This window comes from Artibeus jamaicensis, unplaced genomic scaffold (genome assembly GCF_021234435.1).
Source record: "Artibeus jamaicensis isolate MK-2021 breed Jamaican fruit bat unplaced genomic scaffold, CSHL_Jam_final contig_464, whole genome shotgun sequence".
NCBI lineage: Eukaryota > Metazoa > Chordata > Mammalia > Chiroptera > Phyllostomidae > Artibeus > Artibeus jamaicensis.
This window is the reverse complement of record NW_026521842.1, coordinates 9,269,256-9,341,344: the sequence shown is the minus strand read 5'-3', so window position 1 is coordinate 9,341,344 and position 72,089 is coordinate 9,269,256. Positions and strand designations below refer to the sequence as shown.

At 41.2% G+C, this 72,089-nt stretch overlaps 1 long non-coding RNA gene across 1 annotated transcript; it reads left to right on the top strand.

Annotated features, from left to right (window-relative positions):
* Window positions 1-33,322: 33,322 nt before the first annotated feature.
* LOC128627628 (uncharacterized) lies at window positions 33,323-57,951 on the top strand. The gene is made up of 3 exons (XR_008391880.1): window positions 33,323-33,419; window positions 34,428-34,554; window positions 57,603-57,951. It is a non-coding gene; the product is annotated as an uncharacterized LOC128627628 (long non-coding RNA).
* Window positions 57,952-72,089: the final 14,138 nt, after the last annotated feature.

Genomic DNA, 72,089 nt, shown 5'->3' with positions numbered 1-72,089 from the left:
TTGTGCCTACTCTTCTCACGGGGCATTATTCCACATCCCCCCACCTCCCCTTCTCTTCGCTGGAGACTCCTACTCGGCTGTCAGATCTTTACGTAGAAGACACTTCCTCCTGGAAGCATAGTCTGGACTGCCCTGGCTGGTTTCAATGTCCCTGAGCTCTTTGTATTTCTCTTTGTCATATACCAAATTGTCTAAGGGTTTACATGACCTATTTCCTTAACCAAACTGTAAGGTTCATACAGTCAGGGCTCACATCAGTGTTGTCCCCAGTGAGGAGTAGATGGTTAATAAAGGGACAGTTTCTAACCCCACACCCCATGGGGCCATCCTTTCCCTTGCCATTCTCAAGCCCACCTCCTTCCCTGCCACCTCCCCAGCATCTCAGTACACACACTCTCGCTTTTCTCTAGGACTTGGGACCTGACTAAAGGAAGCTGTCTCCAGGTCAGACTGACAAACTGCCTCTACCTGGTCAGGGCAGCTTCTGTTATTCAAAGGCTGTGGTCCAGCCAAGTCATGAACATCAGCAGAGCTGGAACTGTTTTCGAAATGTGTTTTTCTGGCTTCCCCAGCATTTCTCTATTAGCGCAGAGTAGATGCTTGGTAAATAGATGCTGATCTGAGGAAAACCGTGGTGAGACAACATGGTGTCTAAAAGTCCAGCCACCCCAGGAATTTGTTAATCATTGACTTTCTCACATGGGAAAGGAAATCGCATTTTAAGGAAGCAGACACATTTTAAGATTATGCCCTTTTAAATTGGGGGAAGAATGGGAAAAATTCACCCACACCCCTTTATCATACAACCATAAAAGAGAGGGGAATCAAATAAAGGATAAAAATAATTTGATATTGGGGAAAGTCTTCAAATGAATGCAAAACATATTTACTGAATTCATATGAGGGGAATATTGTGAAAGACATACCATGTGCAAGCCATTAACATCTGGAGCCTGACCTGGAGGGTAGCATAATTTAGATAAACAGGCACATATAACAAATCATTTCAGTAAGAGCTCACAGGATATTCTGAACTGGTGGAACAGACAAAGAAGCCTGGGAAGGCTTCCTGGAAGAGGAAGGACATTCTGTGCAGCGTTAACACTGAGGGCAAAGGTGGGAAGACTTGAAACATGCAGGTGGGAAAGTTCTGCTCCACAGGAAGGTCGCTGACCATAAGCAGTTCTGTGACTTGGTGAGACTGATGGAGACCCCAGTAGGAGGCCTTCGCTCCCAATGGCAGAGGGAGGGCTCCCCTCACCCCTGCCTTGAGCTATGTAGAGAGGGCTCCTTCCTGGGCCTGAGCAGAGCTTCTCCGATGTTAACGCCTATCAGAATCCTCTGGAGGGCTTATTAAAGCCCATGTTTCTGGGCCCCACCCCTAAAATTTGATTCAGTGGGTCTAGGATTAGGGCTGAGATTTTGCATCAAGCCCCAGCTGAGAATGCTGGGATTATAAAATGGGCCTACTGGTCCCCAAATCCCTGGCACAGACCCCAGGATCACTCTGAAAGCCAAGTTGCTCCCTGATCTGACTCTCGCCTGTCAAGGTCAGGTATCGGATGGCGAGGCCAAGGGGGAACCCCCACACTGCACTTTGCAGAGTTTGCCAGCCCCAAGAATTCACACCTGGTGGGAGAAATTGCTGGGGCCTTTGCAAAGTATATCTAGATACCGGAGACTTGGAGCCCGTTGAAACAACAAACTGTGGTTGTGTTAATTATTCCAACCAGTGAGGGACTCGGAGGAATGGGGATGGCTAATTACAAGCCTCCTGGCCAGCAACCAGATTCCAGACTGGGCAGCTCTGGGTTCTAATTGTGCCATTCACTCCTATTAGGCATGTGCGGCCCTTTATTAGGGCTGCTGTTAACATCTTGATCTGAGTTTCTTCCTCTTTGAAGTGGGGGTGAGGTTGCTTTATTGTTTTAGGTATGGCTGCCCAGTCGCTGCTTATTCAATGCTAATTAGTACAGGATGAGTATAACTAGAGGGTCAGAGCTGACTGCGGAAAACCCTCCCAGCAGCTTAGCCTCTGTAGCAGAACCAGTTCTCCAGCTCAAGGGAGAATAATTGGGAAGCACAAGGAGTCTGGAAGAGCCTGTTAGTTACCAAGGCCAAGTTCCAGTTGTCATTTTATGCCTTTTTACATGTTACATTCATCTTATTTCTTCCCAAAGGTAATAACAACAGGGGCACCTCTCAGGTAGCTCCTGCACCTGCTGTAAGAAATGGGAGCCCTGACTAGTGAAGCGTAGGGCTGCTCATTCTGCCATTGTTGGTTTGGGATTGCTGACGAGAAGTCCTAGGGAGGCCAGCGGCAGGAGTGTGCCGAAGGCCAATCGGCGACTGGCGATCAATGACCCCAGTTCGGGGGCTCTGCGATGCTGTCTTTCCCTCACGAACACAGTAAGGCTTCTGCCTTTATTTTTTGGATTTCACATATGACTGAGGTCATACAGTGTTTGTTTTTCTGTGTCTGGCTTATTTCACTTAGCATAATGTCCTCCTGTTTCATTCATACTGTCAAAATCGCAGGAGTACCCCTTTTGGGGCTGAATAAAATTGCATTGTATGTGCATCTAATTTTTTTCTATCCATTCATCCATCGCACAAATTCTCAGTTACGAGACACCTAAGTTCTGAGGCTCAAATACAGCGTGGTGACTGTAGTTAAAAATACGCGATCAGATACTTGAAATTTGCTGAGGGTGGATTTTCAGTGTTCTCACCACACACACACAAAGGCAACTGTGTGAGGTGATAAGTGTGTTAATTAGCTTGATTGTGATCATTGTTTTACAATGTATATGTATATCAAATCCTCATGCTGTATACCTTAAATATAGGCAATTTTTATTTGTCTGTTATTTTTTAATAAAAGTAGGGGGGAAAGAAAGGTTTTTAAAAAAGGCTTCTGCCACTCAGGTTTAAGAAGTCATTCAAGGCAGAAGGAGAAGGGGTAGGTGAGCCTGTCCCCTTTCTCCCCCAGGAAAGTGAATGTGTGCCTAAAAGGGCACCCCCTCTCCCAGTGGGCTTTCCCTGACACCTGACGGGTCTGTCCTCTGGTTTACCACCCCCCACCCCCCGCTGCAAGGGCTTCTGGGAGAGCAAGCATTTCCGAGTGAAAACAAGCTCCTGAGCAAAGAAAAAGTGGAGAATGGGTTTGGAGTATGCAACTCCCCGATCTGTCGGTGGCTGAGTTTGGAGACATGGGAAATCCCTCCTCAGCTACTTACTGTATTGCTCAGTTTGAGCAATCTCTAATTTTCTGGCTTCCTTATTTGTATAATTGTGGTAATAATCCCCCAACCCTATCCTGGAGGCACTTGTGAGGGTTAAATGATGTCACATATGAAATGACCCAGTGCAGTCTCCGGTACCTAGTGTGTGTTTTATAAAGAGAAGCCATTAGAAATTGTAACAGGAATGACTGCATTCCTCCCTCTTGCCCCGACCCCAGCTGGGCTCCTAAACCTGGTGCTTTGCGATTTCCCAGAGCCCTTTGCAAAGCCAGGAGGATCACCTGAAGTCCCTGCTGTCCCTTGAGCACATAACCCCCCGTTCCTTCCCACAGCTGGACTTCGCTCATCCTCGTGGACAGCACATCCAGAAGGCGTCTGGACATTGTAACCACAACTCCGTTTGACCTTTAAGCTCTAGGAGCATAAAACCTCCTAGCGTCTTGTTTTTCACGGTTAGAGTCCACACTGCCAGCGCCCCCTCCCATGGGCTGGCTCGGGGCCAATCTGCTCTCCCAGAACTAGGAAGGGCAGAGACTAATGACCCCAAATTGATAAGTAACTTGCCCTAATATTGACCCTAGCTAGTCCTGTGGTTAGTGATTCCCATTCCAGGGTAAATGATTGGACTGTTTTGGCTTTTACCCCATTTGACTTTTCTACCATCCCTGCTGCTGTTTTGAAGAATGAAAAAAGGAATTGCAATGAAGTGTATGATACAATTAAAAGGACAGCAAACTTGGTGACTGTCCTTCATTAAACATGCTAAAGTTATATGCCCCCTGCTGGGAATACATCTATGTTAAACTATCCAAGTAAAAAACAATAATGTAAAAACATCAGTTAAATGCACAAGAAGTGCCTCGTGTGCCAAATGTGTTAGACTAGATGCAGCTATTCATTCCTCAGTCACTAAATTCCTGCCATCCGCCCTGTGCGGGGATTCAGGCCATGCTTGGGCCTAGTGCCATCAGGCCTGTGAGGGAGGCATGCTGGTTATTATTGGTAGGAATACCATTATAGTCGGCAGGTCTTACTGAACGCTCACTCCCTGGTTGGCATTTAGGGCACACTATATTTTAAGCTATCATGATCATTATTACTTCTTAAAGTAGGTTCTCTTTGTAATCCCAAGTTTTAGATGAGGCAACTGAACTTCAGGGAAGGTTAGGTAACCTGTCCAAGGTCACACAGTTGGTGAGAATGGGGGTGGGATTAGAATCCCATTCTAGCCGGTACAGAGACCTTGCTCTTAAAACCAGAGCTGGGCTGCGTATGGTCAAATCTCAGCTCTGCCTCTTGCCAACTTTGCAAACTCAGGCGCGTTACCTAAGATCTCTGGACTCAGTTTCCCCATCTGTAAAATGGGTCTATAGTATGATTACTTATTTCATGGGGTGGCGGTAAGGATAAATGAGTCGGTGTATGTAAAATGCTGGGGACAGTTAACATACAAACAGCCAGGACCTTCTGTGCCCTTCCTCTCAATCAGTGAGGACAGACCTCTAACGGAGCTGGAGAAGTTGCGGTTTGAAGGCTGATTAAGAATTACCCTGGTGGGGAAGGGAACACAGCCTCGCAAGCAGAGAGAATGTTTTTTGCAAAGACATCAAAGTCTGGAAGGCATGAAGTTTAGTGAGATTCAGTTAGAGTTTTGGATAACAAGGGCTATTATGGGTGAGGAGGTGGGTGGAACAGAGAAGCAGCAAGAAGCAGGATTCTGGAGGGCTCTGCAGAGGAGTCCAAGCTCTTTCTAAGGGCAGTGAGGAGACGTTAAAAAGGGTGAAGGAAGAAAATGACTTATTCTCCCCCAAAGAAGAAACGCTCCCAGAATCCAACTCCAGGACCCTAAGTTCTGCTATAGACGATGCTGGAGAGAAGGCTTCCTCTCACAGACCAAAGAAAGGTCATTTCCTCCCAGTCCTCCACCACCTCTGGCCTTAGCAAGCATGCCAGGTCCACAGCCATCACTTTCCAACCCTCTCCCAGCTTGTCTTCCAAATGGGTCGCCAGGCCTGTGCAGAGGCCAAGGTGGGGCTGCAGGGCAGGGAGTCGGGTTTCTCGTTACCTCGCAATCTATGGGTGAGGGCTGCCTCCTTCATGGGCATAGTTCACAGCAAGGGCACCCTGGCCACCAGATGATACCTGCTTTTTTTTTTTAAGATTTTATTTATTTATCTTTAGAGGGGAAAGGAAGGAGAGAGGGAGAGAAATATCAATGTATAGTTGCCTCTCATGTGTCCCCTGCTGGGAACTGGCCTGCAACCCAGGCATGTGGCCTGACCGGGAATCCAACCGCAATCCTTTGCTTCACAGGCCCTCACTCAATCCACTGAGCTACACCAGCCAGGGCTCAATACCCAGTTTTTAAATACCCAGGGCTCTGAGATCTGTCTGAGATGGGGAACCCCTACTTATAAAAAACATGGAGCCATGGGCTCACAAGTCTCCCCAGGTAACAGGGGGCATGCACCCCCCAGAACCCAGATTCTCAGAGGATGGATCTGCATTTAAAAAGGCCAGTCAGCTGCTTGGCCCAGGGGGGCCTCTCAGGAGAGTATCCCAGAGGTGGAGGATGGAAAATGGAGCCCCGGGTGGCGAAGAGGGCTGGCCTCCACATTTTCCCAGATCCAAGTGGGCAGCTACAAAGGAGCTTTTGAGGATAAACAAATACAGAATTGAGAAAATAAGGAAGGAGCTGGCATCTGAAGAATGTGAATATTTAGAAAATGCTGGGGAGTGAAGACAGAGCAGGCTGTTCTGTTGTAGGTTAGATGTCTAATGGCCTGGGACAGGGAAATTGCAGAAAGGAAAAAAAAAATAAAAAGAAGGGGAAAAAAATCTTGGTGGAGACAAGGTTCCTGAAATGTGGACAGTTTCCCACAGGCAAAAACGAAGGCTGTGAAAGTTAATGACTTTGAGGCCAGCTTCATTGTTTCAGTAAATATTATACCACCATCCACTGTTCTTGAAGGGTTATAGTTTATTATTATTATTATCATCATTATTATTATTTCTTGACATAGAGATTCAAGGGAAGGAGAGTTAATCCATCAGTTTTTGAAGCGAATCAGCATGGTAGCACGGAGAATGATGGTTAAACATGCCAAGAACTGATGTTTAGGGAAATTCAGGGGAGAAATCCAGGAAGAGCCTGGTTACCATATTCTTTCAGCTATTGCAGAGACTGGCAAACAGCAAGGAACTGATTGTTTACACACTCAGCCTTAGGTTTGCAAGCATTTTGATTCTTCATTAACCATATCCTAGATCTTTTTTCTTGCTTCTTGCCTCAAACACCTCTGTTCGTTCGTTCATCCATCCATCCATCCATTCATCCATTTGACTAACATTTTTGCACATTAAATAAGCACTAAAACTTTCCATGTTAACTAGGCTCTCTTCCATGGGCTATTTCACTGATTCTTTGCAGCAGTTCTGCAAGGTATGTGCTGCTATGGCCCCATTGTAAAGATGATGAAAACAAGGCTTAGACCGTGTATTAGTTTCCTAAGGCTGCTATAGTAAATTGCCATGGACTCAGTGGTTTAAAATAGCATGGATTTATTATCTTACAGTTCTGGAGGTTGGAAGTCCAACGTGAGTGTCACTGGGCTAAAATCAGGAGAAGACAGGGCCGTATTCCCTGTGTTGACCCAGGGAAAACCTGTTTCTTGATTGTTCCAGCCTCTGGAGGTTGCCTGCATTTTTCCCCTTGTGACTCCTCCAGCCTGCAGCAGTGAGTCAAGTCTTTTTCCTATAGCACCACCTTGACACTGCGTCATGTCTCTTGCCTCCAATTTTAAGGTCCCTTGTGATCACACTAGATCCACCTGGATGGTCCAAGATAAACACCCTACTTTAAGGTAAGCTGTTCAGTATCCTCAGTTCAATCTGCAACCCGAATCCCCTCTTGCTAATTAAGGTCACATAGTCATAGGCTCTGGGACTTAGGATGTGGCCATCTGTGGGGATCACTACTCTACCTGCCACAGAGAATGTAAGTGGCTCCTCCATGGCCACATGGTCAGTGGGTGGCAGGTCTTACATTCTGGTTTAGTAATTCGGCTCAGTCTGCTTTTTATCTCCTCTCACACACCATGTGCCAGGGACTCATCTGGGGGCTTAGGACACATGAGTTTAAAATACGCTGTTTCTGACCTCATGCTTTTATATTCCGTTGGTGCTCCTGGAGCAGGATCTCATGTACTCTGGACAGGAGGTGTTTGTGACACTGAACTATGGACATAAGATTTGAGCTGCAGACAGTGCAGATAAAAAGTCATACTTAGATGAGCAAATTGAGTGAACATTTCGGGATGCAGGAGAGGGGGAGAGGAGGTAGGCAGTACAGGTAGCTTGGGGCAGTACTTATGGACAAAATTAGACATAGTCAAGTTCTGAGGACTGTCTGGGGCCAGTCCCTTTGTTACCACTTTGATTATACATTGACCTGGGCAAAGTTTGAGAGCTGGCATTCCTGTTTTTATGTACTTTGTACATGCCAGCATACACACACTTGTGTTTGCATTGCCCTGGGCCATGTGGCATTGCAGATAGATATGTAAGTTCACACAGACCTGGAAATATCAGGCCTGAGTGACTGCCCAACCAACCACTTAACTGTTGCTAGCTGGGGGCATTTTCTCATGGGTCATCTGGAGGCCCAGCTATAATGCTGGTCACAGGCAAAAGGAGAAAGAAATAGAGCTGGCTTCCAAAGCCAGAGTCACACCTTTCCCAGTGCCCCTGACCAGGCTCTTATCACTTCTCCTTCCTTTTGGAGGGAGAGCGCCTGAATGGGAGGATGATCTCTGCCAGGCGTTAACCGATGGATGTCACCTCCCTGAGCCTCAGGTTCCAGTTATGTAAAAACAGGAACAATGACCATATATGTCTCCAAGGAGATGTTTCAAAGATTAAGATGAACATGGATGTACTTTCTGGCAATAAGGCACATTGTGAGCAAGTCATATTATTATAATAATGTATCCCGATGTAATAATGTCCTTCCCAGCTACCTGTGGTAGATCCAGCTAAACAAACTACAGAGAATGGACCCTAGGAACCAGAGGAACTGCTTCAGAACAGATCACTCAGGGATCGCTTATTTAAATGAAATCTGTCTCCTTGGGACACTGAACACGTATTTGAGCATAATCAAAATGCTCTCATTTAATCTGCCTTTTGAACCTGTGATATAAGCACTTGAATGTCTTCAGTGAAGGGAAATATCTGTCTTTGAAAGTAGACCTAATTTGTTTGTAAAGCCAAAAGACATGAACTGCCAAATCTCATTAATATGAGAAGGTAATGGTTTGGGGCCGCGTGTCGGATTTTTCCTGACTGTCATGACCTGGCCAAGGGAGACATTCCCAAGGAATAGTTTTCAGGTCATTTGTGCATAGGTGACATTGCTGAGACCACAGGAGAGCAACTCAAGGGAAAATGCTTCATGAAATACTTAATGAAGTCAGTGAACTTCATTACTTCATTTTATTTGTTTACTTACCCAGTGGTTCTCAGCTGGGGGTGATTTGGCCCCTCAGGGGATATCTGACAATGCCTGGGGACATTACTGGTTTTTATACTGGGGTGGGGGTGACATCCTGTGGGTGAAGGTGAGGGATATTACCAAACCTCCTACAGTGCACAGCTCCCCACAAGGAATTGCCTGGCCCTGATGCCCATAGTGTCGAAGCTGGAAGACCTTGAACTATATAAAAATAACAGTCATATCGATCTCCCAGGGCTGCTATGAAGACTGAATAAGGTAACCTATGAAAAGTGTTTACCATGGTATCTGCTGTGTGTTGGGATACAATCAATGTTAATTCTATTAAGAAATACCAGTGGCATATTGATGATCATATTCAACCTGTTGGTATACCAGCCACCCTCCTCCCTTCTTTGAACCCTCACCCCTATTCTGAAAATCATTACTTCCATAGCCACACCTGGGACGCAGTTTCACAGAGGCCTTTGGAGACAGAAAAGCAGTCACCCATGCAGGTTAGTGGACAAATGGATTCCCTATATCCACGGAAATTCTCAAGACTGGTCCTCACTCACACACTCTCCATCCTGGGATGAAGACTGAAGGCCCCATGAATATTACTACCTCAATGAAAACACCATGTATCTGGATCTTTATATACATTATTTTAATGTAATATATTTCCCATAACCCAGATATGGTGTTACTATTGCCCAGATGGCTGAGGCCCCAAAAATATTAAGTAGCTAGAAAGAGGCAGTAGTCAGATTTAATCCCACTTCCATTTCACCCATATCATACACTCTGCAATTCCCTGAAGTTGGGTAGAGACACAGGGAAGAATTTGTTGCAGTTTGACCACAGGGCCAGCCCATGAGCTGAATCCCTGTTCCTTTTGTGAAGAATTTCTGTGCTTCTCTCCAGCTCCCTAGCGTTAAGGAGAGCTGTTAACCATCTAATTAAATGTATTCGTTTCAAGCATGAAAATGGTCTTAAAGAGTTAAAACCTCTAAGTATTTGCAATGTCTTGCAATTGGTATTAAAATTTCATTTTCTAGAACACTGATAGATCTCCAACCCCCCTCCCCCCACCCAAGCCACAGAATCTATGTTTTCACAATCCATAATTCAAACCCAGTCCTGGAAGAAATGTTAAAATGATAAACATGTTACTTGTGATATGTGGCTGTTTAATGATGATGCTATTGAGCGAGGAAATTAGACACGTGTCAGATGTGGTTTTGAAGGAGGTACCTGCGGGAGGGAGAGACTTTCAAAGAGATTTTTCTTCCCGGGAAGAGCATGTGGCTTATTACCTCTGTTCCCGAAGTTTCTTAAAAACACATTGGCCTTTTTGCTTCCTCTTGGACTCATGTTTCAAGAGTGTGTTCACCTATTTGTTTTAAGATTTCTCTTGCCAAATCCAATCATAATTGATTATTTTTTAAATTTAAGCTTGTGTTATTGTTATTGTTAAGTTTTCATTGTGGTTATAATGAAAGTATCGGCAGGGCAGGGGAGGTAACATCTTATTTCTGAACATACTTTCTGATTTTCTCATCTTCTAAAAGGCAATGTAAATGGGATATCTTCGTGTCAAAAAAATAAATAAGTGGCTTAAATTTCTCCTTGTGTCAACAAAAATGAATTCATGGACCTATCTCTAAGAAAAATCTCTACACCAAAAACCAGGATAAAACTCCTGGGTTTATCCTTTAGTATTTTATTTTTTGCCTTTTCTCCTGATCATATAGCCTTGCTACTTTTTAGCATGGTTAATAGCCCAACATCATCATTATCTCCTGAGAGCTTATCAGAAATGCAGGATCTATGCTTCACCCCAGAACCTCTGAATCCAGATCTGCACCATTGCAGAGAGCGCCCGGTGGACCGTGTGCACATTGAAATTGGAGGAGCACTGATTAGAGAGTCCCTTGTTCAAGGATCTATTACCAGGCACAGTATCAGCCCTGGACTTCCTGCTGATGAAAGAGGGTATGAGATATTAGGCCCCTTTCAGTTAAGCTAGTGACTTGTGATATGTGGCTGTAGTTTGTGACTTACTAACTAACCACTGGGTACTTTCTCTGCACCAGGTTCTACACAAGGTATTGGGGGCATCCTTCAAGTACAGTCCCTGCGCCCATGTGCTTTTCTGTGCACAGGAAACAGATGATAGAGCAGTACTTTTGAGTAGAATATTCTGCAATATTCTCTTTCCATATATGGGAGCCAGTAGCCATATCTGGATATTGAGCTTTTGAAATGTGGCTGGTACAACAGAGATGCTGCACTTTAAATTTTATTTCATTTTCATTCATTTAAGTTTAAATAGCCACATGTGGCTAATGACCACCATACTGAGTGGGGCAGCTATAAAAGGTACCAGTGTGGTAATAACAGCACAAATAAAACCTGTGGGAGCTCTAAGAAGAAGAAGGTTTCCCAGCCTAGGACAGTGAAAGGCCACTTGGAGGCACTGGCCAATGCCAGGCATCCATATGTCCTGGATGATCCTAGGCAGGCACTCAACTTTGGGACAACATCCCTCTGGTAGGTTCTAAGTCCGTTACATTCCCCTTTCCTGCCTTATCTCTCACTTCCAGCCCTCTCTCCATTCAAAGCTGGAATCACCCTTGCTTTACCAGGTACGGGCTTCCTAACATATCTCTTTATCTTCTCTTACCCAACCAATCCCTTTTCATTCTTTAAGATCAAATTCAAAGCCTATCTTGCTATTCCTGGTCAATGTCACTATCGTTTGGCTCCCTTCTCTCATTGTGCCTTATTTGTCTCTACCAGGGTAGGAGGTAAGAGAGCCAGGAGGTGTGCGGTTGGTGAGTGGAAGAACAGCACCAGGAATCTGGAGGGCAAGGTTTGAATCTCATCCTAGGTTTGTAACCTTGAGCAAGTTTTCTAACCTCTCTATGCTTCAGCTTCCATGTCTGTTCAAGGGAGGCAAAAAAACGCAAATGCTCCCAAGGTGATTGTGATCCCAATGATTGTCTACAACTAACTCTCTTTGCTCAGTGCCTACTATGTTATGAGCACTCAAATGTCTGTTATTTGTACTATGTTTACTTCTATCAGTATATCCTTGATATTCCTGTATTATTGATCCCTAATGACAAAACCGCGATAGGACAGCCCCCCAAAATCTTTTCACAATTCCTCCCTCTGCAATAAAAAGCCTGGTACACAGTAGGCATTTAATGAATGTTTACTGAGTGCATGAATAAATTAATAAGTGAATGAATAGGTGGATGGGTGAATAGTTAGATGGATAAATGCTTGATGGGCCATGGAGGTGTACAATAAGAACAGCAATTTCTCTTAGGTCCAACAGCATTTGAAAGTGACCATCAAATGGACAGGTGGACCATGCCTAGTTCTAAAGCCCTACACTAAATGCTCCACTTCACCCATTGCCTCATGAAAAAGAAAAAAAATAGGAATCACAAGAATAAATGCTTTTTCTTATGGAAAATTTAAAAAGTGTCAGGGAGAAATGATAGGAAAATTTTAGGAACTTCTTTCCATCATCCACACAAAGCTGCTGACATTAAAACATGTTGAAGCATTTCCTTCCAGGCTTTTTTTGGAATGTGTACATATATATATTTTTTGACAAATATGTAATTATATTATACAATAATTCTGACACACTGCACTGACCTGGCTACTACTGGTGGCAATGAAAGCTCTCATATGCTGCTAGGAGAAATAAAATTAGTAAAAGCATGTGGAAAACTGGGGGTCTCTGCGAAAGCTGAATGCATGCCTGTGCAATGACCCAGCTATTTGACTTTAGGTACATGCCCCGCAGAAATGTGGTCACAGGATCACTGAAGTAATCTATTCAAGAACAATCACAAAAGCATTCTGCATAATGAATAGAACTGGGAACAACCCAAGTGTTCATCAACAGTAGAATGAATGATTTTAGTATATTCGTTAACACAGTGGGATGGGATGAGGAGACTATGCAACTCAACACACCACATGAATGACTCTTACAAGCAAAATATTCAGTTGAAAGAGGCCAGGGGAAAAAAGAATATACTAGGTATGACTCGATTTGTCATGTTCAAAAACAGGCAAAACTGATCATAGTGTTAGAAGTGGCTACCTTGGGGGGAAGTAATGACCGGAGGAAGCCCAAGGAGGGTTCCTGGGCGCTGGGAATTCATGCCATTGTCCCTCCAGAGTCCCATTGCATGGGTGCACTCATTTTGGGAAAATTCATTGAGCTGTATGCTTGTGATTTACACGTTTCTGTTTGTTATACTTCAATAAAACCTACTTTAAAAAATCTGCCATAATATGTTTGTAAACTCATGTACAATATTTCATCTGGTTGATATACTACTATTGACCTAACTTCTTTCCTATTGTTCAACAGACACCTTGTTCTTTCAGTTTCTTTCACCTTTTCAGTAACCCTTGGATGGCTATCCTTTTATGTGTTTGGAGCTGTGGAGAAAGGCTTCTTTCCTTAGGATTAGCCCCAATGAGTGAAATTAAAGGGCTCCGGGGCTCTTGATACTATACCAAATGGCACGTAAAAGACTGCTTTCGTTGTCATTCTTGTTGCCGGCTTATTTGTTTGTACAAAATAAACTCATGCTGCCAGGGTTCTGAGCAATTTGGACTTTCAGAAGTATTGGATGAGCATGACCATTTGTTCATACCCCCTCCAACGGTGAGCTCCCTCAGGAGAAGAAAATATATTTTTTTTCCAAGGAGAAATGTTCTAACTGAGAATTCACGGCTCTCACTTTGAATTCTGTTTCCTCAGGGATGGCTTTTCCAGCATCAGGCAAGAAGGCGCCTATTCTCTGGGACCCAATTTCTCAGCTCAAGGAGAAGCCCAGCACTGCCTGCTAAGTGCGGAGGGTGCTGAGAAGTATAGATTCCCACGCAGAACACAGGCAATTTCATGCACAAAATGGATATTTTGCTCCGTTTGCTGAGCTGAAATCAAGGTGCACGCTGGAGGCCTGACAGCACTTTAGCTGTAGCAGCACAAACGTGCTGTTACAAGACTTGAAAACTGTTTTTGAAAGATTTGCTTAGTTTTCCAAAAGGAATCGTCAGTTCCCAGCTAGCGTGAGGCCAGCTGCCGAAGGAGGGAAGGAACCAAAGAGATAAATAAGCTTACGGATCCAAATATATTCTTAATGTTAATGCCAGAAGGCTTCGGGGAGCGTGGAGCCAGATTTATTACTGATGGTGAGACACCCCAAGAGTCACGCGCAATTTGACAGGTCGAGGCTTAAAACCAGAAATAGCAGGAATTGATTCAAGACACTCACTCTCACATCCAGTTCACCCTGAGGAGAGCTTGGGAGCCTAAAGACTGGGACTGGAGGGTGGAGACAAAGGTTCCCATCATTGTTCCTCAGAGGGAGGGAGGGGACGTGGAACAAAAAAAAAGCTTCGGGATACTCCAGGCAACTGGTTTTTATTTTTGGTTTTACTGAGGAGACAGAACTTATTTTCTGAGCACTCCTTCAGTTTTGCGAGAGGTGACAGAGGGGATAATTCGGTCCTGTAAATGTCACTCTACCAGGGTGGCCTCGTTAAATAAAGTGGTTAATATCCGCCTGGAATCACACAGCCACCGCCATGGACGCCTGGCTGGGACACCGATCGCAAAAGAAGGAGGCAGTGAATCACACAAATATTTTTGGTTATAAAGCAGTTTTTACTGTGAATAGGATACATCAAGTCAAAAGAGATGGTTCTAAGGAACAGATTCATAGTACAGACAAAATGTTGATGGTGGCCAGGAGGGAGGGGTATTCAGGGGGATGGGTGAAAAAGCTGAAGGGATTAAGAAGCACAAATCGGTCGGCACAGAGTTGTCATAAAGATGTGAAGCACAGCAGAAAGTATATAGGCAATCATATTGGAATGACTATGTATGATGTCAGATAGGGAGTGCTTTATTGGGTTAATCACTTAGTAAGTTATTTAATGTCTAATCACTGGGTTCTACACCTGAAACTGAGGTAATATTGTATCACCGGAAAGTATAATATTGCATATCAACTGTAATTAAAAAAATAAAAAATTATTTTAAGTCAAAAATAATATATATGTTATAAGGTATACAATGACATAAAATAAAAAGTATTTTACAGGAGAATTAAAAAATAACTGGTTCTAACGACAGAGCAAATGCTCTGGCTCTTGCCTTGGTGGTCTAGCTAGATAAAGGCAGGGGTCTGAGGGTGGCTGGTGCGGGTGGGATGGGGGAGGGGAAGGACTTGAGGAGCTCAGAGGGGGCAGTGCAGGGGTCCCACCTCCGGGGGTGACCTTTGTGGTCTAGAGACATTCTTTGCCCCCTCCCCACGTATGGAAATCATATACCTATCAAAATCACTAGATTGCTATTCCCAAAAGTCAAATTAAAAGTTGGTGTTTTAATTCATTTAAATCAACTTACGAAAAGCAATTGTATAAGAATACACACATGAATATAGTACACATGTTTCTTGCATCTGCAGTAACTAAAGGCAGGAGGAAACGAGCTACATGTCCATCAATAAGGGAGCGAAAAACAGTAAGTGACGGCACCTCCACATAGCAGGGTTGCTGTGGCTCCCAAAGAGAATGAGATGGATCCACACACGCTGACTCGGGAGGATGTCCCTGATATGTTACTGAGTGAGACAGGCAATACGGAGAGTTGTGTGTTTATTAAACATCTCTCCTGCAAAGAAAGGCAGGAACTTCCACTTTTATCATACACACCTCCATGATCTTTTCATTGCTTTTTAAATCAAGTAAAAAGATATTTTTCTAGTGAAAGGGAAAGACATATATATATATATCTTTTACATATATATTTACATATACATGTACATATAACTCATATATAACACACACACACACACACACACATTTTATATATATATATATATATATATATATATATATATATATATATATCTTTTTCTTTCACTAGGAAAAATATATATATAGTGAAAGTAAATTCCTGGATTGCTGTTAAGGCATTTTTTGTTTTGGTTTTGGTTTAAGTTGGTTTCTTTCTGTTTCCAAAATGAAAGTAGCTCTTTTGGTGAGAAATTTAAGGTGGACAAGCTATGGCCCTAACTCTGGAGGATGATTCCTCTTTAGAAGGAGGGTTTTTGTTTGGTTTCTGTGGTTCTTTCAATGTATGGACGTCATTCCTGGTGCAGTTTTCCTTTGCCACATTCTCTCAGGTGTTCTTTGCAGCTTTGCCCAGAAGGCAGATGTGAGCAGGCCCAACGGTGTCTTGCCCAAGATCGCTTTGTTGGAAGAATAAATCCTCCAGTTACTACTGTCTGACCCTAAATCCCAAAATCTGCAATTGCCCAGAGCTACTCCTAATCATTTATATCTCTAAAGTGGAGGTCACAGAACCTTAGTCTTTGATTTATTAGACAAATTTGTAGCCATTCATTCTGTCCTAAGAGTGCAAGCTCAAAAGTCATGATCTCTGATTTCAAATTGCTCCCTAGCTGTTCAACTTTGGAAAAGTTGCTTAACGTCTCTGTGCTTTAGTTTTCTCAACTATAAAATAGGGATCATGATTATGCTTACTGTTCAACTTTGGAAAAGTTGCTTAACGTGCCTGTACTTCAGTTTTCTCATTTATAAATTGAGATAACTATTGTGCTTACCCATCAGGATTATTGTGAAAATAAATGAACTAGTGTTTGTTGAGCAGTAGAGATATAGTAAGAACCTACTAAATGCTAGCTTTAATTATTAACATGAAACTCATTTTGTAACTTTTGGCATATCAGATGCTCGGTTTCCTCGTTTATAAAAAGAGGGCAGTAACACCAATTTTTCAGGGGGGTTATGACAATTAAATGAGAAAATATATTTAAAGTGCCTGGCATCAGGCAGAAACTTATGTGACTTGTGACTTACTGGATAGCCCTCATCGATGGCATAGTAATGATATTTCTGTGGACTGGTTGTTGACATGTGTGAGGAGAAGATGCTCATGTTGGTTGAGGGTGACCTGGAGAATTGTACGAGTCAGATAAACAGAGCAGCAAAGAAAGAGGCCCAGCATTCCAGAGCCAACTATTCCTGTTCCCTGAAGCATAAAGGGAGAGATGGAATAGGGCATTCTGAGAGAGCGTTCGGGAAGCCCCTGGGAACTGTGAGGGCAGATTGACAGAGAAAAGCAGTCAGCATTTCACAGCCTGAGGAAACGTCTCCCAGATCTCGTGGAAGAAACTTTGCTAAACCCATGTAGACTATACCCTCATGGAGACTCCAGGCCTGCTATTTACAGGGAACTATGAACAGGTTCCTTTGCCACTAGAGCAGCCTTGCTGGGTAAGAAATGGGTTAGGGAGAATCAAAAGTCCTTTAACCACAGCTGTGTACAAATTAGAGCTTCTGGCATGGAGTTGTCTGTGTGCATTAAGTCTTAGGGAAGGAAATAATACGATATGTGCCAAAGGGTAAAAATTCACCCAGTTCCCAAGCGAAAACAAAATCTTGGGCATTGCTTCCCATTTCAATCATATTTGCATTGATTGAAGTCAGTGATAACTGTGATATTTTGATATTTCTACAATTCTTGATTTCATTGTTTTCTGATGTTCAGCTTTTCTTCCCCCTACATCCTTCTGGTATTTTTTGACCTAGCATATAAAACCATATTTTAGAGATAACACACTTAGCCATGATGAACTGTATTTCTCTTTTTTCTTTTTCCCAAAGGAGAATTTTTATTACTTTTATGTACAGAAACCACAGTGCACACTCAGCCCAGCTTGGTGGCCAGTTCCTTAGCCTTGGCCTTTTCTAGCTTGGCAGTGTGAGCTGCCAACTGGGGACCCAGGATGGTTGCCTCCCCAGTGGCCGTGGATTCACCATATGTGTTGCCTTCTCCTGGATGATGCAGTAGGGAACCCCCATCTTCCCGCACAGGGCGGGCAAGAAGACCACCAGCTCAATGGAATCCGCGTCACGTGCCATCACTACCAGCTGGGCCTTCTTGTTCTCCACGAGGGTGCTGACCCTGCTCGAAGGACAGGTGGGCTCTCGGTGGGGACACCCCCTTTGCCGGCAGCTTTTCTCCACAGTCCGGGCCAACAATCTCTGTTGCTTCTCTTGCTTTGTCTCTGGTTGGTACTTGTGGGCCAGCTTGAGTATAAAGGGCTATTCTCTATAAGCGTCTGAGAGTGCCTCCTGCCATTAACCAGTTCAACCAGGCCTAGGACCACCAAACAGCTATTTCAGTGGAACTGTATTTTTCTTACCGAAAAAGCAATATAGCATCACAGTTAAGAGTGTGGAGCTAGAGTTGCACTTGCTGAGTTTGATTCCTGTTTTTGTCATGTACTAGCTGTGTGACCCTGGAAAGGTTACCTACCCTGTCTGTGCTTTTGTTCACTCATCTGTAAAATGGAGATAGTAATAGCACTTCCCACCTGGGTTTTTGTAAGGATCAAACAGGTTAAAGTCTGAAAAGTGCTCAGCAAAGCACTTGCCTAATGCACTGTAAATGCTCAAAGTATGATAACTATTTTTTATCATTGTAATTTTATCATTATTATATGACCTTAACAATTTTCTTGTGAGTGGGGAGGTACCTTCCCTACCATATCAGCTTTGCAATGAACTTGGCTATTCCTTTGCTGCCTGGGTTTCGGTTTTTGTGAGATTTTGTTGCTCTTCTAGTTTCTCCATCTGTAGGATGGAGATAATAATACCCTACGAGAGGGTCCAGAGGCTGAATGAGGTAATGTCTGTGGAATGCCTGGCCCGGAGTAAGTATTTAGCAAATGATAATGTCATTATTTCCTTCTTTCTAAATTACTCAGCATTTTACTCCTAGGTAAGAACATCCAATTTAGAAGTACTTTTAGTTTTTATTTACTTCTATAACTAGTGAATGCAAAAAACTTGATTACTTTAATACTACAAGGAGCCTGTTGGGTAATCAAGATAAATTCTAAAGCAAGTGTATATTTTGGTGCCTGTAATTAGTAATGCTTGCCTACAAAAAGTTGCAGTTTTTATTATTTTTAAAAATCTTATTTACTTCACTTTACTTATAAGCTCAAGTGTGTCTCCAGGAGAGCTACTTGAAAGTAAGAAAAGAACTACACACACACAAGCAAACTTAACTGTGCTCTGTACACATTAGGTGTTCAATAAAAATTTGTGGAATAAATAAAATAACCTGCGAAATTCACTTTTGTTTCGTTAAACTCTCTCCCCATCTCTTGGCCCTTATAAGTCTCTGTTTTTGAGGAGTCATACCATTCCTGCTTGTGTCTAGGAGAGGGGTGCAGGTATAGCAGACAAGTGTGTTTTAACCTTGACAAGGGCTTGGGGCTGACAGTCCAGAATTGGAGCATCTAGTTGTAGTACTGCTGTGTGACCTTGGGCAAATTGCTTTCCCTCTCTGAACTGATGTTTCCTCATCTGAAAAATGAGGGGCTGGATTAGATTACTTCTTTGCACCTCCTCCTTTATTTTGCTGATGGAGAGTGTGCAACCTGAAATGACAGGGACCTAGGGGTAGCCTTCCTTTTGGTTGTGGGAGGGTAGAACGGATCCCTGTGTGAAATCCGCATTTGCAGTGACCAACTCTGCAAACAAGGACAAGCTCCTTGATTTCTTCAAACCTCAGTCATCCTCATCTGTAGAACAGGAATAAGCAGACTGTCTTCGAAGAATTGTTGTGAGGATGAAATGACATATCGAACCTCAGGAACTTAGTGTGGGGCCTTGCGTGAATAGAACATTCGCTAAATAGTGCCCATCAATAGGTGCGTCTCTGCTACTTTCTTTGACAGATCCCTCTGCACTGAAGGTAACAGTCACAGTTCTTTTCTTCAATTCTTTCCTGGGCTAATTAAGAGCAACCTCTAGAAGGGACAATGCTGATGAAGCCAATAATATGAGTTCGGTGCTTTTGGAACTGCACACTGGCTTTTCTTCACGTGCTCCAGAGATACGGCATTTGATACCTGCCCAGGATCATTTCCTTCCTCTCTCAAAGCTGCTTTTATTGATCTCCTCATTCTAATGGGGGCAGGGGAGGAAGGAGAAATGGGGAAATGTTCGCAAAGGAGGAGGTTGGGGCCACTTGATTTCTGTCTTCGTCCACAGACTCGATGGCTGTAGACAGGATGGGAACGAATCCAGAGTTACCCTGATCTCCTGGTGTTTTGGTCCCTTCTTTTCCAATCAGTTACCAGCAGGCAGCCATTTTTAGTCTCCATTTATCTAACCTGACCAGGGGTCACGTCTGTTTGCAGGGCAAAGATTAGAGAAGTGGCAGATAAGTGGCTGATATCGCTGCTAATAAATGAGAATGAGCTTTAAGGCCTGGTGTAATTAAAAATGTATAAACTCACATTTTATTCCCCCTTAAAAGTTTACAGTCATTCTTGGAAATCATTCTTGAATGTACTTTTGAGTCATCTTTCCTGATAAGAAAAGGGAAGGAAGCTGATGATCCGATAGAAGACACCCCCTTCCATGGAAAACCAAACCCGTATCAGGGAGGGCGGGGCCAAAGGGGGAGGAGGATGTCATCAGGCAACTTTGTATCCACCTTCGCAGCTTTCAAGCTGTGAGTCAGGGTCCTACTCGCTCAACATTGCACAACAAGCCGAGCTCAGCTTCAGGCAGGGGCTTCTCAGAGCCTGGGCCAGACCGCCATCAGCAAAGTGGACCCAGCATTTGCTCCAGTGCCGGAGAAAGTTCAGCTCAGCTGGGGACTTTCAGTCCATTTGCCTGCAGAGCCACCACTGTGTGCTCTTGGGGATCTGGACAGTGTCACACTGTGTGTGACCACATTCTCCTCAGTCCAAACTGCTGGTAGAATCCCAGCCACAGGAGACCTTTTATTTTAGGGACAGGGCTGGAGTGGTAGAAAGAAGCAGAATCAACCAGGCCCCAGGCTATGTCTCAGCTACTCTGACCACATAGTTCTACTCAGTCTTGGCAACTGTGCTGTGAATGGGAGGGAGTATTTCCTCCGTTTTGCAGATGGGGAAACTGAGGCTCCTGGAATAACTGGCTCCAAGTCTTGCTCATAAGACAGGGGGCCTAGCTCTGGCATCTGCTTAGCCTCCAATTCCTCTGCCCTTGCAGCAGCCACACAGGGGAGAATGGCCTGGGCCTGCCGCTGGTTTTGTGTCTGACCGATCTGAGCAAGTCCCCAGGGGTTAACTCCTCCTCGCTTGCAGAACTTCTAGAGTTGACAACAGTCCCAGGCAGTGGCTCTGACCCCACAAGGAAATTCCATGCCTCCCCTTTCCAAAAAAAAATTTATATTGGTAAAGTAATAAAGTCACTTCTTTCTGCTGGTCAAAGTGCCTGGCACTGAAGTGGTTACCAACCATTTTGCTCAACCAGACTATTTACAAGTAGTAACAGGGTATCTGCTTCCTGTCATCTCCGTCATATATCTTAAGGCAGAGAGATTGGAAGCCCATTACGCTCTGATATCTAATCAATACACACCGTATTCCTACAGCAGGAAGTAAAAGAATAGGCCCTTGGGAACCAGAGTTCAAATTACTCTACTGTCGATTCCAGATAGCGGCTAATGATAGGCTGCACTGGGGGTGGGGGATGGGTGGGGGAAGGGGAAGAAGTGACTGTAGTTTAATGGGATAGTTAATTCAAAGACCAGATATGTATTCACATTTGTCTCATTTTAAAACTAAATGCAGTCCTTCGGAAGAGGGAAAGACAGGCATGTCCATGTCACATGCTCCCCTCTGCCTTTAAAAGCATTTGCTTTGCTTTGTGCAGTGATAAAATACATTTTAGACATACACTGGCATTACACATAATTTTTAAAGGTTTGGGTATCAATTGTACCTGGATATATTTTCATAGAATACTAAAAGAAGGCTAAAGGAAGTTAAACATATTCATTTGTTTGTTCAATAAATATATACTGAATGTGTGTGTGCATATGTGTGTATACACACACACACACACACACACACACACACACACACTGTGCTAATTACCTGGGTGTAGCTTCAAGCAAAGTTCGGTACGGTGCTGATCTCCCGGAACGTACACATTCATGGGGGAGACATAATTAATTTCTCAGTTGGTGTTTATGTCAGGTTAGCATGACCCAAGAGGGTGTAGAGGGTGTCGTTTTCAATGAGTAAAGAAGAAATAATGTTGGAGTCACTAAGGTCTGTTTGTCTCCTGCCTCTCCCACCTTCTTGCCTTTGTGTTGTGTCCACTTGTGAAACAGAAACAGTGTTCACCCCTTGGGTTACTGTAAGAATAAAACCAAGTAAGGAACATGGATGTTTCCATCTGAGCATAAAACTTATAGTCATTTCTCAAAATAATCCAGTGACTGTTCATTTCCACGCAGCTAGGGAGCATCCCCGCCCTGTTCCCGCCTTCGTGAGATCCTGGGAAGGAATGTGGTCGTGAAGCTTGCCATGTCTCGCTCACAGAACCCCTGACTCTCCCTTCCCTCTGTGAGGTTGGGGCTCCGCACCCCTGCAGCCGGTTCCACATTAGGCTCTGCCTATAGAGGGCACAAGTGGCAGACTGCAAGGCAATGGGGAGAGAAGGGACTTGCTCTCTTCTTGTGCCTTGCTCTTCCTCTCAGCCCCTCTTCACCTTGGCAATAGTATCTCATCCCCCAGCAGTCGTGGGAGAACTCCCAGAAGCAACCTCATTGTGACCTGTCAGAGGTGGGAATGACCATAGGCAACACGGCTTCCCCAGACTTCTGAGTCTCAGCTCCGAGGGTTCCTCCCCCAGCCTCGAGCTGGGAATCAACTGCTCCGAAGCCTCTGCTCCACCAGGCGCCTCCTCTGAGCTCCTGGATTCTGAAATCCCTAATAACTACCCTTTGTTCCCGGCCCCAGGTGTGGTAGCCTCATATAGTTATTATTGCTGTGACCTCAGTGTTCCCGCTTTTGCCTTTTAAGTCTCCCATGCCTATGTAATTAAGTTCTTATATTGAATTCTTTAGCTAAAGCACCCAGTGTGGTCTGTGTTTTCCTGACGAGACCCTGGCTGATACAAGGGTCAAAGGTGGTCACTGCTCTTCCAAGGAACTTCACTGTTTTTATTATGCTCTCCCAGGGCACCTGGCTTCTTCCCAGAGGACTCAAACACAAAGGCAACACCAATAACTCTCTCTCTCTCTCACACGCACACACACACAAACACACGTGCGCGCATTCACGTACAGGCAGCATGTACATTTCAGGCCCACAACCCTCCATTCATAGGCTCTCAAACTCATGTTCATGTAAGAGCCAGATTAGAAACTTCATCCCTCCTGCTGTCTTCCTAGCCCTTTCAACAAACCCAAACTCCTCTTTGGAGTAATTGACAAAAATAAAATTTCCATCCTAAATTGCTGTCTCTGGGTCAGGGAACTTTCTATTAGAAATTCTGAGTCTTGCCTCCACTGGCCAAAAATGCCTTGTTGTATCATGTTATAAAACTTATGAAGAATATGTATGGACTTAAAAGTACCTCCTATATGTGAAATTTTGCATTGTCTTTAAAATGGAACAAAACACTTTAATACACAGGACAGAATCTGGTACATAGCAACTATTAAAATACAGGGTCTGACAGAAGTAATGCTCGTTTGAGTGTGGTTAGCAGAGTAATAATATGGGCGTCAAAATTTATAGTTTTAATTTGAACATTTTACCTAAAGTGTCATATGGTGTGCTTAAGTGTGATATCATTATGTTAGAGAATTACATGCTTGTGATGTTGTAATCAAAGATTTTGTGACAAAAAAGGGGTGTTATTTGTGCTGGCTCTTGTATACAACTTTATTCCGTCCTATTAAAACCTCAAGGTGGAGGGCATTGAATGTCTTTTCTTTCATTCTTTTATTTAGACAAAATAGGAGAAGGATACTGTCAGTGCTTTCTCCGCCATGAAATTCAGGACTGATGGTGTGCCCTGAGTGGAATAATCTCCCATGGAAGCACTGGTGTGTTTATTTCCCCATATCCATCTTTTCCCCAGTAGTCACACTCAACACCTAGCCTTCCAGGCCATATGCGATGCTGGGATCTTCCTCCTCGCCTCACTCTGTGTGTACATTTCCTTTACAACGCCCATCCTCCTCTGCGCCTCCCCGTACTCCCCGCCCATTAAGAACCAAAGATCAGCCTTCAGCTGGAATCTAGCAGGCTTTTGACTCTAAGGTCAATCATACACTGTCTCATTTCAGTCTGAAACTATCCCGGGCTTATGTTTGTGTCCTCGCTATACTCCAGGAGCCCAGTTCCGTTCAAGCAACGTCTCTGCCTGGAATTCTCTTTTGTCCTCAAAAAGCTGAGCACAACATTTCTATCTGTTGACTGTTTCTTTGATAAATATTCTTTTAGAAGTCAGAACTGGAAAAAATACAATTGAAAAAAGTTTTCTCTAGATGAAATAACTTCTGGTTTATCTCTGAGAGCTCCAAACACCACTATTTTCCTCTTTGTTTTGGCTGCCAGTAAGCTCACAGATAAGTTTCGTTCAATACCCAAAGCTTCCCTTAGTCTAGTTTTCTGCTAAAATTACACGGCTTCCTTTTCATGTTCCCTCCCTGGTCTCCATTCAGCCCGTATCCTCGCCACCCTCTTCATTTCCTGTATCTCAGACTTCTATCTCCATCCTGATAGTCTTATTATTTTACTTAATCTATGTTTATTATATTTTGGAAATAAATATAAGGAGTAACTGCTAAGACCAGGGTTGTGTACATAAAAAGATAATCTGCATGTGCATGTTATTCATGCACAATTATTTTTTAGCATTTAATTATTTCATTTTTAATTGAACTTATTGGTATGCCATTGGTTAATAAAACTGTATAGATTTCAGGGGTACAATTCTATAATGCAGCATCTGTATATTGTATTATGTGTTCATGACCCCAAGTCATGTCTCCTGCCACCACCCTTCATCCCGCCCTTTACCCTCTACTATGCCCCCACCCCATTTCCCTTTGGTGATCTTCATACTGTTTTCTGTCTGTGAGGTAAAGTTTACCTCATAGATGACAGAGAAGCAATTTCTAAATTTTCATTATAAAATATTAGGAAAAAAATTTAAAGTACAAGGGATGAAACATCTTACATAGTCTTAGCATCTAAGCACAATCACAATTAGGACCTATAATATCTTTTCATGCAATGCTTTTGTACAATTGGCATAATAACAGTAATGTGTACATGCACATATATATCTTGTTTTTCACTATTAAATTATACATTCCTATATTTTTGCAAAATCTTCATAATTTCTGATTGAAAATATTAGTTGTCAGAAGACATTGGCATAAAGAATAACTCCAGAATAACTCCTTTTCATTTCTAGTTAGTGTGAAATCACAAGATTTATCCTCTCACCTTAAGCAACTGACTCCAGACAGAACAAAAAGAAAAAAGAAAGAACAGAGGAGAATTAAATATAAAACAAATAAAATGATGATAGATTAAAACTCAACTGTATCAATAATTACATTAAATGTAAAGTGCCTAAACAACTTCAATGAAAAGTCAGAAATTGTCCTATATTAAAAAGTAAGACCTAGTGTGTTAGGCAGGTTCTCCAGGGAAAGAAAGCCAACAGGATGTATGTGTAGAGAAATCAACTTTAAGAAACTGGCTTGTGTGATTGCGAGGGCTGGGAGGTCCAAAATCTGTAGGGCAGGCATACAGGCTACAGCCACAGGGAAGCAATGGTGCTCCAATTCTGAATCTGAAAGAAATCTAGAGGCAGAATTACTATTTTCTTAGGGGACCTTAGTCTTTCAAGGCCTTCAGTGGATCGGATGTGGTTCATCCACATTAGGTAGGTTAATCTGCTTTGCTCGAAGTCTATTAATTAAAATGTTAATCTCATCTAAAAAGTAGATGAGATTACAACTTCATAACTACATCTAGACTGCCATTTGACCAAACAACTTGTACCACAGCCTAGCCAAGCCGACATGAAATTAACTGTCACACTCAATTGGATGCTTCTATAAAAAGCCAACTCTAAACATAAAAAACACAGAGAGGTTAAAAAGATGGCAACAATACACCAAGCAAACATGAACCATAAGAATGCTGGAGAGACTAAATTAATATCATAAAAAGTAGACTCCAGAACAAGGAATATTACCAAGGATAAAGAAGGCTATTTCAAACGCTCAACAGGTCCATTCACCAAGAGGACATAATAATCCTAAAGGCATATGTACCTAAAAGAGAGCTTCAAATTACATGAAGCAAAATTGAAATGAGGCATTGACTAATCCAGAATTATATTTGGAGACATCGAGTCTCCTCTCTCGGTAAATGACAGAGTGAGTTGACAGAAAATCAGTAAGAATGTAGAAGATTCAAACAACACTATCAACCAGTTTGATCTACTTGACATTCATAGAACACTCCATCCATTAACAGTATAATACACATTCTTTTTCAGTGCCCATGAAATATTCACCAAGACAAATTATCTTCTGGGCCATAAAACAGAATTCAATTAATTTAACACAGTTGTAATCATGTATAATATGTTCTTTGACTACAATGGAATTAAACTAGTAATAACAGAAGAATACGTGAAAAACCCTCAGACATTTGAAAATGAAACTAAAAACTATTAAATAATTCATTGACCAAAGAAGAAATTATACGAGAAATTAGATAATATTTTGAAATGAATATACAAGATATCAAAATCTGTGAGATATAGCCTCAGCAGTACATACAGGAAAAATTATACTATTATATGCTTATCTTAGAAAATAGAAAAGATCTCCAATCAGCAATCTTAGGTGATCTGCCTTAATAAATTAGAAAAAAGGCAAATTTTTCAAAAAGGAAGCTGAAACAAAAATAATAATAATAATAAAGATAAGAGCATTCATCAGTGAAAACAGAACAACAAAGAAAATCAATAAAACAAGATGCAGGTTCTTAGAAAAGATCTATACAGTTGGGAACTTTTAGCCAGACTGCACACTCACACGTGTGCACGAGAACACACGCACACGTGCCAGGGAGAGAGAAGATGTGAGTTACTAGCATCAAGTATCAGAAAGGAGATCTCAATATATCCTGCAGACATTCCCAGAACAAGGGGATATTATGAATAATTTCATTTCAATACATTCAATAATAGAGAAAATTGACAAATCACTTGAAAGATATAAATAACTCAAGTTCCTTCAAGAAGAAATAGACAAGTACTCTAACCCTAAACCCATTAAAGAAATTTTATTTATAGTTAAGAACACCAAAATCATAAGGTATAAAAGTAGTAAAACATTAAACTTTATCAAAGTTAACATTTTTGCTATTTAAAGAAAAAAAGCTAAAACTGGTATAACTGGTATAAAACACTTATAAAACAAATTTCTGATAAAAGAATTATAACCAGAATATCAAAATGCAAGTCTTACAACTTAACAATAACAAAGCAGACAACTTTATTTAAAAATGGCAAAATATTTGAAAGGACATTTCCCCAAAGAAGAAAGATACGAGTGACAAATATGTACCTGAAAATATACTCAACATTATTTGTGACTAGGGAAATGCAAATTAAAGCCACAAGAGATATAACTATGCATTCAGTAGAATGGCTGAAACTTAAAAGTAAAATAATACCAAATATTGGTGAGAATGTGGGATAACTAAATCCTCAGTGAAATAGTAGAGCTACTTTGGAAAGCCATTTGGTGGTTTAAAAAAATAAAATTAAATTCATGCTTTCCATACAACCCAGGAATCCTATTACTAGATACTTACCAAAATTAAATGAAAACGTTGTTACCACAGGTAGTACTATAATGCTCATAAAGCTTTATTTAATAGAGCCTATAATTAGAAACAATGCAAATAACTGTCTACTGCTGAATAGATTGTGATATATCCATACAAAGGAATATTACTCAGCAATGGAAAAGAACTCAACTCCTATTACTGGTGCATTCAACAACATGGATCATTATGCTAAGTTAAGGCCATAAAGCTGAAAGACTACATACAGCGGGATTCTATTTATAAAAAATTCTAAAGGCAGTAAAAGTAAAGTTATGAAAGGTAAATCAGTGGATTTCAGGGGCTTGATGGGAGGAGGGAGGTGGTTGGAAGGGGCATGCCGGACTGTTTGGGGATGTTCTATATGTTGATTGTAGAAATGATCATGCAACTGGACACATTTATCCAACACATTTATATTCTCAAAATTAGTGAATTTTATGTAAGTTTTATATCAATTATGCTGATTGTAAAAGTACTAGTTGCCTTTAACACAGAAATATACACAAAAAAAAATAAATCCTACTACCCATCAATCATTACAGAAAATGTACAATTTACGTCTCTATCCCATGCCCAATTCTGAATTTTTTAAGAAAATAGCATATTTTGCATACAAAATGTACATTTGAGTGACATATATGCACTTGCATATACATAAAGTAACTTTAATTATTTAATGTCTCATCACATTTATGGGCCAAATATTCATTGTTTCCTAGTTATTGGAAATTTGTTTACCATGATTCTTTATCATAAAGATGTGATAAACACATTTTCACATTAAAAGATATTTTTCAACATATCAGAGCTTTAATTTTATTTTAACATTAACAGAAAAAAGTGGTCTCTATAGAGCTTTGGATAAAATAAACTTTTTGTATTTTTCTAGGAAGATATACTCTAAGATACACAGTTGCCCGAGCCACAGAATTAATCAATAATCGATTACAGAAAAACTGAGCTTCTCTCTGTTGCAGACACCTATCGCCTGTGTGAAAGTATTACTAACACTCAGGAAGTACTTCTATGTATCAGAAATGCTTCCAATCAAATCTTAGTGTTAACTCACTTAATCTTTATATCCACACCTGTGAGGTGGCTACTATCATTCGCTCTACTTTTTTTATAGGTGGGGCGGCTGAGACAAAGAAAGGTTAAGTGACTTGCTCCAGGTAACATAACTAGTGAGTGACGGAACCCTGGTTGGAGCCATTTCTTCTTCCACCCAGCTGCCTTTTCAATGTGTTACCAATTCCACTGAGGTAACTCACATGGAGGAATTTTTAAAGGAAAACGATCCTCCCACCAACTTTTTCCTTCTCATTTTTCTTTCCTTTTTCCTGGGCACTGGAGAAAGTTACCACTTTACCCAGAAGACGTCTCGGCAACAAGTTAAAATATAACAAGAGCTTAAATAATCAAAAGAATAATGTGTTACAGTCGAAATTCCACGAAAAAGTGATCAAACACCAGAGCCTTATAAATCCCTGTCTGTACTGGATTTCAAAATCGGGCAGTGTTAAAGTGCTGACATGAATCCTTTGTGGGTTGAACGCTGACATTTTTCTGCATCCTGACGCACAGGGGACAAACAGTGCAAATCCTCTTTTTGGAACCAGTGCCCTGTTTTGTGTGCACAGCTTAGTTCCCGAGTCCCACCCTGTGAAACACAAACCTGTCTCAGAGACCTGTTCCCCAAACAAAACTTCTGCCTGCCTGCAGTGCCTTGAAATGACCAGAGAGACGTTTTTCTCCACAAACCCTTCTTTTCCATCGGCTCTTCCCCTTGCTAATCTCATCTACTCCTGGAACTCTGCATAGTTGCATTATCTCCAAACAAAATGGCCAGCCCAAGCCCTTCCTGGGAATGTCAGACCTCTCCATCTTCTGCCTTCTCTCTGTCTCCAAGAGAAGTCTATAATCATCTTCAATTTTATATTGTCAAGGAGTGCTCCTCGTTTCTTTGACCCACCCCTAACGTGGTTCTGTCCTATCTTCTCTGTTTCCTTAAACAGCACCACCATTCTAGACTGTTGCTCAGGCAAAAAAAGAAAGAGGTCATTGGAGGTCAGTGGGCAATCAACATGCCCACTATTAAACCCCCTCTGATTAACCCACCAACTTCCATCTCCATCTGACGATGTATTTCCATCTTCTTTAGTCTTAATCACCCTCCCCTCTCACTTATATCTCTGTGGAAGCCAATTGACTGATATGTCATGGCCATTGTTGGCTCCTCTGCAGATCCACTCTCCACTAACAGCCTGAGTGGTCTTCTTGAAACACAAATCTGACCATGTCACTTAATGGCTGAAACCCATCTGGATTCCCATCATTCAGAAGGTAAAGTGGAAATTTATAGGGCCTACTGGAGCCTGTTGGCTCTGGCTTCTGACTTCATCTGTAGCCTCATCTCACTCTCCCGTCTACCACCATGTGAACCCATCTCTGCTCCTGTGGACACAGAGAATTCCTCTTCTTCCCAGAGGATACTCCTTTTTTGCCTCCTCGTTCGGCCAATTCATATTCACCCTTTAGTTGTCAGTTTCAATGCCATTTCTTCAAAGGAATGTTCCCCATACCATTAGCTCCCCCTCCCCTGTCCACATCCAGGCTGAGTGTATGTGTCCCCTTATGGGTCCCTGGATGTGGTGAAACCTGTCGTATTTGCAATTATGAGGTCATTTTCATACCTTCTTACTGATGGCCAGATTCTGTGAGTAGACTTTAAGTTTCATGGGGCAGGATCTATATCTTACTTGTTAATTACTATGTCTCCAGAGCTAACACAGAGTCTGTCCACACAGAATGGTGTTCAGTAAATGCACTTGGAAGCCACAGAATCAAAAAAAGCCTTTCTCTACACAGGCAGAAGTTAGACACAGTCCAAACGCTGCAGACAGTGTCCATGTTGGCGCAGAAGTCGGCATGGCCTTGCGAAATCCATCCCAGGACTGAACATTGGCTCACTCTCCTCTGGAGGGCCACCTCCAAAGACACTTTCTGCCTGCTGGTGACATGTTCTCCAGAGCTTCGAATCCCTGAGGTGACATACCTCAGATGCTTCTGGGCAGGCGTTCTTGGTTCCAACCCTCATGGAAAAACATAATCCAGAAAGAAAAGAAAATAAAGAGAAACCAGGACTAGAAGGCTGCCTTTATTACAGCAAAACTGTTGGCTTAACTTCCTAAAATACCATTGCATTTCTTTCTGGGTACAGCTGTGTTTATAGAAGGCAATATCATGTATGTAAATAAATTCAGATGCCGCTCAAGTTATTTTAAAACAATCAGTCTAACACTAATCAGCTTACTCAGAGACATAATCCTACCCTAAAAAAGTGACAAATCAGAACCCAGTGTGCAGAGTACAACGCATGGCGGGTAAGTGAGATGTAAATGTGAGGATGTTGCCCAGGTCACAGAGCAGGGTTGGCCCTTCCAGATGCATCATGGGAACGGCCTAAGCTGTTGCTTTTGTGCCACACCCCAGCCTCCTAGAAGTAGAAGGTGGACACTGTAATGACTAATTAATGCATTATTAATACATCGGTTCTCAATTCTCTGTGAAAGCCACACCCTTTCTCACCATGATGCATATGCTGTTTCCTTCACCAGGAATCACTGGGGCCTCCTGGCCTTCCAGAAAAACAGCCCCTGCTTCTAGGCCCACCTCAAATAGCCTCTCTTCTGATTATATTGTCTTGCCCTTATTCCATCTTAGGCCACCTTACGTAATATACATAATAACTGGTGCTAATTCCTAAAAGTTTTTGAGCATTAACTGTGTGTCAGACACTCCCAAGTACAGGAAATGTGTATTCATTCAATGACTCCTCACCCTATGAGGTACTACCGTCATCGCCTCGTTTTACAGGTGAGGAAACTAAGGCAATGAGTGGTTAAGCGCCTGCCGAGGTCACCCAGACAATAAATGGCTTAGCCAGTGATCCAACTCCTTCCCCTCTGCTGGTTTTCAATGGCCAGGTCCCCAGTTGCATATTGCTCTTAACTGGTTTCCAAGCATCTAAATTTGAAGAGAAAAATTTGGTTGTTTTAGAGATGTAGAAACTGGCTCAGGGAAGTGATGCAGTTTGCTATTCTCTTCTTTCTCAGATAATACAGGGAGGACTAAATCTAAACTCACCTGTGTCTCCCCTCCACATCTGTTTTCTTTGAGCTAAACACACATCAGAACACTTTTTCAATTTTGCTCTGGCTCTTTGTACAGATAGCTCTGTCTGGAGGGCAACTGCCAGAACATGTGAGTTGAGCAACAAAATATTTTTGTAGTTGTTATTCCCTTTTCTTTTTTTTTTAATGGGCACCATGTGTGATGCAAAGAAAACCCTCTGATTTCTTTTGAGGAGTTCACAGTCTAGACAAGGACAAACTAGTGCCCGTGAGTTAGTAAGAGGTCAAGTGCTCAGTAAGACTTCTGTGCTCAGTAACCCAGTGGGGCCTTCAGAAGAGGGAGATGTGAGGGTTAGAAGTGTTGGCCAGGTCCCTGGTGAGATGGACAGAACTGAATTGCAATCCTGGTTCTCCTTGTACCAGTGCACGACCTTGGCCATATTCCTCCACACCCCTGAGCCTTTGCTTCATTTACAACATGAGTCTCTTTCTTCTTGCTGTTCTGCTTGGAAGTAAATGGGACAAGTGTTGGGGGGCCAGTCTCTCCCTTTTTTCCTTCCATTAAGCTTTTTACTGCTGCCGAGGGTCATGAATGAAACAACATTCATAATGACTCATATGTGTTCCCTTGTGTGTCCTTCAGAAAGCCATTGCTCCCATTTGGCAAACTCCTGGATCTTCTAGAACCTCTTGAAAGTGACTTTATATTTAATAGGGCACATTCATCTGTTCTTTGGAACGCCAAACATGTCAAGGACTCTTCAAAACTAGCCAGAATATTATACTCACTACTCAGTCAGTCCTGGTAATCCTGGGAGCATGGACCCAAAAGGATCAGAAGAATGTTTATCAAAACTATTCTTGCTACTACTATTATTATTTTTGTTGCTATTGTAATTATTGTTAACACTAGTTTCAAATACTATTATGATTCCTGAAGCTATTACTATTTCTATTTCCACCACGACTAATGCTACAATTACTATCATCCCCACCATCATATCTATAAGTCCTTCTGCACCTGTTACCAGTACAACTACCACCACTGCCATTCTATTAAAACTGTCTTATTCTTCTCCTGGCACAATGACCACCATCAACACCACCCTATTATAATTCTTCTTTCTTACTACTAATATTACAACTACCATCACCATCCTATTATACCTCCTCCTCCTTCTATTTTTTATAACTACCACCACCATGCTGTTAGTAACACTGTTACTAGAAGCTGTTCATTCTTTTGTCATGCTTACTAGGTACCAAGCATTGTGCTAAACATTCTACATGTATTTGCATTTAACCGTCATAAAAGTTCTGTGCTATAGGCATTTGTATCGTTCTCATCTGATGGGTGAACAAACTGAAGCTCAGAGATTCAATGAGTCCCAAACTTCTGCCTTGGTGAATGTCAGGGCTGATCTTTATACCACTTCTCTCAGATCCCCAGCCCCATGCCCTTTCTAAATTTCCATGCTGCTTACAGCCATCTCAGCTAGGACAGAGTGTTTTTGATATTTCCCTTTTCTACGTTCTTTTGCAGGGAGATGGGAAAGATGGGAAGTCCACCCAGTGTGGAAGGACAATGACTGGACACAGAACTTCAGGGTAAACAGGAAGCTCACACAAAGCAGCCAGCCAGCCAGGGCAGTTTGTCTGCCGACCTTGGCCTTGGTCATCCTCCTCACATCCCCTTGAATGAGCAGTTCCACACCTGAGATGATCTATGAAATGACACTTCCAGGTAGGTTTTCGCTGCCACTTGGATAAGAAGCAAGAAAACTATAGGCTGGGCTACACACATACACAGATCAAAGATGGTGGATAATAAACATCTTTTATTTACACAAAGTCTTTGTTGCTTTAATCCTCTTTGCCTGTCTTTCTGCCCATGCACCCTGAAGTTGAACAGGCATGTCCTGTACACCCATGAACGAAATGGCTATTACTGCCCCTCCCCAATTCTGTGACACTTTATTCTGCGTACAAGGGGCATGACTACTGGAGGATGCATCAGTTCATGCATTCAGTTAAACAATCATCCCTTCAATAAATATGAAAAGTGGGCACAATTCGTGCCAGGGCCATCATGTTGAATAAGATGCAGCCTTCTTCACTCTTGAAGTTATCCTTACTCTCATGGCGATGACTGTCTAGTGGGGAGGTGATTAAAACCAAACAAGTGAAAACAAGTTTGGTGATTAAAACCAAACAAGTGAAAAACAAAACAAAACAAAACTAGGTAACCATAAACTGTGGTAAAACCTTGGAAGGAAATAAAAGAGGATCAAAGAAAGACAATAAGAGAGGACAGGTGGGACCAAGCACAGACAATGGGGTAGGAAAGGCTCTCAGGATTCGCCATTTAAGACGAACTTTGCAGTGTGCCAGTAGTCCACTAAAGCACATTTCCAGGACACTATCAGGTACAGCATATGCAAAGCCTTCAAACTGGGAGAGGATTAAGGTTCAGAAATTGAGAAAATCCAGACTTGTCAGAGCATAGGAAATGAGTGGAAAGTGCTACAAGATGAGATTGAAAGGTGATACATGTTTATATGTTGGTGGGTATGATCCAGTAGAGAAAGAAAATATAATGGTATCTAGGAAAGAGAGAGAGAGAAAGGATAAATCTAATGATGCAGGAGAGAGAGAGAGAAGATATCTTGATGAAGATGAGCACGGTGACTTTCAGGCCTCTGTCTCTAATGTTTGTCTCCTCTTTTGGATGTTGCTTCTCATGCTCCATAAGCTTTGGGTGAGAAAAACCAAAGAAAGCATGGACAAAAATAGGACTTTTCTGATTTGGAAGTCAACAATGCTGATGGGCTCCTTAAAGACTTGGTGTTAAAGTTTACCATCGGACAAGTACATGACGGGTAAGGTTCTGACTTTTCATTTTGCCTGTGATCAAGGTCAGACTTTGATGTAGAAAAACCCAGTGGATGTCCTGACACACAATAGATACATAATCAGTATGTGTAAGTAGATATTGAATAAATATACAGATGAAACAGGCTAGGTCAAGTACTTAACCTAGCTCCATCTGGTACAGGAAGGCATAGCATGCGTATCATCATTCTCGCTGTTAAGATGTTGAACTAGCAAAGTTCAGGATGGGCCCAGTAGGTCTGGTGGGTTTGAGACCACATCCTAATGGTCAGCTAAGTCAGGATGGGTCAAACGGTTATCAAGTCCTATATAGAAGTTCAGGAATGTTGCATTAGGAGATCTCTAAGGTGTCATTGTTGATTTCATGATCTAAGTCTTTCTAATCTGTCCTGTCCATTATGAGCACATGAGGACTCGAAATAAGAAGAAAGTCAAAGTTGGCCTGAGGTAGAAAAAGAGAGCCATTTCCACCCATCTTTTCACCAGATTTGTTGCCCTAGACAAACCAAAACCTGCAAAGAGCCTTCTCCCTGGTAAGGCCTGTCTTCCCCTTCATCACGAGTCAGTACCACAGGCCCTTGAAACATGCTATGGCAGAAACCCTGGGCTTACAAACTCATTCTCCCACATTCTATTAACATATCTTCATTTGCCACCTGGTTCTTTTTCAAGTACTTATGAATAAGATGACCTTTCTCTTTCTATCTACAGCTACTGCATATTCTAGTTGAAGGGCAGGAAAAAAATCAACACATTTGGAACCTTTAATTTGAAAGAAAACTCTATAAATAATTTTGGATCATGGTAAAAAAAAAGTGGTGTTGATATTAGATAAACTCAGTGAAAGCTGGGAGAGAGCTGGGAGAGTTTCCCAAGACCCAAAGTCTGACAACCCTGACCATCCATTCTCATCTTCTTTCTTATTCTGAAGGAGCGTGGGTATGAAGAACTGGATGCTAGTGTCTAAGAGAGATGGGAGTGGGTTCTGGCCACAGTATACAAATGCAGGCCCCTGGGTAGGGAATGTATTTGTGAATAGGCCATGGAGTTTTCCAGAAAAAAAAAACATGGTGCATTGTCTCCATACAGTGGTTCCACAATAGGCAGCTCTCAACCATTGAGACAGGCGATCCTGTGATTCTCCCTCTAAGTTGTAAACGATGTCTGTCAGGGGTTTAGTAAAGGACGTTGTTACCCAACACAAGCTAATAAGCAAGGAATGGGAGTTGGCCTAATTACTCCCCTCCCTCCCTCCCTCTTTCTCTCCTTTCTGTCTTTATTCCCTCTCTTTTATCCTTTCTTCCTTTCTTCTGATTGAGATTGACAATTGCCGGGATATTGAACAACGTGCATTCAATTCCTGAAATTCTGAGATGGAATTTTTGACTTTTCAATTAGAAGAGTCATGGAGAATGCAGACTCACTCTGAGGGGAATGTGATTTAGGAATTAGGAGCATCTTAGTTCAGTTTGTTCCTCGGATTCCACATATGAGTGAAATTATATTGTATTTGTCTTTCTCTGGCTGGCTTGTTTCATTTAGCATAATGTTCTCCAGGTCCATCCACACTGTCACAAAGGGTAAAATTTTCTTCTTTTTTAGAGCTGAGTAGAATTCCATTGTGTAACTGTCCCATAGTTGTTTTATCCACTCATTTATTGATAAGCACTTGGGCTGCTTCCCTATCTTGGCAACTGTAAATAATGCTGCAGTAAACATAGGGGTGCTTATGTACTTTTGAATTAGTGTTTTGGGTTCCTTTGGATACATTCCCAGCTGGGTGGTGGTGGGCAGGGAGTTGGGGATGGAGGTAATTGAGCAAAATTGAACAAAAAGAGAAAGAGCGTTCGTGGGTAGGGACAATAGTGTGATGACTGGTGGGGGGAAGATGGTATAAGGAGACTAAATGGTAATTTAAAAAATACAATAAAGATTTAAATCTCGGATACAGTGTTGAATAGGAAAAAAAAGAATTAGGAGCATCAGTATCAGTCAAGAGCCAAGTTCAAATCCTGGCTCTATAACCTTGAGTCAGTTAATTAACCTCTTTGAGTCACAGTCTCAATACAGAACATGGCAAAAATGCTTCCATCTATCTCTCAGGGTTGTGAGATGGATTAAATGGCATAACCCCAAATAGTACCAGAACACTGTCAGAGTCACCTCACTGAAGCTAACAGAGTTTAAGCTTTGAGGCATTTTTCTTGCACAGGCTCTTTCCAAGAACCCGAAGTATTGAATGTTTATGATATTTGAAAACTTGTTAAATTTGTAATCTGTAATATTCTCGTTCAAAATAAATATTGCATCCTAATACTGTATTATTTTTCTTGAAGAGAGACCCCAAATTTATAAATTCGGGCCCCACAAAACTGTAGTGTTCAGCTCAGTACTGTCATGAAGACAACACTCACTAAATGGTAGACGACAGCAATTCTGCTTCATTTCTTAAGAGTTCTTCAACATTTTTCATATTAGTTAGACATCATCATGGCAATGAAGATAAAAGAATACATATTTTGATTATTATTATTATTACTAGTGACAGTATTTAAAAATATAATCAGCACATCTGCAGGAAGGTAAATGACGGATGAAGCTTTTGTTAGCTGTTCTGGTGCCCTATGGCTAGTGTCACAGAATTTCTTTAAAGTCTCTAAAATAAAGGTAGATAATTAATGAACACGGGAGGGGGAGAGAGAGAAAGGATTCCTATTCATCAATGTCCGGTTAGTCATCTTTCCACAGATCACTCTATCTGGACTTTTTCATCCGTAGTCTGTGCCCTGGTGACGACAGTTACCGAGGAGCCCAGTAGCACCTCTCACCCGCGTGGAGTACACTCAGCTATTTCTGTGTCTCTCCATTGTTCTCACACTTACAGTCTCAGAGGCTGTCATGTGCCCCACTCTCCATACTGTGGTCTCATTTTTCTACAGAGTTGAACTCTGGAGAAAACATTGGTAAAAAATGTGAATACTTCAGTGCACATTAGAACACTCTTTGTTTAAATTCACTCCCACCCCATTTCTGCGCAAGGAGCCCAGTGAGGAGGAAGGCGTGAGCAAAGGGACACAGCCAAGTTGCATATTTAAAATTCCATCAGTTCGATTTCTTTAATGCAATATGGTCATTTTTAATCTTGCTCCGTTTGATAAATACTTGCATTTCAAGTAATTGTTAAGATTGTGTCTGTTTTTATTAGAACGTATTTGTCATTATTTGACAGTCGCTTCTAATCACATTTGTCATGTGTTCGGTTCCCTTCATGAATACTGATGGCTCCTGGAACAGAAGTTTATGAAGCCCCATTCATTCCTTGAACACACACAGTATGCCCACCACCCAGGAGACCATTTTTCCTGTCATTCAAAAATGAGAAAATGAATAACAAAAGTGAGGGGGAGGTTTATCTTTAGACACAGAAACTAGAATTGTTTGGAAGTTTTCGGAATTTTGATGACAGATTTTTGTGTAGTCAATTCAATCAATTGTATAGTTGGGGAGTTTAGATATTCAGGCAGTTTGAACACACCAATTGACAAGTTTAGATTCAAAGTTGTCTGCTGTATCAGTTCAGCCTAAATTCCTAGCACTGTGGGAAACTTCACACAGCCAAGTCATGCCATTCACCAAATAGCCCTCCGAGTGTTCATTCAGCAAATATTTAGATATTTAGAGTTTCCATTCACTGGGCAGATATTTATTCATTCAATAGATGTTTATTCATCCATTTATTTAACAAATAATTTTGTGTTTCAATGGACATTTGTGAAATTTCTACTCTAAGTACGACACAGAATGGACCATCTTGGCAGCTACACTGCTTTCACCATGAGCCTGTAATTTCAGGATGTCATCCCTGCTCTCATGTCACCATCAAGGAAAGGCCACAAATTTTGCCTTGATTACTCCACATGGTCTCACAGCCTCCGTGCAGTGGAAGAACAGAATCCGACAAATGCTCTAGACCATGATGGGTCTCCCCATTACATTTTTTGTCTTCCAGTGAACATGCATTGGGGTCTGCTCTATATACAAATCATGATACTAGGTGCTCAGAATAAAAAGATAAAGAAGGCATCGCTTTGCAATACTTCATAGTCCAGTGGTATCTAGCACACTCTGGGAACCCAACACTGAATATGAGAGGGAGGGAATGATAGAAGTGAATGAACGAATGAGTCTATATTTTGGGACTAAACTTCTGTGCCTGCTCCAGAAAGTAAGTCAGGCAGAAAAGACTTCCAAGAACAAGCAGATTCTCACCAAGCAGTTCACTCTGGCTGCAGGACTTTAGTGACATTGAATCCCCCACCAATGCACAGCTTAATTATCATAAGAAGTAAGATGAACATATTCCAAACCACCCTGTAAGTAGCTTGGGCTGTTTTGACCTTTGCAGCTCTCACCTCTCATCACTACAGGGCCTGCCTGGCTGGATATCAGCCCCTGGGTCTGGGGAATTATGTACATCCAATACTGGAGTGTCTAAAACAAGGAGAGACAACTGGTGGGTTGGGGTGTGCATTTCTCAAGCATCAATTATAATCTCAAACCCCTCTAAACACTTTCTCTCTCCCAAGCAGCTTATAATTAGGGAGGGATAATCATAAGCTTAGCAATGCCCAAAGGAGCACCTTTGCAAACTGCACATGCTCAGCAAGGTCTGTTAACCCTTTTGGATGAAGGATCAGCATGTGATCTGCTCTATCTAACTTGCTGCTTTTAAGGTGGACCGTATCAGAACCAGGTGATATACCTAAATGCCTATGACTTAGCTATTCATGCTATGTGAGTGACACTGGGCCATCATGGAAAGTATGTGGGGGTTTCATTTAGAGAATAAAGACCAGATTCTCAATCTCTGGTTTGCCATTGATAACTAACCATTAAGCCTGAGCAATTTTCCCAAGATCCTTGACTCTCAGTTTTCTCAACTGTCAAATGGGAAGAAAACCAAATCAACATGGTGAGGTTATTAGGAAGTTAGTAAAATTCCTTTAATAACATCTGGGGTGGGCACTACACATAGCATATAATAAATGCAATTTTTGCTTATATTAATAAAGCATACTAGCATTTGACAAAAAATATAGACATAAATTCCAAAGTCTATATTTGTGCAAAATGAGCATGGCCCCTACAATTATCCAGTTTTTTGATAAAACCTATGCTTTCATTCCAAGGTTTTTTACACTAAAGGACATAGGAGTTTCCTTTTGGAAAAAAGCTCTTCATTAAGATAATTTAGCATTTCAAAAGAACATAAAATCATTTTCCAGTTTGATTTGGAGTTTAGCATCAGTTAATTTCTCTTTGTTCTTCTCTTCTGGTTGTGCTAATGTCCCCTTTGTGTGTGTACGTTTGTCCAATGCAATCTAAGAAACAATCACCTTAATTGATCGGGTGTTAACCTCTAACAGTTTAAGACATAGGCTTTTTATCTGTTGCTCAATCCTCGCTGCAGATGGAATTCCCTGTAGTGCTTAGATCTCTGTCACCATCATCAGGGATTCCTTCTCAGAAAAGCATGTCAGTAAATAAATGCTGTTGCAAACAAAACAGAACATTTACCCAAGAGGCCCCACAATCACAGAACAGCCTGGTTATGGTCTTACACTTTGCCTGGTGGTATACATAATGATAAATCTCACACAAGTGCCATCTTTTTCAAGACCCGGCAAGGATTGATGGTTTACAGTAGGCTGATCCATCATCCAGGGCAGGTGGCACCCTATTGGAATTTCAGAGATCTGTTTCCAATCACATTCACTGTTGGGTGACTCAGTAACGACCCTATTTGCGGTGCGTTACTGAAAATCAATGTGCCACATTCAAGGTCAATGTACTGTTGGAAAACTCTTTAAGCACTGATGGATGGGTTGTGCTCATTCAGAATAAATGTGAGAAAAAGAGTGACAGCTGAGCATCCAACGGTCACGCCAACTTCTTTTTTCAGTGGGCAGTAGGATTCCCTGAGGGGTGACGTCACATACTTCCTCTTGTTTCCTGTTTTGGGTGATGTATCTGCATTGGTCAGTGTGCCTTTCCTCACGCAATTAAAGCAACCACATCCAGAATCTCTGTGGATATTTTATTAACCCAATGCTTTCAAATCCCTACATCTGGAATCAAAGGACCTAGTATGAGCAAAATCAAGGCTACGCACAATGTGGACTATGTAAAACATATATAAGGTCTGTCTGGAAAAAGTCCAACCATTGTTAATATAACAAGAATGATTTGCATGACATTAATGTAAGCTGGCAGCCTAGGGAAGTGGACTGGAATGTGCTTCTATGAACAATGACAACCTCACTTTACTAGCCAGTGGGGGAGGTAAATGCTGTTGAGTGAGCATGTGTACTGTGTGGCTGTCGCATTGAAAATGACTGGGTGAATAGAGTAATGAATCTGCATCAAATTTTGTGTTAGGTGAACATTCCTTTGTGGAAACTATTCAGATGATTCATAAGGCCACAGCTATGGGCATCTGGTGATTGGCTAACTCATCATGACAAGATGCCTGCTCACGCATCATGCAGAGTTTTTTTGGTGAAACATCAATCACCCAGGTAACTCAGGCCCCCTATTGCCAAGATTTGATGCCCTGTAACTTCTAGCTTATCTGAAAACTAAAATCCCTTTGAAAGGGAAAAGACTTCAGACTGCTGATGAGATTCAGGAATATACACTGGGGCAGCTGATGGCAATTGGGAGAACGGTATGAGGTCCTAAGGTGACTACTTTGAAGGAGACTGAGTCATCATTGTCCTACGTACAATGTTTCTTGTATCATCTTCAATAAATGACTTTATTTTTCATCTTGCATGGCCAGATACTTTCTGGACAGACTACAGCATTACAGCAAAGAAATAATTTGGAAATAATCCAAAGACATTCATTCAGTTTATTTCACATACATAATATCTTCAAATTGTACCATGCAATGACCCTGAGGTCAGGGTTTTAAAGATGAACAGGCATGCTCTCTCCACTCCAAAAGAATATAGTCAAAGAAGAAAGATGGATGCACAACCAAATTATTAAATGTGGCAAGATGCATGCCCTGAGTGCAGTTGTATGGGAAGAGAGGTGAGTGCATTGTGATATTTACCAGCAAAGAGCACGCAGGAGGAAGCGGCCTGTTCTCCCAGGGACCATTACCTTTTAGAGAGATTGTGATTAACACTTAGGAAAGTGGAAAAGCAAGTAAGCTGGGGTTTGTTCAGTAAATTCTGATTTCCAGTATATTTAAAGGATTGCTTTTATAAAAAGAGGTCCCCAAAGTGGCAAAGTAACATTTGACAGTAATAGACACTAAGGTTATAAAACAGATCCCACTTTAGCACCATATCACTTTCCTCCATATGACCTATTTACCAACCAAGCAGAGGTTGATTGCCCAACCTCTTCAATGCTCTCAATATCTCCAAGTGGCAAGTCAGAAGGCCTGCTGTGGAAAATCAGAAAATATATATTCCGTCCCCTTGGATTGAGACTAACTTTCACTTAGCCTCTCTCTCTTTTTTTCTTTTTGGTTATTGTAATTATTTGATTCCAAAAGAAAAATAATGATTTCTTGCCTCCTGAATATACAAAGGCAAAAATTTGACAGCTGATAAAATGATCCAAATATTTTGTGCACACAAAATGGTGTTCAGATAAACCAAGCATATCAAGAATAGATGCAGTGGTACTGACAGTTCCTGCTTCTCAATCAGATGGATCAGCCTCATGATATGTTTGTAGGTTTTTCTTCTGTTTACAGGCAGCAACTGAGTTATCTGTGATCTCCAGCACCTAGCACAGAATGTAGTAGCATATACACCTAAACTTAATTACCTCTCAAAGACCCACCTCCAAATACATCACATTGTCATATAGTAGCTGTTCAATCAAAAGCTATGAATGAATGAATCAATCAATCAATTAGCTATGAGGGAGACAACTATATTTTTCTGTTGTATGGAAAAATACATTTACATTCTTTTACATTCATTTTCTTAGAAGGTATTTTGTGTGTGTGTGCTCAAAATTTTCTTTATCTAACACTCCAACTTATATCAACAATTATTCTGCCTGGTTACACCGTTTCTCTGGAATGCTCCAGAAATCCCAGCTTCTTGTTGGGTTGATTGTAGAAGAATTCATAGTTTTGCTGTGCCTACAAATTGCAGGTCCTGGATTTCTTTCTTTCTTTGATGATTTAGTTATACAAGTATTCCCAGTCAAATTTATCCCAGAATTCATTCATGCACCTATTATTGAAGCCTCTGTGAGCACATATGGTATGTGAGGAACTAGGCCAGGCACTTGGGAGTTTAAAAATCTAAGAGGAGATAAAATTCCTGCATTGAGGCTACTCACAGTCTATGTCTTATAGGGGTTGAGAGGTGAAAGATCACATATGTAAATGTCTCATTTTAAATATAACATAAGAAGAAATATAGCAAAAAAACCCTGAACAACACAAGAGGTGGAATATTGGTGTGGAGAGAGCAACTTGGGATAATTTCCTGCTAAATATAACATTACAGCTGAGACTGGACATCCAATGAGGAGGGACACTCCAGGTTGGGGAGAGAAAGGGACTATTTCAGGCAAAAACCCCACATTTTTGGAATTAAGGAGATAGAAAATGGTATAGTGTGCTTGATAAATGGAGGCTAGTTCAGTTGGGTAAATATTGGCAGGTAGGGGAAGGAAGAAAGGCTGAAAAAGTAGATTAGAACTTGATCATAGTTTTAATCTTCAATCACAAGGCTTTAGGATTAAACTTGCAGATAACAGGGAGCCATAGACCAATTATCTTTCTGTAATACTATGCAACATATATATGGAAGAGTGCACAGAGAATACATCATGTTACAATTCCTAGATCATAGGGCAGAACATGACCAGCACCCAGAAGCCCCACATGCCCATTTTAGTTGCTTCCTCATTGAGGGTAACCCCTTACCACATTTCTAAGAGCATAGGTTAGCTTTCTCAGTATTATACTTCATATACATGGAATCATGTAATATCTTTTTATTCAATATTATGTTGACTAGAGTTATCACAGTGCTTTGTATAGTTGTAGATTATTTCCTGTCATTGCTGCATACTGTAGATTACATAAATATACTACTTTTTAATACTTTCTACTATTGACCAACATCTCTATGTTATTTGCGTTTTGGATCTATGACAAATAGCACTGCTATGAACATTCTATTACATGACTTTTGGTGAATCAATGTGCCCAATTTGGTTGCATCCCCTAGAATGTTCTGTTTTAGTAGATAATGCCATATTGGTTTCCTACATATGACTGTTCTAATATATTCTTCAATCAGCCATGCAAGAGACTTCTGGTTGTGCAGCACAACTTCAACAAAACAACTGGAATATTTTTTTGTTTATTCAACTAATGCTTACCTTTAAACTATATGTAAATTTCATGAGGATAGGAACCACACACACCTTTTTTAACCATTGCATCTCCAGTATCTAGTGCAATGCTGACCACGTTGTAGGAGAAATACATTCACACAAATGCATACACATACACACATATATACTTATACAGGGTGGGGCAAAACAAAAGTAGGTTCACAATTGCGAATATGCAAAACACAGACTTTAATCTTATATTACTTATTAATTACAGAATTATTTTCCATATAAACAACTGTAAACTTACTTTTGCCCTACTCTGCATACCACCTGCCTGAACAAATGTACAAATATCTACTTTCTAGAAGCATTCTCAGTTTATAATACTTGTCTAATTTTTTTGTTTAGACAGAATCAGTACAATATCCCATATTCTTAATTGCTAAATCTATAATTTAGCAATGAAAATGGAGAATTCCAAGTGAGATAATAAGTTAATTTTCATGCCATGTCAAAATAAACAGTGAATTTGGTAATTCAATCCAAAACATGGCTAATATAATAATAAAAAAATTAATTCAAGTGAGCCACAAGCAGCAAACAGTTTCCTGTGTTTACTTCATTTAGAGATGTTCTTCTATTGTCTTACATAGAACCTATTTCTGTTTTGGTAAATTAGTGGTAAAAAATGTCAGAGGAAAAACAGAACAGTAATGCAACTACGTGCTTCATTAAGACCTCGTCCCAAGTCCATGTTCATGGTCATCAATTAAAGAGCTGCCTCTCTTTCCACTGATTAATTTTCTACTTGGCTATTGTTAGTAATGAGGTTAGAGAAATGTGTGTACATAGGGTGAAATGAAAGGCACAACATACATACATAAGTCATCATTAAAGAGTATCAGAGGTGAGAGGGTAGCTATATTAAGTCCAAGACCCTGCTTCCTCCCTGAACCCTGCTTGCCCTTGGAGAAACCTTTAGTCATATTATATTAGTTGTAATGAGTGATTATGATGCAAGCACAAACTCAGATTTAGATGTGGCTTAGTGATATATCAGTTTACACCTTCATAGTTTAAATCTGATTTATTATCTAGTGCTGTGGAACAAATCGCCACCAAATTTAGTGACTTAAAAAATCACAACACACATTTATTATCTCTCACCATTTCTGTGGGTCAGGAATTCAGAGCTAGAGTTCTGACCCAGTGTATCTCATGAGCTTGTGGTCAAATGGTGGTTGGTTTCGGGGTCATCCAGAAGGTCGCTTTATGCCCACTGCTGGGCTGGGAAGACTTGACCAAAGGGAGCTGGAGATCTTTCTTCATCTCAATGTGGACCCTCCAAGCAGGTTCTCCAGCATGTTGGACCAGGGATCCCATGGTATATGTCCCAAGAAAAAGCACCAGACAAAGGCTATTTTATCTTTTATTACCTGTCTTTGGAAGACACACAGCAGCACATCTAGGCTCACTCAGAATCAAAGGAAAGGAACACAGACACCACTTCTGCATGAAGGATGTCGGCATTACACTGTAAGAAGAGCATATGGGATATACATGTTCATCTTTGTAAAATACTATCTGCCGCAAACTCATTGCTGCAATGTTGGAAGTGTACATTGTGCCTCATCTTGGCCAGACCCAGGACAGTAGGGAAGAATCTAGATAGGGATTAGAAAAAGGTGGGTACTCCATCAAAACATTCACATGCTAACTATCTGGGGCAGCCGCTCTTGTATTTCTCTGAGCCCATATTGCTTCCTTGTGCAGAATCAAATCTGCCCTCCTCTGGGTTTTTACCTCTTAATTTAATTCTAGCATCTTATTATGGATTGGATATTTGCGTTCCCTCAAAATTCATAGGTTGAAGCCCTAACCCACAATGTGATGTATTTGAAGGTGGGTCCTTGGGAGGTAATTAAGTTTAGATGTTATGAGTATGGGACCTTCATGATGGCATTAGTATTCCTATTTGTTGTAGACCGCTCTGCAAGGTTCTACCCCTTCTCTACCCCTTGTGGCTAAGGGTGAGGGACGATCTTTGGAGAGCCAGCTGCAGGAGACAAAGCTTGCCTCTGGTAGCAAACGCTGCCTCAGTTTTTTCTCCTTGCCCCCAAAGCTTGGTCGGAAGTCAATGATGGGTAAGACCCCTCACAGTGGGGGGCAACCTAAGCCAGACCTGATCACTTGGGAGGCCTTCATGGAAGGACTCGGGGTGGGGGCTGCAACAAGGAGCAATGGACTCTCACCTCCAGGCTTTGACATAGCCCCAGTCCCCATGGCCTCTGGGAGAAGCCCTTCCTGGTTCTAATCCCCTTAAGCCTGAATACCTGTTGGGCAGAGGTGCAGCTCCTTGCCTTGCTAGAGCGTGTCCTGGGGAAAAATTTGGCATCACAAAGACTTCCTGATAAACCTGTGAAATCTTCTCTGCTAAGAGTGCTTTCATTCATATGTTAAGGTTTTGAGCAGGAAACCCTGAAACTCTGTTCCTGACAGACTGACTCATAGTAAGCCCTCAGATTTCTCTGAAATGTTATCTACTGTTTGATCCTTGCTGCCCTGTATTCCTGTGTCTTACAGGGCCAATAAAAGGCCCTGGAGGAGGGGGCTTGAGGCCTTTGTCTCCCCTGAGAAACTGGCTACCAGCCCACAGCCTTTTCCCTCTGGGAAAATGGCCACTTCTCTTCCCCAAGCAGATCACATCATGTCTGTCATGATTATTCCCCATCTGTGACACTCAGAAGGACTTGCAAGGAAAGTCACCCCCATATCTGGCACCTGGGACAGGGACCCAAAGGGATTTGGGACCTCCTTCAAACCAGAGGCCTAGAGCCATCGCCAGGACACATGCATAAGACTCTCCCTTGGTGGCAACTGGGGGCACTTGGGAGGAAAGTCGCCCCCACACCTATTAAAAAAAGAAAAAGAGTGAGAACGGCCATGTGACCACATTTCGAGAAGGAAGCTATCTGTAAGCCAAGAAGAGAGCCCTTACCAAGAACTGAATATGCTGGCACCTCAACCTTGGACTTCCAGCTTCAGAACTGGGAGAAATAAATGCCTGTCCTTTAATCCACTCGATCTATGATATTTTGTTATAGTTGCCCAAACTAAGACACATCTATATTGTGCCTTTTCTCTATAGGCTTATATAAATGTTGCATATGTAAATTGATCAATTAGTTAATCTCATCTGTATTAGTCAGCGTAGGATGCCATAAAAGCAAATGCCACAGACTGGGTGACTTAAACAACTAAAATTTATTCTCTCACAGCCCTGGAAGGTGGGCGTGCAAGAATAGGTGCTGGCAATGGATTTGACTCTGAGGTCTCTCTCCTGGACTCACAGATCGCTGCTGCCCTCTTGCTTCCTCTTCACCTGGTCATCGCCCTGGCGTCTTTTGTTCTCACAAATATATCAGTTATCCTGAATTAAGGTGCACACCGATGGCCTCTTTGAATGTAACCAACTCTTTAAAGACTTTATCTCCAAATACAGTCACATTCTGAGGTCCTGGGAACTTGGGACTTGAACATATGAATTTGTAGGGGCACACAATTTAGCCTGTAGCACTAAGGTTATAAAGAAAGAGTGCTCCTTTGGGCATGTGTTTAAAAGATCTGAAGATAGTGATCACATTGCCCACCCTCACCTCTTCTTCTCAAATCACAAAGCCATGCTTTCAGCACCACTGATGCCCCATGACGCTAGAGCACCCACTGTTTTGCCTGGAAGTAATGGCCAGATTTTGGCAGAATAAATCAAGGCTCATTGCCTTTGAAACTCCTCTTGTTATAAAGTATCTCATTAACTTTCATGAAATCTTTATTGTCCTTAAATACACCAGTATTTTTATTATTATATATTTTAATCTTTACAACCATTATGTGAATTCTATATTGGTATACCCCTTATACAGCTATAGATACTGAGGATAAAAGTTCAGCAGATGTATAGGCCTGATGATAATGCCTGAATATACATCTAAAATCATGTTATATGCAGCACTTTTCATTCATCTTGTGTGACTTCCAAGGTCTATGTGAGAACTCTGCCATGGTCTTCCCCTGAGCAGGCGCATGAGGTCAGAGGGGCCTGTTAATGTTTCCTGATTGCATTTCCTTACCCTTTCTTTGCACCATTTAAACACATTTATGTGCACATTTGTTATATAAATTCTGATCGTAAAAATAATGCATGCCTGTTTTCCACAATTTGGAAGGTGTAAAAAAATTAACATTTGAAAATGAAAACCACCCATTATCTCACCAACCTAAAATGATAGCTCAGAGATTCCTATTTTTTCCAGATACATATTCACACACATACACATGTTTTATACACCTAATATACACCTATATTTTAATATCATAAAATACTCCTCATAAACTTGATTTTTAATGGCCACTAAATAATTTTATTGTGTATATGTAGCCAAAGTTATGCAATAATTAACCTCCTTTTTTAAAGGACAGAATATTGTAATATAATTCTCATGATTCCATTAATTACATTTTCTTATTAAAACACTGATTCCATTTCTTGGTAAAAAACCAACTAATTTCTTCAGCTTGGAATATGATCTCTTGGCCTAATGAGGCTATATATATTCTACTCATAAGCCATAAGATATTATAGCTGGAAGCACTCATGGAAATCATGAACCCCAACCCCTTGATTACATGTGTGGAGAAGTAAGGCCCAGAGAAGGGAGGGAGCTTGCCAAGGTCAACGGCAAAATCTGAGATTTCTAGAGTAAAGATCATTGCTACAATCTTTATACAATGAGGTATCGTTCCCATTTCTTTACTCATTCAACAAAATATTTGTTGCATGTCTTGTAGGCACTAGGCAATAAATATGTATAAAGCAGAGAATGAAAGAGACTTGCTTCCTGGTCCTTGCAAGTGATAGTCACCACACCCCTCCTGCTACTCCAGAGGTCTCCACAGGATTTTCTGAACATGTGCCCTACATCCTTCTGCTGAGGCCATTTTCAAGCTTCAGAAATGTGCTGAACCCTCTTGTTAAACAGGCTAACATGTCAGAGAATTAACATTCCTGCTATGACCTTCAACCAAGGACGGCTAGAATTGCTGGAGAGATGCCCCCACTCTCTTGCATCCTCTTGCTGGCATTGGGGCATGTGTGAGGCATGTCCCATACAGTCCCTAATGGGTCCCCAGTGGAATGGAGTCTCAGTGGCCCTCAGAGGACCCATCCTTGGTTTGCTCATAGCATCCTCTGGGATCGCCTCCCTAGATAATGACAAAAACAAGGAAAATGCAGCTACAAACCACTCTACCCTTTCATTATTATGACAGATTTGCACCAAAATATTTGTTGGACAGAGAAAAGGAAAGATATACTTAATCTAGAAAATATTATCTTTTTGTTTGACCTAGGAGCTACTTGCAAGAAAATCCTTGTCTCAAGTTCTGCTTCTGAGGGAAATCCAAGCCAGGACAAACTTGTTTCAATGCTTACCATGTACATTCCATAAGGGAAAAATTATAGAACACTATCAAATATTATGAATGGAAAATCTTCCAGTTATCTATTGCTATATAACAAACAAAACTTAGTGTCTAACAGTAATAACTTATCATTATATCTAATGAGTCTGAGGTGGACAGACTCAGCTGAGTGGTTCCCATTTAGGGTCCCTTCCATGGAGAAAGTTGGATGGTAGCTGAAATTGGAGTCATCTGAAGACTTTTTTTATTCATTTTGCTGGCATGTGAACTGATCAGGCATCTGTCTCTAAAAGAAGACTCTCCGTGTGGCTAGCTTGGGCTTCCTCACAGCATGGAGGTTTCTGGGCCATCAAACTCTTTACATGGTGCATGCATTCTCCTAGCAACTAATCTATCAAATGCAAGTGCTGAATGTGAAAAGATAAGCCTGGAAACTGGTAGAGTACCCCAACCATTGTTTTCTCTGACAAGCTGTATGAGAGCCTGCCCCAATTCAAAAGGGTTGTAATAGGCCCCACCTTTTAATGGAGGGAGTGTCAATTTTATTAGTTGTGGTAGTGGCAGCAGAATAAAGCAGCACCTTTCTGTGTAAGAGATATTTAAGATGAGACCTTAAGGTGATTACAAATCACCTAAAGAACATATAAAAAAGCCAGGCTGAGAGGTAGAGAAAAAATTCCAGAAGGAGAAGAGTTGATGGGCAGACACCCAGCATTCTGAGGATTTGAAAGAAAATCAGTGTGGCTCAGAGGACATACTGGGAGGGCGGGCAAGATTCTGACCCACCTGAGCCATGTAGGGGATTGTCACTACTTTAGTTTGTATTTTAATAGAAATCAGAATCAGTGGTTTTATAATATGATTTATACACATTTTTAAAACCACTCTATTTTAGTTAAACTCAAAATGTGAGCCTCACCTCAGTTCCAGGGTGCAAAGTTCATACCAAACCTTGGCAAGTACAGAAATGGATCATAAGCATTTAGAAATTTTCAGAGTGTTTTGACTGCTGCAACATCTAAGTACATTTTTATTGTGTTATTTTCATGTTTTACAAGAATGTTGGTCCATGATGGGGAAAAGACATCTAGTCTTTTTATCCTAGTTTGTAAGACATGTCTCTGGCTACTGTGCAGAGTGGGGGAGGGGGGAGGTTGGAAGAAGGGAGATTAGCTGGGAGACTATTCGTTGGTGATAGTGACATGGATTAGGGTAGTAGTGGTGCAGGTGGAGAGAAGAAATAGGTTTAAAGGAAGTTTAAAGGGTATACTAGGCAGCACCTGGGGATGAGTTGGTGGTGCGGAAGAAAGAGGGGCAGGTTTCCAGGATGGCTCCTAGAGCTCTGGTTTGAGACACAGCTTTCATGGACATACAGTGTTACGAGATGCGAGTGACTGGAAAAAGAAAAGAGCATTCATCTCTGAGTTACTCTGCATTTGCCACCCTGATTTTTTGCACTGAAACTTCTAACGGTCATTGAACTATGTACTGAAGGCAAAGAAAGACACATTATCTTTTTATTTTAATTACAAGTCACCTATGCTACAGAAACCAGTCAACATAATTCATGTTTTTAATCAAAGAGAATTCTTTGAGAGTAGAAGAGATGTAGCATCCAAACAAATGAGTTGTAATTTTCTTAATGAACTAAGTCATCATGAATCACTGTGTGGAATCACCCCTGCGCTGTGAAGCCTGTGACATTTCCAACAATGCAACACTATTTGGTAAATATTAAAGACTGCTAGAGAAAGAGGATAAGAAATGACCTTTCAATCTATATGGAGCATGTTAATTACAAAAAAGGCGGTGATCAGTTGTAAAGAATTGTTCTTCTGTCGTCACCGCTGAAGCATGCACCCGCCTTTTCTTTATGAATTATCCTTACAAGAAATAAGGACGTGTGACATTTACATTTGCAATGTCATTTAGCATAAGTATGCATTCTTATTATGGTCTTTGGGTCCTACACAATCTCAAGTATGTGTATGTTTTTAAGCTCAAATGTATTTCATGTTTTCTCCTGGAAACCACCAAGGAGTCAGTCTAACATTGTAGGAAGAGAACCAGAGTGGAGTCAGTCATACATTCCTTATCTTGAATCATGAACTGTTACTTGCTACCAGTGTGACATAACTGAACTTTATTTAACCAGAATGTCTCACATTTATTTGACCACAGAAGGCTTGCGATTACATAAAAAACCTCTTGATATTCCCCAGTTTTGTGCAATGCACAGTGATGCAGTGGCTTACAGAATGGGAACTTCAATCATTACAGAATGAAGCTGGGTCAGTGTCCCAGCTCCCCCATCTACCAAACATGGACATGGAACCTCTGTGACCGTGGCTCCCTTTCTTTATTAAGTGCAAAGGGAACACTTTATCTAATAGGACTGAAACTAAAAAGAATAAATGAATAAAGAAAGGCAGATAAAAACGGTTGGCAAAGAACTATGCACACAGTACAGCTTAATACACAGCAGCCATGTTTTAGTTTTCTATAGCCTCAGCACGGCACATAATATATTATCATAGTCCATCAGATTCCTTTTGGGAAGACAATGTGGGAGTTAAGAACCCAGGATGCGGACCTGGCGTAGCTGAGACAAGAACCTGAGTCTCCTAGGGCCCGTCTCTGAACACCTTGCATTCTAGAGCATGTCTTGGCCATGATGGAAGAGGCTTGTGTAGTTTGGAGAGGAGGAGAGAAAGGATGAGAGAATTAAATAAAATTAAGATTATTGCCAAAAAGGTAATAAAGAAAGAAAGAGGGGAAGGAAAGGAGGAATTGGTGATAGAAAGAAAGACAAAGAAAAAGAGAGTAAGAGAGAATGGAGGAAAGGGAATAAGAGAGAAAGAAAAAAAGCAGGAAGGAAGGGAGAAAGGGAGGGAGGGAGAAAGGGAGGGAGGGAGGGAGAAAGGAAATGGTCCGTTGTAGTTAGGAATTAAATATCCAAATGAAAACCCAAGACATGGAAGACTGCCACTAGACTCACATTAACTAAAGCCTAATTTGTCAGGTTAGAGTTTTTCACTCTGGAATTAGAATGGTTCAGCCCTGACTCTAGCCCTTATGTAGGGTTCATCTAGTCTTCATAACCCTCAACTTCCTTATCTTTAAAGCAGGGGAAATCATGTTCTCCTTTCAGGGTTGTTATGATGACGAAATAAACCGGCATATGTAAAACACTTAGCCAAGTGCTCCCTGGCCAATGCTAACATTTATTCACTATTAGCCAGTACATGATTCTCATGGTCAGGGTGTAACTGTGATACTTTCAGAACTAAAAATCTCAGTGTCAGGTCAATATGCAGAAATGGGACTCAGCAAAGAGGGAGGACTGTATGGGTGAATTAAACACTTGTGGATTAGGATTAGTTTGTGAATGGGAAGGCTCCCAAAAATGAACACTTAAATCAGAGACTTTATAAAGGTGAGGTAGATACCTGGTATGCGGTAGAAAAGGTGGTATGAAGTATTTTTTCCTATTAGCAAATTGTATAAAGATTAGAAGGAAAAATAAATATGATATATCATTAAACCAATTATTAAGACCAGGTATGTAGGGTAGAAGATGGTGTAATTAAATAGACCAACTAGCAGTCTGAAATATATGTTTTCTTTTTAAGAAAGAGCTTGATTTCTATGCAAGAAAAATTAGCAGGTGTGACATGCAGAGGAAGAGAGGCTCCCTTGGTTAATCAATTCAATGAATTAATTTCTCAAGATCTCAAAGTGACAGAAATAAGAAAATTCCTGTTTTTGAACTTAGGACAGACATTCTAGAAATAGGGGTGATCAAAAAAAGACTCTGCTTGCCTTTTAAATCTTCAGAAGTATTTGGACATGCTAAAAATGTGTGGAAAAAATGTTCATAGATAGGCCTCAGGATGGCACATGGGATGAAAGAACTAAAGGCTGAAGAGAGATATAAGAACTATCTTGAGATGCTGTTCTGTCAACAGTAAGCTGCAGAATTAAAACCAAAGGTGTCAATATTGGTGAAAAGATGCAAGGTACAGTAGTCCAGCAATTATTCTCTCAATGGAGTGAGCCTGCCTTCAGAGCCAGTGAGCTCTGCATCACTTGAGACATCAAACTGGCTGTGAATGATGATCTATCAGAGTGTTGAAGAGAGAAAGACTTTGCTGAACAGAGGTGATGGGTTAAATCACCAACCCTCACAGTGCTTGTCAAAATATTGTTATAAGATACTAATAGTTATTAGAGAATAAATAAAGAGAAGATAGTTTTCTGGCCAGGTAAGTTTGGGAAACATTAAATTCAGGCAAGCATGTCATAGACTCTTGGGCACTGAGACTCTCCAAGGGAAGATATTAGTATGCATTACTTCTGATAGAACAAGGGGAACTTTTTGCAAGAGGAATATCATGCTGGAGGCAGGGAAAGGAGAGACGTGTGATGAAATAACCTTCAGAGGTATACATAATCTCCAAATTGCTTTCTACCTGAAGATTTCATGAGTCTATATAAGAAAAATGTTCCTAGCTGTGATCAAATTTAATGAAAGACATAGAAAAACTAAGAATGAAGAAATCATAGCAATTAGGGACCCTTACATTAGAAGACATAAAAAAACAGAATGAGAAAACTAAAGATATTGATTTAAAGAGACACCTCACATACCTGAGGAACAAACACAATACTGGTCATGAGAAACAGTACAGGGACAACCAATGTGCGGCTAGTAGAAAAAAAAATCCAGACAATGAGAGAATTAAACAACAAAATGAGAGCCAGAAAGAATGGGAAGGACATGAAGTAGTGGTGGATGTGGGTGTATCTTTTATTTTTAAGTATGAGATGTACCTGGCCTGAGGCCAGACTAATGTGGACATAGTCAACTTCCTTCCCGATGGGAAGAGCTCCTCAGGAAATCCATCCAGAAGGCTTCACAGGAAATGTGGATCCAGACAGGACTGGCTCTTCATGACAGAGACTGTCCCCACACGTACTGACCTGTTGAAGTTTCAGTCCTCTTCCCTCATGGGGTGTGGCTATTTGATATACTGAAATCAGTGCCCATCTGCTTCTGACTAAAGACCCATAATGAGCATCGCTGGTCTCATATTTCATTGCCCCAGTTTTAGGGATGGTCATAAGACTTTGCAGATGTCAAGCACCACTTCCTAATATTCTCCCAGCTGGTTATGAATTGTTCTTGGTAGGATTTGTCTTTTTATTGCATCTCCAAATTCTACACAATATCGCACAGAATTTGAGCTGCAGCAGAACTTTCCCAGTCAAGTCTTCATCATATCTTTCCTTCTTCTCATGCAAGCTTTGGCCTCTCAAGGTAGAATTTCAGTTAGCCTCTAATGCACAGAAAGCTCTACTCCTCCTCATTGTTTTATGAGCCACTAACCTGATTATGAAGAATAAAAGAGAGACACCCCTCTTCTAAATGAGACGTGCCTATCCCTTTTTGTTACAGACCCGTAGGGGGATGGCTCTTGGACTTCTCAGCAGCCCTCACTGAGAGGACCCTCGTATTTCTCACCAAATCTATAGCTTAAGAAGTCACATTATAGCCCTTCAGTACATCTGGAAAGATTAGAGCCTATAAAAAAAGCCTTTGGCATAAGCAATTTAAAGCTCAAAGCTCTAATCTGGAATTGGTATATTTATCCCGGTCTTTAATTATTAATGTTGCTTTATTGATCTGATACCTAAAACGCAAACAACAAAAACTGTTCAAACTAATTATTGTGGGCTTTCTCCCTTTTGGGGCTGCTATACTAGTCTTCAAATCTAAACCTTTTCTTCCACTAATCAATAGGGTTTAATTCATTAACAAGTTCTAGAGCCTTGTTTCCACTGCGGGGCAATTTCCCTTTGGATCAACAGGAAGGGCACTAAATCTCACCCCTGGCAATACTTGTATGGTCCATATAAATGTGTGTTCCTGGGAACTTTAAAACAAAATTGAACAAACCAATTTTTGGTATTTTGTTCTCAGTGGCTATTCAACCCTTCATTTAAAAAAAATCATTGCACATTTCTTTATCTGACCACAAAGACATTACATTAGTAATGAATTTTATATACTGGGGCAGGACAGGGTAGTCATGTTAGACATGAGGTCACCTTGACACTTGCTCATGCCTTTTCATTGGGTTAGTCACCAGTGTCACTTTTGTATGTATGGATGGGAAGTCTGATGGGTTAAAGCAGGTTGCTGCTCATGAGGGGTATTTCCTGTTGGATCCATTCACTTGATTTCTGATTCACAAGCATGGCTCCAATCCACACCCCAGGCAACTAGCTACTTGCCATCTGTGCTATTGACAGTAAAGGTAGGAGGAGATTAAAGCATGTCAAAGTCTTCACCCCCACTAGAAAAACAACTCTAACTCCTTTTGATGTATTATAGGATATAGAAATGTTAATTAAGCATTTATTTACTCAGGGCATTGCTAAACACATGGGTACACCATAAATACTTGTAGAAAGAATAAATGGATGTCATTTGTCAGATTCTTTGCCATCAAGGAACTTGCAACCTAGTAGGGATTCAAATAAAGATACCACCAACCCATCTTCCCTGTCACTTATGTGAACTCTAAGGATTACATATGACATTCTCTGGCTTCCATTTATTCCTCCGCATCCTTTTGAATATAATTATGTGTTTTGTTTGTATCACCTCTTGGGGTAATGAGGACCATATGTTGAAATTTTCTGTGGAAAGTAGGAAGACTACATTTATTTAGTTGGTTAAATTATCTGTGTGCCCTCAGAAAATCATTATGTTTAATATACTCAAGGTGCTACAAGAAGGTTCATACCCACAGGGAAGAAACAGGTCTCTCTTTGCCTTGAGGAACTTACAAAAAAGCAGAAAAACAGGTCGAGCTGATATGAACCAGATGAAAAATATGATATGTTTTTTAATTTTTGATAACCCTACTCTGGACATAGTACATACTAAGTCCATAGTTGTAACTGCATACATTTCTAATGATACTACTCAGACTATCTGAAATATTGCTTGAATGATTTTCAAAAAGTTATTTTATATCTCTGGTCAATTGTATTGTCTTTTTTTCCAAGACAACTTAACTTGAGTTTGAAGAATGAAGCTGTGGTCATAAAGTGCCAAAACACTGGAAGAGAACTAAAAATTTCAGCTGTATTCCTAAGTATATGTACCAAGTGAACACCATGAAGACTAATACATATTTTCAGAGGTCTGGCATGTTGAGTTAAAGGCAAAAGTTGACAACATAATATGTATGTCTGATGTTGTACTTGAATACAAATCTTAGAAAGTGTCCACAACATTAAAATCTTCTAAAATGACCCAATGGAACATGATTCAAATGGATTACATCAGTCTTAATTATGAAAAGTTAATATATTTTTATATTTATTTGAAATAAGTTTTCATATTTATTTGAAAGAGATAATATTCTCTAAATATTATTCTATACTTATTTTGGTATTACAAATTCACAGTGATCTTTCAGAGGATATATTTCTTTTGTTGTAACTGGCAAACTAAACAGAATTTTACATAGTTATGTAGAAAATGGCTAAGTCTTTTCTTTGAAATATATGATGGCCATAAAGAATCCCAGGAGCAGAGATGATGTCATATAGAAAACTAATTAACACTGCTACAGGATAATGTATGTTATATGGTCTTTAAATTTTTATTAAGGTCACGGTGAAGTATGGCTTAAAACTAATGATGGTAAAGACTTTGAGTGCAAACACCACCTGTGGGAGTAAAGAATGGCAGGGGAGTGGTTATGTGAAAGTGATGAAATCTTCTTTATCTATTTGTCACAAAAATTTATCATCTCTAAAACAGAGCCCTCAAAGGGACTAAGGCTTCAAAGATTCATAGGAGATTGTCAAGCAGACCAATAGAAAGACAGCATCCAGGTAGGGTGATTACGGCAAAGGCATAGATGTGTGATAGGTCATGATATGCCTCAAAAATTAGTATTTCGAAAAAAGTATTTCAAAACAGAAGGTGAAAAATGGTGGGAAATAAGAGGACAGGGAGATTGCAAGGTAAAAGGTATGGCACTATGGAGATTTTGTTTTGATTCTGACGGTAAAGAAGAGTGTGGCAGAGAAAGTGGTGATCACGTCTCACTCTATCTACTCCCCCTTCTTTCTGTATTCTTGCTTTTAGGGGCAGCCTTGTTACCAGCTTTGGCCAGTAAGGCTACAGGAAGATGTGATGGCTGGAACTCCCAGGATGAAATCAACAATGGGCGGCCCTGAATCCCTCTTTTCTTCTTCCTATACCTCTCCCTCACTTTCACTCCCTACCGAAGACCCACAAAGCCTCCAGATGACAGAGCAAAGTCATGAACACTGAGTAACCTCATGGAGAAAAGTTATTTTAGAGAGTTGCTGGGATTCGAAATGGACTTTGTATGAGCAGTAAATAAATCCCTGTTAGGTCAGGCTACCAGGATTTGGGTACATTCTGACCCACTATCTCCTGACTGACATAGAGAGACTCTTGAGTATTGTAAGATGAGATTAGCATCGTTAAATAGGCTTATTAGGAAGATGCTGTGGCATTCTCAAAATGACCGAATTATGCTGAAGAACTATAAACCTAATATTTATTGGCATTGGCAGAGGACCAGCCCTTTATATATGGATAGATCTTCTCATTTGATCCTCATAACCCTTTGAGGTGTGTATTACCATTCTTACATTTTGTACAAGGTCAAGGGATTGTGGTGACACTAGGATTCAAACTTAGTCTGACTTGAGAACCAAAACCTTAGCACTTCAATATAGCCCTAATCCTTGATTTTCTGCCATAGAATGCCTTGGGGTCAAGCCTGGCACAGTGAAAACATAGATTTTTTCATAGACACAGACCTCGACAAAAGATAGATACATCGCATACACACACACACACACACACACACACACACACACACACACAATTTCCAAGTGCTTTTTTCTGGAGTGATGGTCTTGTCAAATCCTTCCATATCCCCAAAGTACTTAAGCCAAAGCTTCTTGAAGTGGATTTGAGGACTTCAGAAGAACTCTTGAGCCCCGGGGGTGGATGGAGGGTTTTAACCACATTATTAATTCCCATTAATCACCCTTATAAATCATCATTAGATTTTGTATCGAAAGAGGCTCCTGTTCATACTGCAGTAGGGTCCTAAATAAGATGTCTTCCTTTCCCACTTCCCTGACCCTGTCCTAGAAAAATGGCTTCTCTTAAGCTGTCATTGACCACTTGGTATTCAGAAATTCTCAGTTAACTCAGTAGATTCTTTAGCTATTGTCCAGTTCATAAATGGAATTTTCTTACAATTCCCATTTTTACCATTTTGGTGCATTAATAACTTTTGAGCTTTTCCACTGAAAAGGGCTCAGCAATCTTACTTTCTTCTATTTCTCTCCAAATCCATCACTGACATTGTTTTTCCTGGACCTCCTTCCATGGAATAGCATCATGTTAGCCTGGCACCCCAACCTGCCCATTCCACAGGTTTGGTCAGCCCCTTGCACCCCCAAGTTGAGGTCATTACATGTCAGTAAGTCAGCAGCTCTGGTTGAGGCTGTATGACTGTGAAGGAGCATAAGTAGATTCTTGGAAACTAAGAAAAACCTTCACTTTCTGCACTAGTGAATACAGAGAACACTGTGTAGGTGGAGGATTTTGGCCACAGCACGAGGTAGAGAATTGGTGCCAGGAAGATACTTAGGAGTCCACATTAGGCCTCTTGCCCAAACAGCCAATGGATCTGAAGCTGCGTGCATAAAGCAAGCTTTGGCACAAGATTTGAGGTGATGAGTGTGCATGATGCCTCAGCTTGTGCAAAGGAGAGAGGCCAATGGGAAGTTTCAAGTCATAGAGCTAGGCGATGTCTGGGTAAGTGTCATGGAGCCAGAGAGCATCCTAGCCAAGGGCTGCAGTGGTTTTGTTGCAGAGAGTAAATAAATAGGCTGCCAGCACTGTGCTGAGAGAGAGAGGGAGAGAGATCCATATGAAAGAAAACCACTTAGGAACATCTCACAGTTAGCTAGACCAATGTTCTAGGACTTAGAAGGGTTGATGAGTTGTAGGTAGCACTGATAAATACTCAGTGAGTGGAAGGCTCACTTTGGTCCATCTTGCATCATCTGTAGAGGTAGATTAGGATGTCAGAGATGGGAAGTGGGGAAGAGAAATATCTTAGGTGGATACAAGTCATTGTGTAAGATTCCTTACTTCAATTGTCAAAATGTATTTTTATAACAGATTTATCATGTAATGTTATCAGGCAGATTAGGGCCAGGGCTAGCTAGTGTGAGTCAGTGAGGCACATGATCCAGGTACAAAATTTAAGGGGGCACCCTACATTTGTACAACTCAGACTCTCACCTCACCCTAATCCTGGTCCTGTCAGATCCCACCTTTATTTAAAATTTTGATTTTTTCATTGTGGATTCTTTGCACTAACTTGGAATTTTATTAACTACTGCATTACGATATTTTTAAAATCTTGACTACAGAGTTATTTGGTGCCCCCTTACACTGTGCACTTAAAGCAAATGCTTCACTCACCTCACCCCAGTTCTAGCCCTAAGCCCATTTTGCAAATCAGGAAAGAAGGCTCAGATAGCATTTGTGCTTTGCCTAAAGCCACACACCTAGTACACACACAAGATTACAAACTCAGGAAAACCTGACTCTGAAGCCCCACTCATTCCAACCTGTCTGTTGTCTGCCAGATAAAATCATCTTTAACTTCTTGGGCAGTTGGGGACACCAGGCAACATGATGGAATTCCAAGAAATACCCCTAAAAAACAATGTTAGTAATGGAATTGAGGGAAAATAGGAGCTAGATTGCTAAACCCTTTTTAATGGTTATAATACAGCAATAAACAATGTTTAAAAATGGATGGAAATAAGACCTTTTGCATTGGTGAGGCAGCTGAAGAACCTGTGGAGTTAAATGAGAATGCCTGAATGCCAAGCAGCCACTGACATCTTCAAAGAAGCCATTTTTCTAGAACTCAAGGAAGGAGGGAAGGAAAACATTTTATTTAGGACTGTATCACCATATTCGTGAGAATTTCCAGAGACCATCTAACAAATTATGTGCTATGGTGATTAATGAAAATTAGGCATGTGGTTAAAATAAATTCAAAGAACAATGAGCTCCTGCAGATGACATTATATATTTTTATGGAGTATGACCATTCGAGCCTCAGTGAGGAAGAGAGTAATATTAAGCAGCCGGATTTTACCATGTACAAATGTAATGCTCCAAAGAGTGTTAGGTTATCAAATACCTATTGTGCTGAATTAAATTATTTCTTTTTAGAGTTTCTGTCTCCTCGTTGGCCATAAACTCAATGAGGGCAGATGTTATGTTACCTTTGCTTGCTTATCCTTTTATCTTTCACACGTGGTAAATGCTTAATAAATATTTTTGAACAAATGAGCAATTTGAAGTTGTATTTTTCAGAAATAGGAAATCCTTTGAGATGTGTCTGTCAGAGGCGAGGCTGTATTTTAGACTCAACCCCCTCAATAAACACATTTACACTTTGCTGGCTTTTATTCAGTCCTTGAAGAAGCCTCAGTTACTGCTGTCTCATATCACTGACACAGGCTGTAGTTCCCGCGTGGAGTGGCTAGGCCCTGATTTTCCTGTTTTTGTCTTGTTCCACCGCTGGACTCAGCTTTAAGGTCACTTCCTGAGAAAGTCTTTCTCTGACCAGCCAGTTTTGGTGAGTTTTTTTCAGCCTCACTCTCCATAATCTTATTCTTATTTCTTCACATTTCTTCCTGTCTGAAAAGATCCTTCTATTTGCATTCTTGTTTACTTTCTGACTTTCCCACTAGAATCTTATCTCCTTGCAGGTAGAACATCACTGGTGTTATTCAAAGCTAAAAAGGCATGATGGCTTTGGAAGCACTTGGTAAATATTTGTTGAGTGATTAAATGAGTGTGATGAATTAATGAGAACCATGCAGCCTCACTGTTGAGTCTTATAAAAGAATTGGGGAGACCTGACTGAATGAACACGGACAAACCTCCAAGACATGTTGGACAAATAAAAACATGAAAAAGATTCATAGAATAATCCAACTTGTTTTTAAGTTGGATGATATAAGTGTATATTTAGACAGAATCATACTCCTGAGCCAGCCTGAGGAGGGGTATACAGAAAACAGTACGGAATAGATAATTATGCCTAATGGAAACATACATTTTAACTTGGCTCTTAGTGACTTTTCCCAAACTGTGGAAGGGAATAGACTATAACCTTTTCAGTCACAGCAAAATGCAGACCATGGTGGAGAACCAAGAGATAGATTTAACTTCTCCATTTAGCAAGTCCAGCACAGTGCTGGGCACACAGCAGGCACTCAGCATTTATTTGCTGGATGAGCAAAGTAAGCTAACCTCAAGTGGAGAGCCATCGTATTCATCACATTGGAAAGAAGCATTGCCTTTAAGAAATCACATCATGGGGCCTGTATGTAATGTAAAATGTGGGCACTTGCACATGCAAAGAATAGAAATTTTGGTAAGTAGTGATAAAAGGTCAGTGGGAAGCAGGTTTTGAGATAAGGATTTACACACAGAAAATTTATGGGGAGAGCTCTCAGGATTAATACATTTCTGGGAGTGAAGAAAGCAGGACTGGGCAGAAGAAGATGGGCTGAGATTCACTAGTAACCAGGGCTTTAGCCAACCTCTCAGGGATCTGGGATTGTTCTTCAGAGTTGTCCTAAGCTGGGACAAGTGTTTCAGCACTTCACCACATCTACAAATCACTGGATGTGAGTTGCCTTTAGGAAGCAGTCATGACTTTGGACAAAGCAACTCTCATCAGCCAAGGGCAATTCCCAAAGGGGCACTCAGCATTGTCTCTGTGACTGCCTGGGTGCTTCATATCAGGAGTTGGGTTTGATGGTACCCCACTGAGGTAGCTATCCCACTAATCCAGATGCAGGAAAAAAAACTGTATAATTACCTTAATAAGATGTTAATAGGTAGAAATTACTTTATCTAGCTCTCAGGTTAGTGCATGAGTTTAGTGACTCTGAACTAAGTATTAGATTGCTGTCACAGAGCTCCAACTTAAAGGATAATGGTAACAACAATAATAGTAATATTCATTAAGCCGTTTGATATTTATTGAGTATTAAGTGATAGGCACATCTAGGTGCTATGGATACAGCATTGAGGAAAAAACATGAAAATGTCTGTCCTATTTAAATTTAGAGGAAAGAGGCAGACAAGATAGATATAGCTTAGCTAATGGGATGGATGATAGATGGATGAATGGCTAGATAGTAAGATGAATGGAAGGAAGGATGGACGGGTGAGTGAGTGGGCTGGTGGATGTATAGATTAATGGATGGATGGATGATAGATGATAGATAGATAGATAGATAGATAGATAGATAGATAGATAGATAGATGAGTTAGTCTGAAACTGTGAAAAGCACCATAGAGAAAAATAACAGGAAACAATGGAGTAGCACTAGGGCAGGGGTGAAGTTGAGTGTTTCATAAGAGATCATGGAAGACCTCTCTCAAAAAAGTAGCTTCTGAGAAAAGCCTTGAAGGACACAATGAAGCCAGGTATATACCTGGGGGAAGATGTTCTCATCCCAGAAAACAATGGTGATAACATTTACTGAGAGCTCACCTTGTAATAGAGACCTTGCTAGGTGTTTTATAAACTATTCCTTGTTTAATCCTCCAACAGCTAGTATAACCTCTCTTTGAGAAAACTGAGACCAAGAGATATTAAGAGATTTTTTTTCCCTCAAGGTCACAAGATATTAAGAGATTTTTTCCCCTTCAAGTTCACCCAGCAAGTAAGTGCAGGAGCTAGGATTCAAGCTCAGTGTGGAAGCCTCCTTCGGAGGAAGGAGAACAAAGAAGAAATTGGACTACACTTCATAATAAAAACATGTCCTATCACTGGCTCCTTAAAACTGGGTGTCCCTGGGAACCTAGTAGTGGAGGTGCAAAAATGTTGATCCCATCAGCCTGATTCCAAAGTCTGTGTGGCTAGCCTTTGGGATACCCTGCCTCCCAGAGAGCCCAGGCTGGGTGTGTGCCAAATGGTGGGTCTGGCTAAGATTTTAATGCCCAGTCAGGCAGGCGGGGTCAAAGCAAGTCCTTCATGGAGTGCTGCCTTAATTATGTTTCCTGTGTCCAATCACAAAACACCCAATTAACAAACAGAAAATTGGAAGACCCCAGGGCTTGGTGAGGAGAAGGAGTTGAGCAAGCCTGGCTGGGGATGATGGAATGCCTGTCCTTGTTCAGAGAGAGGCCCAATGTTGGCTCTGTGCCCTCAGGCCCTATTGTATGTCCTCCACCCTCTGACAGAATTATTGGCCTCTTTGGCACCTGTCCTCTCAAGCATCCTCCCCAGTCCCCAGGCCACCTTACCCACAGGATGCAGCCCTAGTGAAGAGGAACACATGGATTTGACTGTGGACGATTTGGACCTCACCCAATGCCTCACGCTTGGCTTTTCCCACACAAATCAAGCTACTGCTGCATTAGAAAACCCATCACCTTTCAGCAGACCCTGAACTAAGGAAGTGAAAAGATGCTAAGAACTACTGTTAATTCACCCAAGTTAGTCCTCACCATGGTCTTACTTCTCACAAAGTCTTACCAGGTAGATATGCAAATTCCATTTCATGGAAGGGAAGGGAAGGATAAAAGAAAGTAACAGCATGTTAAGGCTATTCCCCCTTTGTGTTCATTCTGTTGAGGTCCATATTACATACAGTATTTCCTGACCTGTGTACAAGACTCACCAAAGGATAGATACTCAGTTTAAGTCCTGGAATTATGAGGCTTTAGATGAGAAATAGAGGCTCTGCTCTCAAGGAGTTAAGATTTAAAAGAAGGTTCTAGTCCTTCTTTTAACAAATTTTACTTTGGCATACAACATACTCCATCACCTCCAATAAAACAGGGCCAACTCTTGGAGATGCTGACCCAGAAACCTGCTAACTTCTAAGAGTGCACTAAAACCTGTCCTCACTGGATCCCTCCTCTGACAGGTTCAGAGTAAAAAAGTCTGCTGTCTTCAACTCTCCTTTTCTATTCTGACTGTAAATTCTCATCTGGGTCAGTTTCACTCTCATGCATTTTATTCCCACGGCTCCACTGCTCGTTGGGGTTGTTTTCACCTAATGGTTGACATTCTGGACTCCTCTGCCCCGCCAAGCTTGGGCAAAATTCTCATTTGAAACTTTCAAAAGATACAAGCTACCACGATATTTCTGTTTGTACACATTTAAAACCTTCTCTTTATTGTCTTCTTGGATTCCTTCATTATTTCATTTCTTCCCTACTCCAACTCTTGGCCCCCCTAAATGACTGCATGAAACCTAATACAGCCTTTTTTGCGGGGGGAAAGGAGAGTGGGAAGTAGGGAGAAGTACAGTCAGGAATGAATCCAATCAGTGGGAAATGCAAACCTTCCCAGGTGGGGGGGTTCTGGCTCCTGACTTATTAAATTGCCTCTGATGCCTCGCTGATATCTCACTGCTCCCTATGTATTTGTAAGCATCCAAATCACCTCATCGCTAATCGCTGTTTTGCTTCTCTGACTTTGAATTGTTTAATCCTTTTTAAAAGTCTTTTATCTGACTTAACAATCTTTAAAATATTTTGAAGATGTTTTCTTTCCTAGTGAAGAGTAGCCATCAAGTATGACCACAGGGCCATATGTTAATTAAACATCTAATCTGCCATCTCCCAAGTGGGCCCTGATAATAGTTCTGCAGAAAAACTAAGTTTGACATATCTCTTCCGGAAGACTTTGGTGGGCTTCTTTCTTTGGCCTTTCCCTGGAAATGGATTCTCTTGAGTCTTCTATCTTGGTATTTATAATTTACTTGATGCAAACCTTGTCCAAATAAAATTAAAAAATAAGACCGTTTGCTAAAAATTGGGGAGGGGTGGGTGGGAGAACACAGGTTATTAGATGTTTTCCTCTTCTTATTTTTCAACTATATCTCCTCTCGCAAAAGTCGTAATTTCTTCATATTCTTGGATCCCACCCTACTATCACCACAGATGTGCCTATGTTCAAATTTCATCCGTTTCCTGACTAAACCAGATGTTTCCTGGCCAAAACTATGACACTTGCCCAATGTCTCTCAGTGCGTCCTTTGGCCAGGACGAAAGCTATTTCCAGTCCCCATTTCTCACACGGAATGAGTACCTTCCAATGTGGCCTTCCTCAACCTTCCTTTCCTTTCTCACCATGTCTGCCAAGAGGGGTTCTGAGAAGCCTCCACCCATTCCAAAGCAGAAACATGTTCAACAGGGAGCCCCGCAGAGCCCCACCAGGGCAACCACCTCCATGAAACAGCCTCACCTACTGTCCTCGCTCTTTCGATTTCTTTTTCCCTACGTGGAATACCCTTCGGGTGCTGACCAGCAATACTGACTTTCCCCGAACTTTACTGATGTACAGCATCAGTAAAGCATCCTGTAGGATATTTCTCATCCACCTTGAAATTCGTCATTCATGGGGTTTATATGATAGCACGGACTACATTTATTTTCCACAAGGTATTAATGTATGCTACTTGGTAATCCATTTAAAATACATGAGAAAACCATTAAAAGTCCTGTTGTTTATTCTACCCAAGGTTGAAGAAGAGACAGCAGCCAAGTGTCACTGGTAGACTCAGCCCTTCTTTGGTACAGATATTCCCATACTCCAACACAAGGGCTAAACCCCGGAAGGGTCAGTCATTGCATTTATATAACTTATTTGAATCAAATTGATGGTATTGACTAGAGACCAGTATTTCTATTAATTTTGTCAGAAAAAAAAAGTCTCCTTTCCTACCATGATTACCTGTGAGTATTCATGTCACTCATATGGATGCACCATAGCCCATAATATGAAGCATAAAAAACACCCTTTAGAATAAAGCAAGACACTCAAAATTTTAGCATTTCATGTATTTCCTAATAATAGATTTTAAAGAAAGAATAACAAATATTAACCAACGGAAGGAACTATAAATGCTATCAAGCAAAGTATAACACTTGCAGTTGTTATTGGAGAGGGATTAATACATAACACTCCAAATGGCAAACTCCCGAGGCAAACTCAATGGGCTGAAGAGAGAAGGTTGAACTGTGAGTGTTGCTCTGATGTGATATTGTCTATTTTGCCAAGAAAGGGAAATACCAGTCAAGAATTTTATAAAGAATTATTGCCAACTTTTTGTGTTGTTTTAAACCAGGGGTCCCTAACCTCTGGGACAGGGACTGGTACCAGTTAGAGCTGGGCTGCACAGCAGGAGGTGAGCTTGAATGCAGTGCCCCTTGAATCATCCCAAAACCATCCCCTCTATCCTAGTCCATGGAAAAGTTATCTTTCAAGATACTGGTCCCTGGTGCCAAAAAGGTTGGGGACTGCTGTTTAAGACCACTTCCTAAATTATTATGTTTAAGACCACTTCCTAAATTATTAAGAGAGAAAGAAACCACTTATTTTCTTTGAGTATCAGATTTCAGCCACTTTTTAAGGCTCTTCACAATTCTACCATCTTTGTGAAAATTTTCCTTGTTTTCCAGAGCTGACATTTCACCATTGTTTCCATCAACTCCATTTGAACATCTGGCCAGAATACATGGCTTGGGACAGACTAGTCCAAGTCCCTACTGTCCTTCCCTGCCCCTACCCGATAGCATGTAGCTCTTTCTCCCTGTAGCATGTAGCTGGTGTGAGCCTTTTGAAACATGAGTGTGTTCATATTGCTTCCTTTCCTTTAAACCCTTCATTGGTTTTTAATAAATTAAATAGGACCCAGATATCTTCCAAAGCTCACCAGACCCACAAGAGTAAAGTCTCCTGAACAGCTCCCCATCTTTGTCCCCTTGTTCTCTTAGCTCCGATGCCTCAAAACACCTTTTAGTACCATCAATAAGCCAAGCTCTTTCCTGCTTCAGAACCTCTTATGTACTATCCCAAATGTAGGAAAACTCCCCCACCAGCTCACTGACATTTTAAATCAGTTCTCCAGTTGACTTTTTCCTGAGCACTACTGTTTCAGAACAGAGGCAGTCAGCTTGTGCTGCAAGGGGCCAAATAGTAAATATTTTTGGTTTTGTGGGCCAGACAGTGTCTGTCAGGCCTGCTCAGCTCTGCCTATTGTAGCTTGAATGCAGCCATAGGCAATACATGAATAAGCAGGCATGGCTATGAGCCCATTAAATTTTATTTCCAAAAACAGATTTGAAAAAAAAAAAGAAAGAAAGAAACCAGATTTGGCCTTCAGGCCACAGTTTGCTAATCCATTGATATAAAGAAATTCTTAAGTGGAATACGCTCCAGGAACCCCTTCAGAACCATTTTTCAAAGCACAGATATCTGGACCCCTAAATGTAGGCATAACTGCATTTTTGTGAAGTCCCATAGACATTTCTGATAGGCACTGAAGGGTCCAAAAAATTAGAAGAAAATTATGTACATATGAATTAAAATGAGGAAGGACTTTAAAATATTTCTGCCATTCTCCAGGAAATTGGGTTGCCTGGGAAAGGGAGCTTCCTGTTCCTGATATACTGGGACAGAAAATTAGTAAGGCTCTGACAGAAATTATGCTTAAGAATTCCTACCGAAGCTCAATGAATAAAATAATTTCATTGCCTCCAGAACATTCTATGGCTCAGTGGTGTGTTAGAAAGAACTTGAACTTTAGCATTAAATATAACTGAGTTCACTACTTCAGTGTTTAATCCTGAGAAAGTTCCTTAACTTCTCTGAGATTTGGTTTGCTTATCTTTAGCTTGGGGAAACTAATTAATATTCATTGACATGGTGCCAGTTTAGGTACATGATCAATAGATAAAGTAGCTAGCACAAACCCTGACCTCATAATAGGTTCTCAATAAATTACACACATTTCTAGTATGTGTTAGTATTTACTTTGTATCACGTCTCACTACTTTGACCCAATATCATAAGTTCCAAGCTGTAGCCTAGAATGTCTAAAAGTGTGTCCTCACTTTTCCCCATCTAGTCTTCTCATAGTCTTGGGGCAATGTGAGACCTGCGTCAAATACTATGGTCACTTGTTAATCAATGTCCATTCTCTTTAACCTCACCTCTGTGGGACCCCACTCAGCCATGCAGAGGACCCTTGCCTAGTCAGCTCATGAAATGCTTGTGTTGAAATGCTCCCGTGGGCCACTGAAGCTTCCTTAAAGAAGGGTCTGGGTAGAGCCCTCCTGTCTCAATGACCACCCCAGAAACTTTCTCAGTCAATGAGACCTCTGGCCAGATACATGTGCTTAATGTACACATTTTGTTCTCTTTTTATGCTAAAGCTGTGAGCCCACCTTCCCTGAAATTCCACCAACAATTCCACTAACAGAGGTTTGAATCTCTGGGACCGTGTGAATCTCTGGTATAAGAGATCATCTTTTCTGATTCTGGGACATGCTGTTCCTGCACATCCTCAGTCCAGGCCAACAATCCAGAAACTGTCCTAGGGACATTTGGCAGTACTGGCCTAAGTACAAGAACTTATCAGGATGAGCTTCCAACATATCCACCCGGTACTTCTCAGTATTCACCTCTGAAGGAAACACAGGCCCAGATCATTAGTTTCCAGAGCCACAGATGGTACAGATAATCTCCAATTAATATGTGCACTGATAAGTTCTTATCCCTGGGAATGGATCGCAGGAAGTGATCTCCAGCTGATGCTATCCACCTTAGTAAGCACTGACAACCCTGCCTCGTGCGCCATTTTGTGTCCCAGAGACTCAGTCCTACACTTTCAACCCACATCGGGCCCGAGTGCTAGAAACTGCACACAAGCCTGTGCAGAGAATGGCAGTGGGAGATAAATAAGCCTGCTTTGGGACTCCACTTTCCTGGCCCCATTGCACTACAAACCTTTGTCATAGAGAAAGCTTTGACAGAGAGAGTAGCAACTGAGATGAGGTTTCACTTGGAAAGTGGAAATCTCTATGCCTATGGGGAGCGGGGGCAGCGTGGCAGCGAGGGAGGTGCTGAATCAGCAGTTTGCTGATTCATCAGGACAGCTAGGGAGCCACTGTGTCAATGAGCCAGCTCTCTCCAAATCACATCCCCCGAGTTAATTATAGCCTATTTTCACATTCCTCTCTTAAAAGAAATAAACTTTAGGTCAATTTAATATCAGGAAAATCCACTCTCAAACCTTGGGTTTTCAAAGGAGTCATGATATGGGCTCATGTCCCATATATGAGATGGAATACCGGTCCTTCACAGGGATGCCACATTTCCTATGCAAGGATCAATGGTCCCTGGGGCTAGGCCTTTTCATTTTTATTTCAAAAGATTCTAACTATATCCATGTGTATAGCTAAAATGTAGAGCACAGACTATGGTAGAATTAACTGGTGCAAAGCGAGTGCCACTTAGTAGGATTTCATATGTAGTGAGTGTTGTAGCTTACACACACGTGTATGCCCATCAGACAAGGAAGAGAGCATGACCTTCAGTCAACAGTCAGTAGAGAGCTGATTTCTTCAGCCCAGCAGCCCTTAAGGAATGGAATGCTGCCAACAGCCAGCAAAGAAGCTTCAAATGAGATCGTTTCCCAGTCAAGCATTCAGACGAGACACCAAGAAGCAGAGAATGCAGCTAAGTCACACCCACATTCCTATTCCAAAGAAGCTTTGAGACAATATGTGCTTTTAAGATAAAAAGTTTTGGAGCAATTAGTTAGGCAGCAACAATAATTAATACAATGAGCTAACAGAGGTTTCACTGAAGAAGCTATGATCAAAATATGATGCAATGGAAGTTGTATGCATGTGAGAATGTATACATCCTTATCTTAAGAACATGGCAGTAGTTGGAACTTCAGGAGTTGGGCCAGATTATTTATGCTGAGGCCCAAGAGCAGAGAAGAAATTACTGGTTTCCCATATAGGAGAGAATGCCAGAGTCAGGGCAGCTGAGTTTCTGTTCAAGTTTCAGAAATCAAGGAACTTTCCTATATTCTAAACCTCATCAGATTTAGAACATATCTAAATGTCCTCAACACTGTATCCCTGGTGTTGGCACTTAGCAGTCACAATAAACACTGAGTGAGTGAGTGAGTGAGTGAGTGAGTGAATGAATGAAATCCAGAATTAATTCAGGTCAAATAAATATACTAACAAACATATTTAGGCCAAGTGGAGATTTCAGGAACATTTGCCAGTGTTTGGAGACATCCACTGTACCTGGGGCTGGTGAGGAGTCTAGAACACTCTGAGGTTTTAAGCAGGATGAGTGATATCACAAGTTAGTGATGTCTCCACCTAACTCCTCTGTTCAGAATGACTGACTCAGCATTTTAAATTAGGAGTGACTGTTGTGAACAGGAATGAGGCTGGGATAAAGAGAGTTCACAGCTGAGCAGGTCACTTGACAGTGAACAAATCTGGTGCCAGGTCTTTCCTGCTGACATGGAATTCTGCCTCCACAAAAGGCCTTGGATGGGGAGATGTTGCTGCAGCATCACCCACGTGCTTCTGGAAGCTCCAGTGGCTCCCTCTCCCCAGCAACTCTGGACATGCCGAGTGGAAACCACCCCACCACTCAGTTCCAAATTCAAAAGTTGTGGACCCCAAAGGACCAGCATCACCTGTTGGAAATGCAAACTCTCAGGTCCCACCCCACACCCACCAGATCAGGAAACAGGAAGAAAGAGGCAGGCAGCAACTGATGTTTTCACACTTCCACGGGGGATTCTGATGCATATTCATGATAGGTTTACGATGAGGGGTGACTAGCGTGCAGGGTTCTGTGATGCTCTAACAAGAGATAATGAAGACATAACTAGTGGAGGTAGCCATGCAAATGAGATACAAAGGCAAAACAAAGACCTATTTTTAAAAGTTAGAATTTTTTGGATTTGGTGATTGAGCAAGAGCCAAAAATGTTCAAAAAAGTAGATGTGAGAGATGACGTCAAGATGGCCAAGGATTCTAGCGTAGGTGTTTGACTGGATGGGCTCACTTAGGCAAGATAACTTTGCTTGTCTTAAATATCCTAATGTGCAGCCTGCAACAGAGGTATGCAGGTATGCAAGACTTTAACTGCTGAAACCAAAAGCATTCTGGGTAAACCCAGACAGTTAATCACCAAGCAATAGAGGTTTGGAAACTGAGGATAATGATGGTGATGGTGGCTACGGATTGAATTGTGTGCCTTCTAAATTCACCTGTTAAAGCCCTAATCCCCAATGTGGCAGTATCTAGAGATTGGGTCAATAGGAGGTAGTTAAGGTTAAATGAGCTCATAAACGTTGGGTTTCAATTCTATGGGACTGTGGCCTTCAGAGAAGACAAAGGGAAAGAGATTTCCGCCACATGAGGACATAACAAGAAGGAACCAGTCTGAAGGCCGGAAAGAGAATCCTTAGCTGAACCCAACCCTGACGTTGGACTTCCAGCTTCCAGGACTGTGAGAAAATAAATATCTGTTGTTTAAATAATCCAGTTTTTGGTATTTTGTTATGACAGCCTGAGTCAACTAAGAGGATGATAGCTCTATTTATTGAGTATGTACTATGTATTAAACACTGTGAAGTACTTCAAAAACTGTCTCATATAATCCTTATAACACTCTAAAACAGGAGTGATTGTGATCCC